This window comes from Salmo salar, unplaced genomic scaffold (assembly GCF_905237065.1).
Source record: "Salmo salar unplaced genomic scaffold, Ssal_v3.1, whole genome shotgun sequence".
Classification (NCBI taxonomy): Eukaryota; Metazoa; Chordata; class Actinopteri; order Salmoniformes; family Salmonidae; genus Salmo; species Salmo salar.
Genome location: NW_025548761.1, coordinates 768,386 through 840,474, shown reverse-complemented (window position 1 = coordinate 840,474; position 72,089 = coordinate 768,386).

Below are 72,089 nucleotides of genomic sequence, written 5' to 3'. Positions count from 1 at the left end.
CATTGTGGGAAGAGATACTTATATAAAAGTTATCTGATCAAACATCAGAAAAGACATGAAGGAGTTGTTTCATGATATCAATGAAATAATGTCACAATGTAGAATGTTTTAACATTGTAGTAGGAATATTTTAATAGGGTCACAATGTAGAAACCTAAACGTTTGTCCCCTATTCTATTGATTTCAACATGATATGGATATTAGCCTCAGGGGGAAAATCCAGGCTCTGAAATGGAAGAGTTACTATTTATGAGATTTAACAAAAAGAGTTGTGTTACACTTACCACGTTGGTGACGCACTTGAATCAAAATGTATCTGGCTGTTTTCTACAAATTGTCCTCTAACCAGGGATGTACACATTATTCCCAGATTCCGTGTGGTTTTTGAGCTGTTAGTTTTAACAGGACGTGCAACCTCATCTCCCTCCTCTCGGCACAATTGATTTCAACATGATATCGATGAGTTATGACAAATAAGTTTTGCGTTCCTTTGTTTAGTGACCCCTACATTTAAATGCATCACTCCAAAATGTAGCTGACTGTCTTCTGCAGGTTGTCCTCTAATCAGTGAGGTAAAAGATATCTCCATTTCCATGTGTGTTTTGTTTTGTTGTGTTAGTTTCAAGAGCAGGTTCAACCTGATTTCCCCCAAATGGATATAAGATTTGTGTTTTAGCGTTTAGCTAGTGCGTTGCTATGGATCTTTATTTATTTTGACTGCACGTTTTTCCGTATTGGAGATGAGTTTTGTTTGGGCTCGTTTCCAAGGAGACGAGAGTTCTAGAAGCTAGTGGGATTTAGAAAGAGGAGAGTTCTAGAAGCTAGTGAGTTTTAGGAAGACGAGTGTTCTAGAAGCTAGTGGGATTTAGAAAGAGGAGAGTTCTAGAAGCTAGTGAGTTTTAGGAAGACGAGAGTTCTAGAAGCTAGTGAGTTTTAGGAAGACGAGAGTTCTAGAAGCTAGTGAGTTTTAGGAAGACGAGAGTTCTAGAAGCTAGTGGGATTTAGGAAGACGAGAGTTCTAGAAGCTAGAGGGATTTAGGATTCTATAGAAAGAAAAAGGAGAAACAAATAATCCTATTGTATATTATTATTTAGAAATACGTGTTTTTTCTTGTTTTTAATTGTTGACAGCCAGTAGACACCATGTTTATATTGGTGAAGGTGAATCATTGTAGTTGATTATAATGTGAAATGGAAGTTGTTTTCTGTTGGTGGTGAGCAAACTTTTCCAACAAAAATATAGGATATATTTGTTGTCTTAAGGGGGGAGGTATTACAGGCTTTGGTTTTTCCATTTATGTTTTGAGGTTGGACTTTAGCACGTCTAGCTCGTTAGCCCGTCTAGCTCGTTAGCCCGTCTAGCTCGTTAGCCCGTCTAGCTCGTTAGCAGGTCTAGCTCGTTAGCACGTAGGACGCACTGATTGGTGTCACCTCGTTAGTCAGTATGTGTTACACCTGTGCTGGCTTGTCCATCTCGTTAGTGGGAAGGTGTTTCACCTGAGCTGGTCCAGGTTCTATTTAAGAGTGTCTGGCCCAGTGCTCCAGTTGTCTTGATACATGTGGAGAGTCAACACCTTTAGTTGCTCCACCTTTTTGGTTTACTTCCTGTCTTTAAGTTTGGTGTGGGATTTTCTTTTGTTTTCCTCTTCTTGGGCAGATTTAGTGGGTCTCATGGTGGGTGTCTTTTAGGTCCCAGTTGTTGTTACTAGTCAACTTCCAGTGGACACCCCCATAGTGTCTTTCAGAGACCCTCCTAAAAAACAAGTTATATTTTGGGTTGGATATTGCATCATATTGTTGATATTTTAATCAATGGCATTTCCTTACAATGCTCATTAGTCTTTCAGTTGTTATTATTGTTTTTTATCCTCATATTTGTGTACTAAATATTTCTGATTATTTTCATTGTTTTTTCCTGTGAAGCCATTGTGTTGCATCCATGTCTGAAATGTGCTGTATAAATAAAGCTTGATTTGGTTTGAACATATTGTAAAACAAATTACCCAATGACTGACCAATCAACAAATATGTGAAAAAGCAACACGTATCTTGGTCTTTCTTAGTATGAAAAACAGTCTAAATTCAGTATATCTCCCACTATTTCAAAATATTGCATGTTTAGTATCACTTTTCAACCAACCCAGTTCATTTGTTGAAAATGAAAAATGTTGAAATCAACAACATGTCAAAGGATTCAACTACTGGAAACTGAAACAACCAGATCAATCCCACTTTTCCAGCCTGCTGAAGGCGTGGTGGAGTGGTAAACACCACCCCCGGCTCTACCAGGGGCTTGAGGTGGTCTCCCACAGCTCTGCTTATGTCATGTTCTGTGGCCTTGCTGTTCCATTTCTGACTGCCCCTGCAACACAGAAACACATTTAGTCATATTATATAAAACACTCAAAGTAATGGATATGGAGCATCTATGGCCTCAGTTACACCTGGCACCTAAATGTGACTTCTGATCACTCCAAGCTGCATTAGGTTCAGATCTACCAGGATGGGCCTTTGACGCAGTCAGGCCACTGAATATGCATCAGCAATGTAAAGAGATGGGGTGAATGAGTGGGGAAAAATACATTTTCCACAAATTATCTTCATAAATCAAATCAAATGTTATAGGTCACATACAGGTGTTCAGCAGATGTTATTGTAGTGAAATGCTAGACAAGACAAGTAGGCACGCAATGGATTATGGTCATTGTAGTTAATTACGTTTTATGCGCTAAACTATGTAGAATATTGGCCTGTTGGAAACTACAACTCCCTACTACATCACACAGTTCAGGCTGGATCTGATGCATCTCTACAGAAACTACAACGTCACACAGTTCAGTCTGGATTGGATTTATCTCTAGAGAAACTACAACTCCCTACTACATCACACAGTTCAGGCTGGGTCTGATTTATCTCTAGAGAAACTACAACTCCCTACAGCATCACACAGTTCAGGCTGGGTCTGATTTATTTCTAGAGAAACTACAACTCCCTACAGCATCACACAGTTCAGGCTGGATCTGATATATCTCTAGAGAAACTACAACTCCCTACTCCATCACACAGTTCAGGCTGGATCTGATTTATCTCTAGAGAAACTACAACTCCCTACTACATCACACAGTTCAGTCTGGATCTGATTTATCTCTAGAGAAACTACAACTCCCTACTATATCACACAGTTCAGGCTGGATCTGATTTATCTCTAGAGAAACTACAACTCCCTACTACATCACACAGTTCAGTCTGGATCTGATTTATCTCTAGAGAAACTACAACTCCCTACTCCATCACACAGTTCAGTCTGGATCTGATGCATCTCTAGAGAAACTACAACTCCCTACTACGTCACACAGTTCAGTCTGGATCTGATTTATCTCTAGAGAAACTACAACTCCCTACTACATCACACAGTTCAGTCTGGATCTGATTTATCTCTAGAGAAACTACAACTCCCTACTCCATCACACAGTTCAGTCTGGATCTGATGCATCTCTAGAGAAACTACAACTCCCTACTACGTCACACAGTTCAGTCTGGATCTGATTTATCTCTAGAGAAACTACAACTCCCTACTACGTCACACAGTTCAGTCTGGATCGGATTTATCTCTAGAGAAACTACAACTCCCTACAGCATCACACAGTTCAGTCTGGATCTGATTTATCTCTAGAGAAACTACAACTCCCTACTACATTACACAGTTCAGGCTGGGTCTGATTTATCTCAAGAGCAATGTTGTGAGGGAAAAATCTATGTTAACCTCTTTAAGTTGATATGACTTCGAATGTGTTGAAGGATCTCTTTAAGGTTGAGAAGTTTATGTGTATGTTTGTGTGGGTGTGCAACCACACACCCTCTGGGCAGACAGGCCAAAGGCGCTTGGCCCAATTCAGGGAACCGTTGATCTACTTCAGAGGAACTGTGTCTAGAGTGATTTCCTGTTGTTTTGACACCTCACTGGAAAACTAGAATAACTAGCTGTTGCTACAGAACGAGACAACCAATTCACAGTTAGTCTGTGTCTCGTTCTCCACACACGTACACATACCAAGATCACGTGTTTTCTATATGCACAAGATAGTTTGACTATATAAGGCTTCTGAACTCCTTGTGTCATCGAGCTCTCGGCCTTCCACCTCAGAGTGTAGGGCTGACCAGCTACTTTATTGCAATTCTTATCAAATAAAGGTTGATTGTTTGAAGAAATGACAAAGTCTCTCCTGATTGGTTAGAATTTTCACCAGAATGTGCAGTAACAATGATAGACCAGACTCATAGTACAGAATGAATGACTGCCCAGTTCAACATCAGTTCACCGTCTCACCTCATACTGTATTGGAGCAGCAGCAGCTGACTGCCCAGTTCAACATCAGTTCACTGTCTCACCTCATACTGTATTTGAGCAGCAGCAGCTGACTGCCCAGTTCAACATCAGTTCACCGTCTCACCTCATACTGTATTGGAGCAGCAGCAGCTGACTGCCCAGTTCAACATCAGTTCACTGTCTCACCTCATACTGTATTGGAGCAGCAGCAGCTGACTGCCCAGTTCATCATCAGTTCACCGTCTCACCTCATACTATATTGGAGCAGCAGCAGCTGACTGCCCAGTTCAACATCAGTTCACCGTCTCACCTCATATTGTATTGGAGCAGCAGCAGCTGACTGCCCAGTTCAACATCAGTTCACTGTCTCACCTCATACTGTATTGGAGCAGCAGCAGCTGACTGCCCAGTTCAACATCAGTTCACCGTCTCACCTCATACTGTATTGGAGCAGCAGCAGCTGACTTGATCGTTGATGCTAATCATCATGTTTGAATCTGAGAGTAAATAGAGCCGACTACACTCTAAAAATGAAGGGTTCAACTGGAGTTGTTCTCAGATCCCCTAAGAACCGTAGGGTTCTTGGTCAATGAAAAACAGCCCCAAAAGGTTCTTCAAAGAACTTGTTAGAAGGTGGGTTCATCGAGGAACCTCCGTTGTTGCTGGACTTCTTCCGGGAACTTCGCAATTACAACTGAAAACGATGGTGACAAGTTTGGATGCGACAACAGTTAAAAAGGTTAAGTTGTGTTGATGTTTGGCTCTGAATATGTCTCGAAATAATGTATTATAATAATATAACATACTAATAATGAATAACGAAGACAATGATGGTTTTCTGTGAATATCTTCCATAACGTTACTATAGTTAATGAACGTAAATATTAGAAAGCCGGGTTTGACCGTCGGCGTTGTATGAGCTACAGTACAGTACCGTTAGCTAGCTAGCTAACGTTATGTCCTAACTAGGCACAACTAGGTTTGGATTATTTCCTCAACTATATTCTTTCCCATATATTGTATATCGTTTCCATAAAGCCAACATGACTTTACACTCATTAACGTAAGTTTCCAATCTAGAGCAGTTTCACTTTTGTGATAACGAAGCTAACGTTAGCTAGTTCATTAACTAACTAACTAACTAACTAACTAAGGACGGAGGGAAATGAATATCTTAGATGGTAGCTGTAGATGGGATTCAAATGCATAATGGTATTAATACAGTGTCTAGACTACCTCTTTTGTATAAATGCCCTTCAGAATCCAAACACAGTATTGCCACGCAGCAAAATGTTGCGTATAATCTTTCAAGTCAGCCTGATAAAATATTGAACAATTTGTGTACAAAGATATCTTGAAATGTGATATTAGGCCTGTATGGCAGTACTGTTACTGTATGGCAGTACTGTATTGGCTAGTGCTTTCTCCAATATGTTCTTCTATTTTACATTACATTGTATGTTGATGCCATTTATCTTTAAATATTGATGTAGTACATTTACAATTACGTAATTTAGCAGACGATCTTATCCAGAGCGACTTACAAATTACAAAGTATATATATATAGATATATATATATATATATATTAATGCTTGTAAGACTATTCTTTGACACATTTTCTCTTCCTTTGAAATTCTTATAGGACAGAACATGGACACAATGCAATTGGGATTAAGAAGAAGGTACAGATATGTTGTAGGACAGCTGCATTTGAAGTGTACATTTAACCTACATAGCAGTCAATACAAACTGAAATCTATTAGCGTACAAATGTGTGCAAATTATCTTTTCAGATCTTCTCAGAAATGAATCAAGTCCATGGAATGGATATAGACAAAAAGATAATTCAAGGACTATTAGAGGTAGAGAGGCGAGGCAGGGGTGAGGACATCATCCTGCTATTTTGACAGTCCCTGAAGGACAATACAGAAGAGGTATCTGCTCTTATTCCTTCCCTTTCTCTAAAGTATTTTGTAATAAAATTAGCAAGTGTAGTAAGATCATTGCTTTACTTTACTAGGACTGGAGACCACAGCAGCGATTCTGCTCTTGCCCTACCTCTTCAATGAGGACCCGGGTGGCCATTATGTCCGTGACAAGGTATGCCTATACACCAAAAACAGTTATGTTGTTCTGGGGATCAGAGAAGTTGGGGTGAAGTTACCAGGGCCGGTCATAAAGAAGGAAAACTTCCTAACATAACTAAGTGGATATGATATACACACTAAAGCTGAAAAATCTGTATTTAGCATCAAGTCTACAATATTGTTAGTTTACCTGTGATTCATTTTTAATGTTGTTTTTATTGTACATATTTTTTTTTATTTTTTTAAAATGTCATGAAAATCACTATACAAAGTAAATGTATTATTTTTTATGGTCTGACATGTCTGCAGAAATGTTGCAATTTTGTAATGTGTTTTGTTTGTTAAATTGTTTTGTAAATATTAATTCACATTTGTGGTGCCACTAAATAAACAATGAATGATTTAAATCAATATTGTCAATATTGTTATTATTATTAAAATATTGTTTTATAATGGGGAGAGGGTGGACAGGGAGTTAAAAAATTAACCCCAAAAGGTTCTTTGAGGAACCATGATAAGGGGTTCTTCGAAGAACTTATAGGAGTTCCCACAAAATGTTCTTCAAATAACTTTTAGGGGTTCCCCCACAGTTCCAATTTGAAGAACCCCTACAGGATACTCCAGGAACCTTTACTTTTTAGAGTGTATATTGATAAAAGTCACCTGGTCCGAGAGACATTTACATAGTTATACACAGCCCAATTTGGGATGATTATTTTAGGGCGAAATAGCGGCCACAACAGACAGACCTGATATCGACCATAATTCGACGTCCTTGGACGTCACGTGCTGAGGGGGTATGACCAAAGTTATTCTATTTAGCTACACTTTGTAGTACATTTTTACACTATAATAAATGTTTCTGATGCCACATCGCCCGTTTTCAAAGGGAGTCGTTGGTTTTTAGGGGCAGTCGCTTTTGAGCGTTTGAAAGTATTTTCTCAACTGCGATACCAACTCCAGATGGCGATGTGCGTCTTTCAGGTGATTCTGCCACTGTGACGTATAATCTAGTGGACGGGAGGCTTCTTCAACATCAACAGCTAGTCAGCCACCTTGGTTCACTCTAACTTTATGGAAAAAGGTTTATTCAATAAATCTAGCAACTCCTCTCATACTGGGAAGAACCCCCCACAGGCCTTAAGGGCAGTTTTTATTTCAAATGTAGTAGCCGGATGGAGAAAATCCAATAAGCGTTTTATAGTTACATCGTTAAGGTAACTTACCCTAAAGTGGACACACTCCCATCAGTTTCTGAGACAACTGGCCAGACTTTGTAGACAGTTTAATAACGCTTAACCCTCATCTTTATCAAATGATCCATTAAAGATACCAACTCAAAACCTACGTTCGTCTACATATGGGTTGTTTAAATTGTATCTAATTATATTCCCAGTATTACTTCATCAAATCTCTAGTAATCGATTATACACACATACAATTCATCATATTTTCATATATTCACAGAATCCATATAAAACGTAAGAAATTCTCAGGTAGTCACGACAACCATTCCATTTGCTTTTTCAGGGATTCTCCATAGCTACGAAGCATCTCTCCAAACATCCTCCCAGCAGAACCAAAAATAAACTTTAGTTTCCCAGACAATGACCATGGGATCCTCAACGGTTCTCTAACCTCCCAGAGATCACGGCAAAATCAAGCCTCCCAGGAACTATAGACCTTCCGCTGCTTTCTAAAATATCATTCCCCTCTCAATACCACCCCGTGATATTCTATGTTGGCAGTGAAGGAACGGAACCCCAAGATAACGTTAGTTGGTAGAGCATGGTGTTTGCAACGCCAGCATGGTGTGTGCAACGCCAGGGTTGTGGGTTCGATTCCCACGGAGGGGTGGTACAAAAAAAAATGTATGAAATGTATGCATTCACTACTGTAAGTCACTCTGGATAATAACATCTGCTAAATGACTAAAATGTATCCACATGTCAGTCATCTGATTAAGCATATTTCTATATGAGGAACTACAGATCTGTTACTATCCAAACATCAGATTAAGACTCAGTCACACAATGCTATTCCCAAACGTACCTAATCAAGTAGTTGTTTTTCCAACAATATTTTAACCTGCAGGAATATTTTCACATTTCTATCTCATGGTTAGCTATACTCGGCTCGCTGTCTCTCAGATCAAAGGTGGGACCATCTGCTCCGTTCCTGAAGTGTGGTCTCCCTGTGATCCCAAGTTAGAGGGGATCCCTGGACCACCATTTACCCAGGAGCGGTCACCAAGAGAAGATTCACATCCCCATCGCCAAATGTGGTTAATTTCTTTAATATCAAATGAGGAGAGACAAACTTATCACACAAGTCAGAGTTAATCTTAAACTAAATCTTTATTCACTTATTAATAAGGGAGCAGGTCAATACAACACGCAAATATAGGGTGAATCAATTGAGTGCTCTACGATAATGATGGCTGGTCGACGAATCACCCCCAGATGATTCGTTGAGAGATGAATCACCCCCAGATGATTCGTTGAGAGCCATGAGACAAAAGTACAAAGGTCTTTTACAGCCAAGATACACCCCTTTCAACCTACATGACCAACAACAGATGTATAGAACGGGTCACAAGGTTAAGATTTGTATGAAAGATACTTATAATTCTCAGCAGACAGTATCTGCTGTAAAAACAGTACTCTTTGTGTAGAGACCAGGGTCTGGCCCTGAGGTCACCTCTCCCTGGTACCATATAGAACAGAAACATTAACTCATGTTCTGGAATGCGGTCTCTTTAGGTTTTATCACCCAAAAGACATTGCAAATCTCCTGTCAGTGTTTTCTCCCAGAGGCCCATCCTCAGTAGAACACACAGACACAATAGTTCTAAGAACCCTCTATTCTGTTGCATAAAACAACCATTTGATGCAATAAAAGTATTATAACATAATCTTGCAGTTTTGCTCTCAGTGTCCACTGAAAGTTGACTAGTAACAACAACTGGGACATAAAAGACACCCACCATGAGACCCACTAAATCTGCCCAAGAAGAGGAAAACAAAAGAAAAACCCACACCAAACTTAAAGACAGGAAGCAAACCAAAAAGGTGGAGCAACTAAAGATGTTGACTCTCCACATGTATCAAGACAACTGGAGCACTGGGCCAGACACTCTTAAATAGAACCTGGACAAGCTCAGGTGAAACACCTTCCCACTAACGAGATGGACAAGCCAGCACAGGTGTAACACATACTGACTAACGAGGTGACACCAATCAGTGCGTCCTACGTGCTAACGAGCTAGACGTGCTAACGAGCTAGACGTGCTAACGAGCTATACATGCTAACGAGCTAGACGTGCTAACGAGCTAGACGGGCTAACGAGCTAGACGTGCTAACGAGCTATACATGCTAACGAGCTAGACGGGCTAACGAGCTAGACGGGCTAACGAGCTAGACGTGCTAACGAGCTAGACGTGCTAACGAGCTAGACGTGCTAACGAGCTAGACGTGCTAAAGTCCAACCTCAAAACATAAATGGAAAAACCAAAGCCTGTAACACCTTAAGACAACAAATATATCCTATATTTTTGTTGGAAAAGTTTGCTCACCACCAACAGAAAACAACTTCTATTTCACATTATAATCAACTACAATGCTTCACCTTCTACAATATAAACATGGTGTCTACTGGCTGTCAACAATTAAAAACAACAAGAAAAAAACCCTAAAACGCTTCTGGAACACATTTTTTATATTTTTTTCCCCCACTAGCTTCTAGAACTCTGGTCCCCTTGGAACGAAAAATACGGAAAAGAATAAGAGATAAAACTCATCGCCAAAAAACCAGTCAAAATAAATTGTAATCAATGGCACTGGCTAACGCAAAACTTATTAACTGCCCACAATCAGCAACCAAGTTGTCCTTACCACGGACATGTCTGATTTCAAGAGGAAACTCCTGCAATATCCGTAGTAACTTTCCACCTCACTGCAGAGCTTCTCTCTCTTCTCAGGGTTCACTAGATAGACATGTTGTTGGATCGGGGCCCAGTCCCCAATGTCATGCTCTAGTACATTTGGGTTGGCACATCTGAGAATGAACCCTGATATTTTAAAAGCAGGGCAACAATGTCAATATAATTGTACCAAAAATTGTCAGTTGGTTGCATAAATAAATATTTGGTTGCATAGTCCTTTTTTCAAAGTATTTTCAATGACATTTTTCTAGGTGGGATATCCCCAATGTCAAAACACAGTTTTAACATGTACAAATCAATAACCAATATGCAGAAACAGTTTGTGATAAATTGAAAACCTAAACATAACATGTGCTACATACACAAACATCTGCCACAATAATCATATTACTTTTTAAAAACAAGCTCCTTATAAACTGCACAAGCACCAGAAACACTGTTGTTTTGACAAGTAGCAATAAATCACTGATATCGATTAAGGGTGAAATCAGGTTGTACGTGATGTTGAAACTAGCACAACTAAAAAAACACATGGAAATGGGGGATGTCTTTTACCTCACTGATTAGAGGACAACCAGCAGAAGACAGTCAGCTACATTTTGGAGTGAAACATTTAAATGTAGGGGTCGCTAAACAAAGGAACACAACATTTATGTCATCACTCATCGATATCATGTTGAAATCAATTGTGTGAGAGGAGGGAGATGAGGTTGCACGTCCTGTTAAACTAACAGCTCAAAATCCACATGGAATATGGGAGTAATGTGTACATCCCTGGTTAGAGGACAATTTGTAGAAAACAGCTAGCTACATTTTGAAGTGTTGCATTTTGATTCCAGTGGGTCACCAACATGGTAAGTATAACACAACTCTTTTTTGTTAGTCACTTTTTGTTAAATCACATAAATAGTAACTCTTCCATTTCAGAGCCTGGATTTTCCCCCTGAGGCTAATATCCATATCATGTTGAAATCAATAGAACAGGGGACAAACGTTTAGGGTTCTACATTGTGACATCATTAAAATACTCCTTCTACAATGTTAAAACATTCTACATTGTGACATTATATCATTGATATCATGAAACAACTCCTTCATGTATTTGCTGATGTTTGATCAGATGTCTTTTATCAGAGTATCTCTTGTTACATTGATCACAGCTATAAGGTTTCTCTCCTGTGTGTGTTCTCTGGTGTAGAGTCAGAGTGCTAGATGTAGTAAAACTCTTCCCACATTGATCACAGCTATAAGGTTTCTCTCCTGTGTGTGTTCTCTGGTGTTGAGTCAGAGTGCTAGATGCAGCAAACCTCTTCCCACATTGACCACAGCTATAAGGTTTTTCTCCCGTGTGTGTTCTTTGGTGTATCTTCAGTTCTCCAGATTGAACAAAACTCTTGCCACATCGAGTACAGCTATAGGGTTTCTCTCCTGTGTGTCTTCTCTGGTGCATCTTCAGTTCTCCAGATTGAACAAAACTCTTCCCACATTGAGTACAGCTATAGGGTTTCTCTCCTGTGTGTCTTCTTTGGTGTATCGTCAGATGGTTAGATTTTAAAAAAAACTTCCCACATCGAGTACAGCTATAGGGTTTCTCTCCTGTGTGTGTTCTCTGGTGAAGAGTCAGATTGCGCAAGCAAGTAAAACTCTTCCCACACTCATCACAGATATACGATTTCTCTCCTGTGTGTATTCTCTGGTGTGATATCAGGCTGCTTCGATGAGTAAAACACTTCCCACATTGATCACAGCTAAAAGGTTTCTCTCCTGTGCGTGTTCTCTGGTGTAATTTCAGGCTGGTTGAATGAGTAAAACTCTTCCCACATTCATCACAGCTGTATGGTTTCTCTCCTGTGTGTGTTCTCTGGTGTGTTATCAGGTTGATTAGCTGAGTAAAACTCTTCCCACATTGATCACAGCTAAAAGGTTTCTCTCCTGTGTGTGTTCTCTGGTGTAATTTCAGGCTGGTTGAACGAGTAAAACTCTTCCCACATTCATCACAGCTAGAAAGTTTCTCTCCTGTGTGTATTCTCTGGTGTGATATCAGGCTGCTTCGATGAGTAAAACTCTTCCCACATTGATCACAGCTAAAAGGTTTCTCTCCTGTGTGTTTTCTCTGGTGGAATTTCAGGCTGGTTGATTGAGTAAAACTCTTCCCACATTCATCACAGCTATATGGTTTCTCTCCTGTGTGTGTTCTCTGGTGTGTTATCAGGTTGCCTAGTTGAGTAAAACTCTTCCCACATTGATCACAGATATATGGTTTCTCTCCTGTGTGTGTTCTCTGGTGTGTTATCAGGTTGCCTAGTTGAGTAAAACTCTTCCCACATTGATCACAGCTAAAAGATTTCTCTCCTGTGTGTGTTCTCTGGTGTAATTTCAGGCTGGTTGAACAAGTAAAACTCTTCCCACATTCATCACAGCTAGAAAGTTTCTCTCCTGTGTGTATTCTCTGGTGTGATATCAGGCTGCTTCGATGAGTAAAACTCTTCCCACATTCATCACAGCTATAAGATTTCTCTCCTGTGCGTGTTCTTTGGTGTACAATAAGATGGCTAGATGTATCAAAACTCTTCCCACATTGAGTACAGCAATAAGCTTTCTCTACTGTGTGGCTTCTCCGATGAATTTTAATGCCTGATGAGGTGAATCTCTTCCCACAGTCAGAGAGGTTAATTATCTTCCCTGTGGGTCTCTGCTGGTGTTTCTTGAGGAGTTCTGATCTGGAGAGACTCTTCTCTGCCTCATCAGCATCATGAGGTTGTTGAGGCTCCCCAGAGGATCCACGATAGTCCCGTCTCTCTCCTGTGTGAATGACAAAGTCATACAGATGGTTAAAGGCCCACAACAGCAGAAATCCACTGTAAAAGGTCATGCCAACAGCGTAGCCATGATGTTGAACAACAATTGACATCTGTAATGAATGTAATGATTACTTGACATTTGTCTTAAAATGAGCAACAATAGTCATATTTTGTCTTGTTTTCACATTAGTAGTAACATCTAAGATTGGAGGCCCTTTTCTATGTTTGCTGGTGAGAAAAGATGTTTGCTCAGGGGAGTAACCTCCATTACCAGGTTGCTAATGAGTTCATTTCACACTACTTTGGATTATAATTGTAAGGCTCGCTTGAATCTCCTGCTTAATATAATGTTTGTGTCGTCATCGCAAATCAACCGCTTTGTACTTAAAAAACACTTCAACCAGTAAAATGCTCTTTGGCTTTTCCATCAGCCTGACAATGAGGGTTTGTACACTGTTTGCCAAATTGGCCCATAACTTCACCTAACAACAACATAGACCTACTGTAGGACCCATAACTTCACCTAACAATAACATAGACCTACTGTAGGACCCATAACTTCACCTAACAATAACATAGACCTACTGTAGGATCCATAACTTCACCTAACAACAACATAGACCTACTGTAGGATCCATAACTTCACCTAACAACAACATAGACCTACTGTAGGACCCATAACTTCACCTAACAATAACATCGACCTACTGTAGGACCCATAACTTCACCTAACAATAACATAGACCTACTGTAGGACCCATAACTACACCTAACAACAAATATAGGAAAATAGCTCTGTGTGTTGAACAATAGCCTATCCATCAAGGAACAGTTCTCTACACATTATGAGCTAAGTATCTCCGTTTCCAAACGGACTAACGAGACCCTACAGTAAATCAAGCAGACAATAACACATTATAAACATCAATTTGTTAGGGATGTTGGATCCAACGTGGAGCACGGCATAACTGTCTTTACCAGAGTAATGAATGAAGAAGCACTTTGGTTGTTGTTGCATGTCGTGATGTTTGTAATTTGACTGTCATTCAGAAAAGTATTTCCTGGATCTTCTGATAGTTGATCATGTGACTGTAACTAAACATCTACAGTATTAAGTATTATGTGTAATTATTGAAGAACTGCGTTAATGACAGTATCCATTTGAGTGTTGTCAATAAAGCTAAGATTAAAAAAAAAAAAAAATGTATTTCACCTTTATTTAACCAGGTAGGCTAGTTGAGAACAAGTTCTCATTTACAACTGCAACCTGGCCAAGATAAAGCAAAGCAGTGTGACAAAAACAACAGAGTTACACGTTGGATAAACAAACGAACAGTCAATAACACAATAGAAAAATCTATATATAGTGTGTGCAAATGGAGTACGGAGGTAAGGCAATAAATAGGCCATAGTAGTGAAGTAATTACAATTTAACACTGGAGTGATAGATGTTCAAGTAGAAATACTGGTGTGCAAAAGAGCAAAAAAATATAAATAAAAACATGGGGATGAGGTAGGTAGATTGGATGGGCTATTTACAGATGGGCTATTTACAGATGGCCTGTGTACAGCTGCAGCGATCGTTAAGCTGCTCAGATAGCTGATGCTTAAAGTTAGTGAGGGAGATATATGTCTCCAACTTCAGCGATTTTTGCAATTCGTTGCAGTCATTGGCAGCAGAGAACTGGAAGGAAAGGCGGCCAAAGGAGGTGTTGGCTTTGGGGATGACCAGTGAGATATACCTCCTGGAGCGCGTGCTATGGGTGGGTGTTGCTATGGTGACCAGTGAGCTGAGTGAAGTCGGCCTAGCAAAGACTTATAGATGACCTGGAGCCAGTGGGTTTGGCGACGAATATGTATACCAGGTCGATTAGAAAGGCCTGCTCGCAGAAGTGTTCTAGGGAGCATGTGACAGTGATGAGGGGTGGCCGTTTGACCGCAAACCCATAACGGATGCAGGCGATGAGGCAGTGATCGCTGAGATCCTGATTGAAAACAGCAGAGGTGTATTTGGAGGGCAAGTTGGTCAGGATAATATCTATGAGGGTGCCCATGTTTACAGATTTAGGGGTTGTACCTGGTGGGTTCCTTGATAATTTGTGTGAGATTGAGGGCATCTAGCTTGAATTGTAGGACGGCCGGGGTGTTAACATCACTAGGGTAGGGGGCACTGTTTTCACCTCCGGATGAAAAGCGTGCCAAAGTAAACTTGGTAGATTTGGATAGAAAACACTCTAAAGTTTCCAAAACTGTTAAAATAATGTCTGTGAGTATAACAGAACTGATATGACAGGCGAAAACCTGAGAAAAATACATCCAGGAAGTGGGATTTGTTGTTGTTGTAGTTTTCCATTGACTGCCTATACAGATTCCATTGACTTAGGTCTCAAATTGCACTTCCTATGGCTTCCACTAGATGTCAACAGTCTTTAGAAATAGTTTCAGGCTTGCATCCTGAAAAATGAGAGTGTAAGACCACTCTGAATGAGTGGACCATTCAGTATCTCAGAGATTTTTCATGCGCGAGACCGAGAGCGCACCTTTCTTGTTTACCTTTTATATTGACGACGTTATTGTCCGGTTGAAATGTTATATATTATTTAGGCTAAAAACAACCTGAGGATTGATTATAAACATCGTTTGACATGTTTCTACGAACTTTACTGATACTTTTCGGATTTTTCGTCTGGCTGTAGTGACTGCCTTTGAGCCTGTGGATTACTGAACAAAACGCATGAACAAAACGGAGGTTTTTGGATATAAAGAGAGACTTTATCGAACAAAACAAACATTTATTGAGTAAATGGGAGTCTTGTGAGTTGCAACGATATGAAGATCATCAAAAGTAAGTGATTCATTTTATCGCTATTTCTGACTTGTGTAACTCCTCTACTTGGCTGGTAACTGTTTGTAATGATTTGTCTGCTGGGCGCTGTTCTCAGATAATCGCATGGTATGCTTTCACGGTAAAGCCTTTATGAAATCTGACACCGTGGTTTGATTAACAAGAAGTTAATCTTTAAACCGATGTATAACACTTGAATGTTTTATGAATTCTTATAATGAGTATTTCTGTTTTTGAATTTGGTACTCTGCAATTTCACTGGATGTTGGCCATGTGGGACGGTAGCATCCCACACCCCCTAGAGAGGTTAAGCATATCCCAGTTTAGGTCACCTAACAGAACAAACTCTGAAGATAGATGGGGGCCAATCAATTCACATATGGTGTCCAGGGCACAGCTGGGAGCTGAGGGGGGGTCTGTAACAGGCGGCAACAGTGAGAGACTTATTTCTGGAGATTCATTTTTTTAATTAAAAGCTTGAACTGTTTGGGCTTAGACCTGGAAAGTATGATAGAACTTTGCAGGCCATCTCTGCAGTAGATTGCAACTCCTCTCATTTTGATGGAAAATGTTGTAGTTGGGGATGGAAATTTCAGAATTTTTGGTGACCTTCCAAAGCCAGGATTCAGACACGGCAAGGACATCAAGGTTGGCGGAGTGTGCTAAAGCAGTGAGTAAAACAAACTTAGGGAGGAGGCTTCTGATGTTAACATGCATGAAACCAAGGCTTTTACGGTTACAGAAGTCAACAAATGAGAGCGCCTGGGGACACACAGGGCCTGGGATAACGTCTACATCACCAGAGGAGTAGGATGAGGGTACGGCAAAAGGCTTTCAGAACTGGTCGGCTCCCTCTAGTCAGGTTATAGTGACGACTGGCTCCCTCCCCTCTAGTCAGGTTATAGTGATGACTGGCTCCCTCTAGTCAGGTTATAGTGATGACTGGCTCCCTCCCTCCAGTCAGGTTATAGTGATGACTGGCTCCCTCCCTCTAGTCAGGTTATAGTGATGACTGGCTCGCTCCCTCTAGTCAGGTTATAGTGATGACTGGCTCCCTCCCTCTAGTCAGGTTATAGTGATGACTGGCTCCCTCCCTCTAGTCAGGTTATAGTGATGACTGGCTCCCTCCCTCTAGTCAGGTTATAGTGATGACTGGCTCCCTCCCTCTAGTCAGGTTATAGTGATGACTGGCTCCCTCCCTCTAGTCAGGTTATAGTGATGACTGGCTCCCTCCCTCTAGTCAGGTTATAGTGATGACTGGCTCCCTCCCTCTAGTCAGGTTATAGTGATGACTGGCTCCCTCCCTCTAGTCAGGTTATAGTGATGACTGGCTCCCTCCCTCTAGTCAGGTTATAGTGATGACTGGCTCCCTCCCTCTAGTCAGGTTATAGTGATGACTGGCTCCCTCTAGTCAGGTTATAGTGATGACTGGCTCCGTCTAGTCAGGTTATAGTGATGACTGGCTCCCTCCCTCTAGTCAGGTTATAGTGATGACTGGCTCCCTCCCTCTAGTCAGGTTATAGTGATGACTGGCTCCCTCTAGTCAGGTTATAGTGACGACTGGCTCCCTCCCTCTAGTCAGGTTATAGTGATGACTGGCTCCCTCCCTCTAGTCAGGTTATAGTGATGACTGGCTCCCTCCCTCTAGTCAGGTTATAGTGATGACTGGCTCCCTCCCTCTAGTCAGGTTATAGTGATGACTGGCTCCCTCCCTCTAGTCAGGTTATAGTGATGACTGGCTCCCTCCCTCTAGTCAGGTTATAGTGATGACTGGCTCCCTCCCCTCTAGTCAGGTTATAGTGATGACTGGCTCCCTCCCTCTAGTCAGGTTATAGTGATGACTGGCTCCCTCCCTCTAGTCAGGTTATAGTGATGACTGGCTCCCTCCCTCTAGTCAGGTTATAGTGATGACTGGCTCCCTCCCTCTAGTCAGGTTATAGTGATGACTGGCTCCCTCCCTCTAGTCAGGTTATAGTGATGACTGGCTCCCTCTAGTCAGGTTATAGTGATGACTGGCTCCCTCCCTCTAGTCAGGTTATAGTGATGACTGGCTCCCTCCCTCTAGTCAGGTTATAGTGATGACTGGCTCCCTCCCTCTAGTCAGGTTATAGTGATGACTGGCTCCCTCCCTCTAGTCAGGTTATAGTGATGACTGGCTCCCTCCCTCTAGTCAGGTTATAGTGATGACTGGCTCCCTCCCTCTAGTCAGGTTATAGTGATGACTGGCTCCCTCCCTCTAGTCAGGTTATAGTGATGACTGGCTCCCTCCCCTCTAGTCAGGTTATAGTGATGACTGGCTCCCTCCCTCTAGTCAGGTTATAGTGATGACTGGCTCCCTCCCTCTAGTCAGGTTATAGTGATGACTGGCTCCCTCCCTCTAGTCAGGTTATAGTGATGACTGGCTCCCTCCAGTCAGGTTATAGTGATGACTGGCTCCCTCTAGTCAGGTTATAGTGATGACTGGCTCCCTCCCTCTAGTCAGGTTATAGTGATGACTGGCTCCCTCCCTCTAGTCAGGTTATAGTGATGACTGGCTCCCTCCCTCTAGTCAGGTTATAGTGACGACTGGCTCCCTCTAGTCAGGTTATAGTGACGACTGGCTCCCTCTAGTCAGGTTATAGTGACGACTGGCTCCCTCTAGTCAGGTTATAGTGATGACTGGCTCCCTCCAGTCAGGTTATAGTGATGACTGGCTCCCTCCAGTCAGGTTATAGTGATGACTGGCTCCCTCTAGTCAGGTTATAGTGATGACTGGCTCCCTCCCTCTAGTCAGGTTATAGTGATGACTGGCTCCCTCCCTCTAGTCAGGTTATAGTGATGACTGGCTCCCTCCCTCTAGTCAGGTTATAGTGATGACTGGCTCCCTCCCTCTAGTCAGGTTATAGTGATGACTGGCTCCCTCCCTCTAGTCAGGTTATAGTGATGACTGGCTCCCTCCAGTCATTTGTGTTTAAATTATTTAATCAAACAGCGTGCTTAAAGCATCAGACAAGTTCAGTACATACAGTTGATTTTATAAAAACACATGGGGCGATTTGTAGAAAGAACAGATGACTCTTGGTTGACCAAGATGTATTTTAGTTGGGGACAGCACTAGAACATGATTTTGGGGCTCCCGAGTGGCGCAGCGGCCACTGCATCTCAGTGCTTGAGGCTTCACTACAGACACCCTGGTTCAAATCCAGGCTGTATCACTACCGGCCGTGATTTGGAGTCCCATAGGGCGGCGCACAATTGGCCCAGCGGTGTCCGGGGTAGGCAGTCATTGTAAATAAGAATTTGTTCTTAACTGACTTGCCTAGTTAAATAAAGGTTACATTTAAATACATTTAAAAATAGAGTTTCATGACAAACCATTTTTTACAAATCCGGCAAGGCACCAATTTTTAGAAGGGTTTAAAACAAAGGTTTCAAACCAATTCATGAATGTAATTGAATCTAGGTATGTCTTGCCTTTAATGTGATGGCATGAAAAACAATTGGCTGAATATTATACAATGACTTAACAGCTCTAATAATTTGCCTCCACAGGAAATCTACACTGGCAGTTATAGAATATACTATATATCCTAGAAACCTGGTTAAACTATCATTATGACATCATGGATGAATTCTAGAATATACTATATAGCCTAGAAACCTGGTTAAACTATCATTATGACATCATGGATGAATTCTAGAATATACTATATAGCCTAGAAACCTGGTTAAACTATCATTATGACATAATGGATGAATTCTAGAATATACTATATATCCTAGAAACCTGGTTAAACTATCATTATGACATCCTGGATGAATAAATTTGAGTGGTTACACTCCTCCTTCCCCCATCCCTCGGCTGTTTACCAAACCAAGCCTCTGGGCAGCCATTTTGTTACTGTTGAAAAAACCCACACAACCCAGCAATCTGCAGTTCATACAATAACAAAGCTGTCATTCCACCAGTTTTGGTAATAAGATGATTAGGGGGTTGGAGAAATGTAACTACTTTCAAATTCATAGACAGACCTATGGATGCAAGGACTGACCATCCATGATATCAACATGATAGTTTTAACCATGTTGAGGCTATACAGTGTTGATTTACATTGTTTCTAGACATTGGAGTAAAAAAAGCTTATTTGGGGATCTGATTGGGTAAACTGGTGAACTAAGCTCATGAGGCATGTGTTATATTCTTCAACAATCAATGGCTATAAATTAATAATTTAAAAGTCACAATATGGATGTAGCTATTGCATATTTCCGCTTTAACACCACACATCAGTTCAACAACTGCAGAGTTTGTGCCTCTGTATTTAAGACAGTACTTACTAGTGTTAATCAGGGAACGGTTTCTCAAAACCATCTTATGGCTAAGTTCACCGTTAGAACCATTGGACGCCTTAAGATGCGTTTGGGAAACCGGGCCCAGATGTCCAGTTTCCTCCTTTATCGATGTAACAGTCATCTCCTCCTCATCTTTCACTCCATAAACTGCATCCTCCTCTTCTTTTACTGTAACATCCTCCTCCTCTTTCACTCTGAACGCGTCTTTTTCTTCTTTCACAGTAACGGCCTCACCCTCTACTTCTTGTTTTACTGTGATATTCTCTTCTTTAGCAGGAGAGTAGATCAGTGACCGCATGGTTGGGAATGTTAGCTAGCTAGGCTAATGCTAACTTAACCAGCCTGCTAGCTGAATAATAACAACAACACCGTAAATATGAAATTAAATCGGATAACTAACTAGACGACAGTAGTGGGTTTAAAACACAGTGGCTAATATACACTAACGCGTCTAAAGAGCTTTATTGTTCGGCTATTTTGTCTAGCAAGCTACCGTGGTGTCTGACTAACTGTTGCTGCTGTTGAAAGAAGAGTTCCGTCCACTACATTATACGTCACACCAACAGCATCGCGTTAAATTCCCAGACCGCCATCTGCTGACTGGAGTGGGTAACGCAGTTGAGTAAAATGTATATTTTGTCAGACAAAAAGTTAAAGGGTAGGAATAAGGGACATCGCTGGTCATAAAATATTCATTACTTTCTTCAGCAATACTAGGAGAGAGGGGTACCCCTACACAGAACTGAACTGGATCTAAGATGGCGGACAGAAATACTAGGAGAGAGGCGTAACCCTACACAGAACTGATCTGGATCAAAGATGGTGGACAGAAATACTAGGAGAGAGGGGTACCCCTACACAGAACTGAACTGGATCAAAGATGGCGGACAGAAATACTAGGAGAGAGGGATACCCCTACACAGAACTGAACTGGATCAAAGATGGAGGACAGAAATACTAGGAGAGAGGCGTAACCCTACACAGAACTGAACTGGATCAAAGATGGCGGACAGAAACACTAGGAGAGAGGGGTACCCCTACACAGAACTGAACTGGATCAAAGATGGCGGACAGAAATACTAGGATGGAAGCAAATGTAAGGGATTATAACGTCATAACGAATCATGCAGAAACATGTACAGTTGACAGAAATGTTAGTTAATGTAGAGACAAACGATTATGCTTTTTCTTATCATAAAGTTTATTTACGAAAATCGCGATTTAGCCAGCTAGCTGAATAGCTAACATTAGCCAGCTAACGGACTAGCTAACATTAAACAGCTAGCTGACTAGCTAACATTAACCAGCTAGCTGACTAGCTAACATTAACCAGCTAGCTGACTAGCTAACATTAGCCAGCTAGCTGACTAGCTAACATTAACCAGCTAGCTGACTAGCTAACAATAACCAGCTAGCTGACTAGCTAACATTAACCAACTAGCTGACTAGCTAACATTAGCCAGCTAGCTGACTAGCATTATGGGTGTTGTGACATGAGTATGTAATTGTCATTCTGGTTGTTTTAGGGACTCCTGAAACAACCAGCAAACCAGGCTGTTGTTTTGTGAAACAGTGAATGTGTAGAATCTAGCCAGCTGAAGAATTTACTGAAAATTGAATGTACAATTGTGTTAGCTTGCCTTGCTGATATTTGCCATGCAGATAGATGAAATAACGTAGCTAGCTATGTTCTAGCTTATTGTGCAGTGGATGATTAAAATACCTGTATGCCTATGGATGTGTAGCTAGCTATCTAGCCGATCTGTGTATGGACCCAAACGTTTGGTATACATATTAGTTCAGAACCTATGAACCTCAGCTATCATAGCCAGTTGTATCAACTTCAAAACAGCCTGAATGACATTAATGAAGCCTATGGATTGAGTAGAATATAATATCATGTTGTGCCAAGGATGCAAGTCGTATATACATGTAGTTATTACCATGCATGAGATCCCCACATTGTAGCCTGTACATTTAACATATTCACTGATCATGTACTCTACCTTGGCAAATAAAGGTGCAGTTTAGGTATGAATGTCTTTGAGATTATTTTTCAGTCATATCCAATAGCAGGAGTATCAAATTCCAGTCTTTGAATGACGCTGTGTCTGCATGCATGTATTACAATTATACACTTCAACAGTGTTTACCAATCTTGGTCCTGGGACATCAATGGTTACACATTGTAACTAATAGACAAGAAACAGGATTTAACTAGTTAATTCATATATACAGAAATATCATGTTAAAAAACAGAACACTACACTTCCTATGCATCATGTAAATACTCTAACACTGGTTCATCTCAACATCTAATGCCCTTCATCTGCATTGATCTGATAAACACAGGATAGGTGGAGTATTTAATCACATTACACTTCATTTTCAACCAGTAGAGAATGTGAAATGCTTTATTGAAAAGCTCATTATCCAAGTGTTATAAATACAAGTTTAATCTGTACTTCAATGCACATCTGTTGTGCATTATAAAAACAGAGGAAGAAAGAGGAGGTGGTGAGAGAGGTGTAAAAGACAGAAAGGGAAAGAGGTAAGCACATAGGAGCAGGGAAGGCAGCACATGATTAATGAATCACAGTGCTACATAAATATTCTCTCAGTTCATCACAATTACATAATAGTGTCTCTCGTCGACCCAAAGGTTCTTAAAAGCAGGTGAGGTGGTGATGATGGGATTGGGGGTTGGCCTCCTCTCACATCAAAACATATCTGCAGACGAGAGACAGATGGAGAGAGAGCATGTTTAAACCTTGTGTTTTTATTTTTTATTCTAACATTGTTAGTCATCAATCAGGAGGTGAAATGTAAAACTGACCTTGGATCATTAACTCTGGGACTACTGCATCTCTGTCTGTATTTCAATGTAAAGCATCTCTTTAATAATACTTCCTGTATAATATAAACTGACCTGGGATCATTAACTCTGGGACTACTGCATCTCTATCTGTATTTCAATGTAAAGCATCTCTTTAATAATACTTCCTGTATAATATAAACTGACCTTGGATCATTAACTCTGGGACTACTGCATCTCTGTCTGTATTTCAATGTAAAGCATCTCTTTATTAATACTTCCTGTATAATATAAACTGACCTGGGATCATTAACTCTGGGACTACTGCATCTCTATCTGTATTTCAATGTAAAGCATCTCTTTAATAATACTTCCTGTTGACCTGACCAAGTGACCTCTCACCTCTGATCATGCTGTGCCCTCTATGTAGCCAGTTCAGATGCAGGAGGGGTTCACCGACACAGCTGATATAACCTAGAGGATTTAGGGAGAAGAGGAGAGAGGGATGAAGTGAAGGAGAGAGACTGTTATTGAGAAAATAAGGTAGTTAAAGCGACAGTGTTCAACAGGAATCTCTGTGTGGCCTCACCTGGTGTCCACACCACACTAAGTGGCTGCAGAGTACTTTATGCTGAAAAACATGAACGGACCAACAAGGACAAACAATACAGCGTAGTTATAGAAATAATGAAGTGTCTTACTATTCTCCATGGTTGGCCCTCTTGCCTATTCTTTGAAGGTGGAAGGAGCCACAGTTATACACCTGAACCTGCTTACTGCACAACACAATCCATCAATCAGATTGATTCATGAGTGTGTAGGTGTGGGTTATAGGGTGTCTAATTGTTCTACATTTTTTCAATATGGGTGATTTAAAATAGCCTGTTTTGTTTTTGCACAGACATCACACCCTTACCTAAACAGCACCCTCACCTGAGAAGTAGAAATCAAAGGGAGAGAAACTGTGAATTGAATAACTGCAGTTGACATAGCTCAGTAAATAGAAGAATACTCTTATTGCAATGTGAATGGCTCTTAAAAGAGCTTTTGGTTGTGCATAGTGACGTCTATGGTGTTGCCAGGGAACAGCACCCTCTTTGAAGAAGTAGGAGGTGAAGATCTCCTGCACACGGATTGCCTCTCTTGCTGCGTTGTTGGACCCCATCCTTGAAACATCCTGCAGAGCAGCAGACTCCTCCTCTGGCACACGGCGGCGAGCTGCAGATCCCCTCCTGGTCCTTGGTCACCCAACCTTGCAGTGCCCTACACGTTAACTGTAGGCAATCATTTTGAAGGAATCTCCAGTTACAAGGTATCTGTAGGAATATGGAAGACAATGTAATTATTAGACTGTTACATCACCAGGTCATTGTGGATTACTAAAGTATAATATCCCTGATAACAAATCATGATAACATTGGATTGATAGATGCATGGGCACACATATGTACATGTGTAGCATGTGACAATAACAGGATCATATCAAGGATAGCATCACAAATGAATACATAAATACCACTTGAAGCTTGATAATGAGTTGATCATTTGAATCAGCTGTGCAGTGTGAAGGCAAAAACAACAATGTGCCCCTCTTTGAGTCCCCAGGACTGAGAACCACTGCTCTTCATTGGGACCTCTTCATATGTAGACTGGCTTTCATAGAGCTCTTTATCTGAGGACAGAAAACCTCACAAGAAACAGACTTCATTATAGTCAGATTACACCACACTGAATATTATGTTACTATTATCTCCGTCCTCACTTCTAGGGACAGGAACTACACAAAAGTACCTGTCCTATCCAGAATAGCCTCCTCTCTCACTGACAGTTGGGGCTGCTATCCTTTCACCCTCCTCCATGGCTGTTAGCTAGCTACCTACAAATGCATGTGGAGTTTGTTTTTTACAGTGATAAATACATCAAGATAGCTAGCTAAAATGAAGTTAGGTAGCTGGTGATATTTAATTCTATCTATACAGAATGTGATATTTAATTCTATCTAGCTATCTATCTATACAGAATGTGTAGTTGGCTAGATAGCTAGCTCATTTAGCAGCTCATTTGAGTTAGCCTGCACTGTAGCTAGTTAGCTAATAATACAGCGTTTTTTTTTTTACATTTTCTAAATCTATTTACTTACTTACTTGAATAGGTTCTTCCAGCCATGTGGACAACTGGAAACAGGGCAGTAAAGTTTGTCACCAGAGCGTTTTAGAGGATATTACTATTGAACTATGTACCCATTTAATAACCAGACCTTCATACAAACTTGCTCTGCTGAATTCTTGACGGAGTCACAATGGGCGGCCTAAGAGGCATCTAGTCCATCTGCTGACTGGACGCAGTTCAGTAAAATGTACATTTTATCTTCAGACAACAAGTTAAAGGGGTCAAATACTTATTTCCCTCATTAAAATGCAAATCAATTTATAACATTTTTGACATGCGTTTTTCAGGATTTTTTGTTGTTGTTATTCTGTCTCTCACTGTTCAAATAAACCATTAAAATGATAGACTGATCATTTCTTTGTCAGTGAAAGTGTAAGTGGGCAAACGTACAAAATCAGCAGGGGATCAAATACTTTTCCCCCCCACTGTATCTCAGTCTATGCTGCTCTGACATTGTTTATCCATATATTTATATATTCCTAATTCCATTCCTTTACTTAGATTTGTGTGTATTAGGTATTTGTTGTGAAATTGTTAGATATTAATTGTTAGATATTACTGCACTGTGGGAACTAGAAGGACAAGCATTTCACTACACCTGCAATAACATCTGCTGAACACCTGTATGTGACCAACAACATTTGATTTATTATGAAGGTAATTTGTGTCAAATGTACTTTTCCCCTCATTCACCCCACCTCTTTACATTGCTGATGCATATTCAGTGGCCTGACTGTGTCAAAGGCCCATCCTGGTAGATCTGAACCTAATGCAGCTTGGAGTGATCAGATGTCACATTTAAGTGCCAGGTGTAACTGAGGCCATAGATGCTCCATATCCATTACTTTGAGTGGTTTATATAATATGACTAAATGCATTTCTTTCTGTGTTGCAGGGACAGTCAAGAAATGGAACAGCAAGGCCACAGAACATGACATAAGTAGAGCTGTGGGAGACCACCTCAAGCCCCTGGTAGAGCCGGGGGTGGTGTTTACCACTCCACCACACCTTCAGCAGGCTGGAAAAGTGGGATTGATCTGGTTGATCCATTTGTTTGTGTCCATTTCCAGTAGTTGAATCCTTTGACATATTGTTGAATTAAACATTTATCTTCAACAAATGCACTGGGTTGGTTGAAAAGTGATACTAAACGTACATACCAGCACTATTTTGACATAGTGGGAAATATACTGAATTTATACTTTTTTCATAATAAGATGGACCAAGATACGTATTGGTTTTGCAAGAGTCTGTTGATTGTCAGTCATTATGTTAATTTCTTTTGCAATATGTTCAAATCAAGCTTTATTTATACAACACATTTCAGACATGGATGCTTCACAGGAAAAAAATAAAACAATGAAAATAAACAGAAATATTTACAACAAACATAAGATTAACAACTGAAAGACGAATTAGCATTCTAAGGAAAATCCATTGATTAAAATATTAATTGGATGCAACATCCAACCCAAAATATAAGCATGTTTTTAGGAGGGGCTCTGAAAGACACTATGGGGGTGTCCACTGAAAGTTGACTAGTAACAACAACTGGGACCTAAAAGTCACCCACCATGAGACCCACTAAATCTGCCCAAGAAGAGGCAAACAAAAGAAAAACCCACACCAAACTTAAAGACAGGAAGTAAACCAAAAAGGTGGAGCAACTAAAGGTGTTGACTCTCCACATGTATCAAGACAACTGGAGCACTGGGCCAGACACTCTTAAATAGAACCTGGACCAGCTCAGGTGAAACACCTTCCCACTAACGAGATGGACAAGCCAGCACAGGTGTAACACATACTGACTAACGAGGTGACACCAATCAGTGCGTCCTACGTGCTAACGAGCTAGACGAGCTAACGAGCTAGACGGGCTAACGAGCTAGACGTGCTGACGAGCTAGACGTGCTGACGAGCTAGACGTGCTGACGAGCTGTACGGGCTAACGAGCTAGACGGGCTAACGGGCTAGACGTGCTAACGAGCTAGACGGGCTAACGAGCTAGACGGGCTAATGAGCTAGACGGGCTAATGAGCTAGACGGGCTAACGAGCTGTACGGGCTAACGAGCTAGACGGGCTAACGGGCTAGACGTGCTAACGAGCTAGACGGGCTAACGGGCTAGACGTGCTAACGAGCTAGACGGGCTAGACGGGCTAACGAGCTAGACGGGCTAATGAGCTAGACGGGCTAACGAGCTAGACGTGCTAACGAGCTAGACGGGCTAACGAGCTGTACGTGCTAACGAGCTAGACGTGCTAACGGGCTAGACGGGCTAGACGTGCTCACGAGCGAGACGGGCTAGACGTGCTCACGAGCTAGACGTGCTAACGGGCTAGACGTGCTCACGAGCGAGACGTGCTCACGAGCTAGACGTGCTAGTCCAACCTCAAAACATAAATGGAAAAACCTCAAAACCAAAGCCTGTAACACCTTCCCCCTTAAGACAACAAATATATCCTATATTTTTGTTGGAAAAGTTTGCTCACCACCAACAGAAAACAACTTCCATTTCACATGATAATCAACTACAATGCTTCACCTTCTACAATATAATCACTGGCTGTCAACAATTAAAAACAAGAAAAAACACGTATTTCTAAATAATAATATACAATAGTATTATTTGTTTCTCCTTTTTCTTTCCATAGAATCCTAAATCCCACTAGCTTCTAGAACTCTCGTCTTCCTAAATCCCACTAGCTTCTAGAACTCTCGTCTTCCTAAAACTCACTAGCTTCTAGAACTCTCGTCTTCCTAAAACTCACTAGCTTCTAGAACTCTCGTCTTCCTAAAACTCACTAGCTTCTAGAACTCTCGTCTTCCTAAAACTCACTAGCTTCTAGAACTCTCGTCTTCCTAAAACTCACTAGCTTCTAGAACTCTCGTCTTCCTAAAACTCACTAGCTTCTAGAACTCTCGTCCCCTTGGAACGAGCCCAAACAAAACTCATCTCCAATACGGAAAAACGTGCAGTCATAATAAATTGTGATCCATGGCAACGCACTGGCTAAACACAAAACACTAAACTTTTTAACTGCCCACCCTTGAGACAATCAGCAACCAAGTTGTCCTCACCACAGACATGTCTGATTTCAAGAGGAAACTCCTGCAATATCCGTAGTAACTTTCCACCTCACTGCGGAGCTTCTCTCTCTATTCAGGGTTCACTAGATAGGCATGTTGTTGGATCGGGGCCCAGTCCCCAGTGTCATGCTCTAGTACATTTGGGTTGGCACATCTGAGAATGAACCCTGATATTTTAAAAGCAGGGCAACAATGTCAATATAATTGTACCAAAAATTGTCAGTTGGTTGCATGAATAAATATCATCAATAAATCGATTACTAAATCTGATCATGAAATGTAAATATGAAATATTTGGTTGCATAGTCATATTTTCAACGTCTTTTCAATTACATGTTGCTAGATGGGATATCCCCAATGTCAAAACACAGTTTTAAAGTGTCCAAATCAATAACCAATAAGCAGAAACAGTTTGTGATAAATTGAAAACGTAAACATAACATGTGCTATATACACAAACATCTGCCACAATAATCATATTACTTGTAATTTTTAAAACAAGCACCTTATAAACTGCACCAGAAACGCTGTAGTTTTGACAAGTAGCAATAAATCACTGATATCGATTAGGGGGGAAATCAGGTTGTACGTGCTGTTGAAACTAACACAACTAAAAAAACACATGGAAATGGGAGATGTATTTTACCTCACTGGTTAGAGGACAACCTGCAGAAGACAGTCAGCTACATTTTGGAGTGATGCATTTAAATGTAGGGGTCGCTAAACAAAGGAACTTATTTGTCATCACTCATCGATATCATGTTGAAATCAATTATGCAAGAGGAGGGACATGAGGTTGCACATCCTGTTAAAACGAACAGCTCAAAAACCACATGGAATCTGGGAATAATGTGTACATCCCTGGTTAGAGGACAATTTGTAGAAAACAGCTCGCTACATTTTGAAGTGTTGCATTGTGATTCCTGTGCGTCACCAACGTGGTAAGTGTAACAGAACTCCTTTTGTGTTAGTCACTTTTTATTAAATCTCATAAATAGTAACTCTTCCAATTCAGAGCCTGGATTTCCCCCCTGAGGCTAATATCCATATCATGTTGAAATCAATAGAACAGGGGACAAACATTTAGGGTTCTACATTGTGACATCATTAAAATACTCCTTCTACAATGTTAAAACATTCTACATTGTGACATTATTTCATTGATATCATGAAACAACTCCTTGTATTTTCTGATGTTTGATCAGAGATCTTTTATCAGAGTATCTCTTGTCACATTGACCACAGTTAAAGTTTCTCTCCTGTGTGTGTTCTCTTGTGTTGAGTCAGATGTCCAGATTGACCAAAACTCTTCCCACATTGATCACACCTATAAGGTTTCTCTCCTGTGTGTATTCTCTGGTGTAGAGTCAGAGAGCCAGATCGACCAAAACTCTTCCCACATTGATCACACCTATAAGGTTTCTCTCCTGTGTGTATTCTCTGGTGTAGAGTCAGAGAGCCAGATTGACTAAAACTCTTCCCACATTGATCACAGCTATAAGATTTCTCTCCTGTGTGTATTCTCTGGTGTAGAGTCAGAGAGCCAGATTGACTAAAACTCTTCCCACATTGATCACAGCTATAAGATTTCTCTCCTGTGTGTGTTCTCTGGTGTAGAGTCAGACTGCGAGATGCAGCAAAACTCTTCCCACATTGACCACAGATATAAGATTTCTCTCCTGTGTGTATTCTCTGGTGTGATACCAGATGGCCAGATTGACCAAAACACTTCCCACATTGATCACACCTATAAGGTTTCTCTCCTGTGTGTGTTCTCTGGTGTTGAGTCAGAGAGTCAGATCGACCAAAACTCTTCCCACATTGACCACAGCTATAAGGTTTCTCTCCTGTGTGTGTTCTCTGGTGTGATATCAGATGGCCAGATTGACTAAAACTCTTCCCACATTGATCACAGCTATAAGGTTTCTCTCCTGTGTGTGTTCTCTGATGAATTTTAATGCCTGATGAGGTGAATCTCTTCCCACAGTCAGAGCAGCAGTGAGTTCTCTTCCCTGTGGATGTCTGCAGGTGTTTATTGAGGTGTTCTAATGTGGAGAGACTCTTCTCTGCCTCTTCAGCATCATGATGTTGTTGAGGCTCCCCAGAGGATCCACGATAGTCCCGTATCTCTCCTGTGTGAACAACAAAGTCAGACAGATGGTTAAAGGCCCACAACAGCGGTAATCCACTGTAAAAGGTGATGCCAACAGCGGAGCCATGATGTTGGACAACAATTGACGTCTGTAATGAATGTTAAAATTGTTGGACAAATGTCTTAAAATGAGCAAGAATAGTCATATTTTGTCTTGTTTTCACATTAGTAGTCACATCAATGATTGTAGGCTAGAAATAAGTTATTCATGTTGTTGAAACTCTAAGCAGTGTGCCAGACGACTTTTGGTCTCCAATATAGGCCCCTTTCTGTGTTTGCTAAAATTGCAGCACGAGGGCAATTTGATTGTAGAAACACCTCCCTGCTAATGAGGAAACCGATAGTTATGGATGTAGTATATCTGGTAATGAGGAACCCACTAGTTATGGATGTAGTATATCTGGTAATGAGGAAACCACTAGTTATGGATGTACTATATCTGGTAATGAGGAAACCACTAGTTATGGATGTAGTATATCTGGTAATGAGGAAACCACTAGTTATGGATGTACTATATCTGGTAATGAGGAAACCACTAGTTATGGATGTAGTATATCTGCTAATGAGGAAACCACTAGTTATGGATGTAGTATATCTGGTAATGAGGAAACCACTAGTTATGGATGTAGTATATCTGGTAATGAGGAAACTACTAGTTATGAATGTAGTATATCTGGTAATGAGGAAATCACTAGTTATGGATGTAGTATATCTGGTAATGAGGAAACCACTAGTTATGGATGTAGTATATCTGGTAATGAGGAAACCACTAGTTATGGATGTAGTATATCTGCTAATGAGGAAACCACTAGTTATGGATGTAGTATATCTGGTAATGAGGAAACCACTAGTTATGGATGTAGTATATCTGCTAATGAGGAAACCACTAGTTATGGATGTAGTATATCTGCTAATGAGGAAACCACTAGTTATGGATGTAGTATATCTGGTCATGAGGAAACCACTAGTTATGGATGTAGTATATCTGGTAATGAGGAAACCATTAGTTATGGATGTAGTATATCTGGTAATGAGGAAACCACTAGTTATGGATGTAGTATATCTGGTAATGAGGAAACCATTAGTTATGGATGTAGTATATCTGGTAATGAGGAAACCACTAGTTATGGATGTAGTATATCTGGTAATGAGGAAACCACTAGTTATGGATGTAGTATATCTGGTAATGAGGAAACCACTAGTTATGGATGTAGTATATCTGCTAATGAGGAAACCACTAGTTATGGATGTAGTATATCTGCCTGGAGCAAAAAATGGTGAGCAAAGATTTTCGTTTTCACAATGTATTCTGAATATTACAGCACTAGATCAGGAGTGCTACTCAAGGAAACTCACATTAAGCTCTGTGTCTATTCACTAATTCACCACCGTGGGGGAAACTCAGGGGAGTTCTCATAGGCTGACAGCAAAAATAGCCTCCATTTACAGGTTGATTATGAGTGCATTTCACACTACTTTGGATTATAACTGTAAGGCTCGTTTGAATGTCCTGTTTAATATAATATAATAGTCTTCCCTGTGGCTCAGTTGGTAGAGCATGGTGTTTGCAACGCCAGGGTTGTGGGTTCGATTCCCACTGAAGGCCAGTACAAAAATAAAAAAATGTATGAAATGTATGCATTCACTACTTTAAGTCGCTCTAGATAAGAGCGTCTGCTAAATGACTAAAATGTAAAAAAATAATGTTTGTGTTATTGTTGCAAATCAACTGCTTTATACTTAACACTTCAAATGCTATTTGGCTAGCTTTGCCATCAGCCTGACAATGAGGGTTTGTCCACTAAGTGTTTAACATAACTTCACCTAACAATAACATAGACCTACTGTAGGACCCATAACTTCACCTAACAATAACATAGACCTACTGTAGGACCCATAACTTCACCTAACAATAACATAGACCTACTGTAGGACCCATAACTTCACCTAATAACAACATAGACCTACTGTAGGACCCATAACTTCTAACAACAACATAGACCTACTGTAGGACCCATAACTTCACACAACAATAACATAGTCCTACTGTAGGACCCATAACTTCACCTAACAATAACATAGACCTACTGTAGGACCCATAACTTCACCTAACAATAACATAGACCTACTGTAGAGCCCATAACTTCGCCTAACAATAACATAGACCTACTGTAGGATCCATAACTTCACCTAACAATAACATAGACCTACTGTAGGACCCATAACTTCACCTAACAACAACATAGACCTACTGTAGGACCCATAACTTCTAACAACAACATAGACCTACTGTAGGACCCATAACTTCACACAACAATAACATAGTCCTACTGTAGGACCCATAACTTCACCTAACAATAACATAGACCTACTGTAGGATCCATAACTTCGCCTAACAATAACATAGACCTACTGTAGGATCCATAACTTCACCTAACAATAACATAGACCTACTGTAGGACCCATAACTTCACCTAACAATATAGACCTACTGTAGGACCCATAACTTCACCTAACAACAACATAGACCTAATGTAGGACCCATAACTTCTAACAACAACATAGACCTACTGTAGGACCCATAACTTCACCTAACAACATAGACCTACTGTAGGACCCATAACTTCACCTAACAATAACATAGACCTACTGTAGGACCCATAACTTCGCCTAACAATAACATAGACCTACTGTAGGATCCATAACTTCACCTAACAATAACATAGACCTACTGTAGGACCCATAACTTCACCTAACAACAACATAGACCTACTGTAGGACCCATAACTTCACCTAACAACAACATAGACCTACTGTAGGAACCATAACTTCACCTAACAACAACATAGACCTACTGTAGGACCCATAACTTCACCTAACAACAACATAGACCTACTGTAGGACCCATAACTTCACCTAACAATAACATAGACCTACTGTAGGACCCATAACTTCACCTAACAACAACATAGACCTACTGTAGGACCCATAACTTCACCTAACAACAACATAGACCTACTGTAGGACCCATAACTTCTAACAACAACATAGACCTACTGTAGGACCCATAACTTCACCTAACAATAACATAGACCTACTGTAGGACCCATAACTTCACCTAACAATAACATAGACCTACTGTAGGACCCATAACTTCACCTAACAACAACATAGACCTACTGTAGGACCCATAACTTCACCTAACAATAACATAGACCTACTGTAGGACCCATAACTTCACCTAACAACAACATAGACCTACTGTAGGAAACATAACTTCACCTAACAACAACATAGACCTACTGTAGGACCCATAACTTCACCTAACAACAACATAGACCTACTGTAGGATTCAGATTCAGATCAATAACCTAAACCACAAGGCCAAATCTACACTGGAGGAGCTTACCAAGATGACATTGAATGTTCCTGAGTGGCCTAGTTACAGTTTGGACTTAAATCATCTTGAAAGTCTATGGCAAGACTTGAAAATGGCTTTCTAGCAATGATCAACAACCAACTTGACAGAACAGGAAGGATTTTAAAAAGAATAATGAATATTCACATGAAGATCAGCCTCCTATTGGATGACATCATGACTTCCCATCAAGCCAACTCCTTGAAGGCCTTACTATGACATCACTCACTCCTTCTAGTTTGCAGTTGTTAAAAAAAACACTATTTTGCTCAAAACATTTATTTGTTTCCCATTAGTGTGTTTATACTTTACTGTATTTATATATCACTTTTCAACAGGAAAAGTTTAAAAATCCCTGGAGGACTTCATGGACAATTCATACCGTACAAAAATATATTCAAGTGTAGAATGCCCTTTTAAAAATCACACATTAGTTCAACAACTGCAGAGTTTGTGTCCCTGTTTTATAAGATAGTACTCACTGTATTTACTGGTGTTAATCAGATCAATGTCCCTGTTTTATTAGATAGTAATCACTGTATTTACTGGTGTTAATCAGATCAATGTCCCTGTTTTATTAGATAGTACTCACTGTATTTACTGGTGTTAATCAGTTCTCCAGTCTTCTCTTCTTCGTCCTCCTCTAATGTGACAGTAATCTCCCCCTCTTCATCTTTCACTCCAAAAACTGCATCTTCCTCCTTTTCTTTCACAGTAACATCCTCCTCCTCTTTCACTCTGAAGGCGACTTCCTCTTCTTTCACTGAAACGTCTTTCTCTTCTTCTTTCACGGTAACAGCCTCACCCTCTACTTGTTTTTGTATTGTAACAGCCTCCTCTTCCTCCTCCTCTTTCACGAGAGCTTCTTTCTCCGTCCAGCAGACCTCCTCTTTAGCAGGAGGAGAGTAACTTAGTGAGCGCATGGTCGGGGATGTTAGCTAGCTAGGCTAGTGCTAACTTAACCAGCCAGATAGTTGACTTACAACGTAAATATTACATTAAATGGGGTAGCTAGTTGTTTCCACATAAGTATGTTTAAATCACAGTTACAGTTAAACCAGGAAAGTGTCTAAAGAACTTGAATGTTCAGACTTTGTCGGCTAGCGAGCTACCGAGGTGGCTGCAGTTGCTGAAGAAGCGTTCCGTCCACTAGATTATACGTCACACTAGAAACATCGCCTGAAAGACACATATCGCCATCTGCTGTCTGGAGGGAGGAAACGCAGTTGAGGAGGGAAAACTATTTTTATTCTTCATTGAATTATAATATTATAAAGCAGTTTAGGGAAACGTTTTTTCCTCTCCATTAAATATTAATATTATATCAACACGTACAAAGAGCAACAAGTGTTGTTTGATTAGTTAAGATTTTTTTTATGAGAATTTTAAACAAACTCTACATCTACTCCACATCTGTATTTCTGATTCAGTCAAATAACTACATATCAAAATAAGCACCTAGTTATTGATACCCTTGATAAAGATGAGAAAAAATTACTGTATAAAATAAATAAATAAACTTTACACACTACCAGGATATTTTAGCCCAAAACCTGGTTACCTCTCTGCTAGGAGGCTGAAACTTGGCCATAAGTGGATCTTCCAGCAAGACACATCAACATCCAAGAAGAAATGGTTAATTGAGCACAAAATCAACATTTTCAATGGCCATCTCAGTCTTCGGACTTGAACTCCATTGAAAACCTGTGGTTTGAATTGAACAGGGCAGTCCACAAGCGCAGACAAAAGAAATCAAGGACCTGGAGAGATTCTGTATGGAGGAATGGTCTAAGATCCCACCCAATGTGTACTCTAATCTCATAAAACATTTCAGTGTCGTTTTCCTCCCAAGGGGAGGGTGCTGGAGTATTGAAAACATGGGTGGCAGTAATTCAGACCCTTACCTTTTGAGAATAACATGTTCAACTAAATCTCTTTCTCTGAGCAATTGTTTCAGCATACAATAATATAATTCACCCTTTTTTTACATAGAAGTATTTGAATTCTTTATTTTATAGAGTTGTTTTTGCTCATCTTTATCAAGGGTGTCAACAATTTTGTCCCCCACTGTACCTCCATACTGCTGCTACATGGTGTAACAATACATCATGTAGATGTATATAATGAACAGACTAGGTCTATACTGCTGCTACATGGTGTAACAATACATCATGTAGATGTATATAATGAACAGACTAGGTCTATACTGCTCCTACATGGTGTAACAATACAGTGCATTCGGAAAGTATTCAGACCCCTTCACTTTTTCCACATTTTGTTACATTACAGCCTTATTCTAAAATGATTAACACTACCGTTCAAAAGGTTGGAGTCACTTAGAAATGTTCTTGTTTTTGAAAGAAAAACACTTTTTTTTGTCCATTAAAATAACATCAAATTGATCTGAAATACAGTGTAGACATTGTTAATGTTGTAAATGACTATTGTAGCTGGAAACAGCTGATTGTTTATTGAATATCTACATAGGCGTATAGAGGCCCATTATCAGCAAACATCACTCCTGTGTTCCAATGGCACGTTGTGTTAGCTAATCCAAGTTTATCATTTTAAAAGGCTAATTGATCATTAGAAAACCCTTTTGCAATTATGTTAGCACAGCTGAAAACTGTTGTGCTGATTTAACAAAGCTTTTGTAAACAGTGTTGTTGCATAACAATCAGGCAGTAGAACAACAATAATCATCACCCTCTTGACCAATCTACCCTCCCCTTAACATTGGGTTGATTCAGACCCTGTCAGTGTACCAGGTGGACATTGGGTTGATTCAGACCCTGCCAGTGTACCAGGTGGACATTGGGTTTGATTCAGACCCTGCCAGTGTACCAGGTGGACATTGGGTTGATTCAGACCCTGTCAGTGTACCAGGTGGACATTGGGTTGATTCAGACCCTGCCAGTGTACCAGGTGGACATTGGGTTTGATTCAGACCCTGTCAGTGTACCAGGTGGACATTGGGTTTGATTCAGACCCTGCCAGTGTACCAGGTGGACATTGGGTTGATTCAGACCCTGTCAGTGTACCAGGTGGACATTGGGTTTGATTCAGACCCTGTCAGCGTACCAGGTGGTCATTGGGTTGATTCAGACCCTGCCAGTGTGCCAGGTGGACATTGGGTTTGATTCAGACCCTGTCAGAGTACCTGGTGGACATTGGGTTGATTCAGACCCTGCCAGTGTACCAGGTGGACATTGGGTTGATTCAGACCCTGGCAGTGTGCCAGGTGAACATTGGGTTGATTCAGATCCTGTCAGTGTACCAGGTGGACATTGGGTTTGATTCAGACCCTGCCAGTGTACCAGGTGGACATTGGGTTTAATTCAGACCCTGCCAGTGTACCAGATGGACATTGTGTTGATTCAGACCCTGTCAGTGTACCAGGTGGACATTGGGTTTGATTCAGACCCTGTCAGTGTTCCAGGTGGACATTGGGTTTGATTCAGACCCTGTCAGTGTACCAGGTGGACATTGGGTTGGATTCAGACCCTGTCAGTGTGCCAGGTGGACATTGGGTTTGATTCAGACCCTGCCAGTGTACCAGGTGGACATTGGGTTGGATTCAGACCCTGTCAGTGTACCAGGTGGACATTGGGTTTGATTCAGACCCTGCCAGTGTACCAGGTGGACATTGGGTTTGATTCAGACCCTGCCAGTGTACCAGGTGGACATTGGGTTTGATTCAGACCCTGCCAGTGTACCAGGTGGACATTGGGTTGATTCAGACCCTGTCAGTGTTCCAGGTGGACATTGGGTTTGATTCAGACCCTGTCAGTGTACCAGGTGGACATTGGGTTGGATTCAGACCCTGTCAGTGTACCAGGTGGACATTGGGTTTGATTCAGACCCTGCCAGTGTACCAGGTGGACATTGGGTTTAATTCAGACCCTGCCAGTGTACCAGATGGACATTGGGTTGATTCAGACCCTGTCAGTGTACCAGGTGGACATTGGGTTTGATTCGGACCCTGTCAGTGTTCCAGGTGGACATTGGGTTTGATTCAGACCCTGCCAGTGTACCAGGTGGACATTGGGTTTAATTCAGACCCTGCCAGTGTACCAGGTGGACATTGGGTTTGATTCAGACCCTGTCAGTGTGCCAGGTGGACATTGGGTTGGATTCAGACCCTGCCAGTGTACCAGGTGAACATTGGGTTGGATTTCCTCCATACAGATTTTCTCCATGTCCTTGTTTAATTTAGTCTGTCTTGTGGACTGCCCTGTTCAATTCAAACCACAGGTTTTCAATGGAGTTCAAGTCCGAAGACTGAGATGGCCATTGAAAATGTTGATTTTGTACCCAATTAACCATTTCTTTGTGGATGTTGATGTGTCTTACTGGAAGATCCACTTATGGCCAAGTTTCAGCCTCCTAGCAGAGAGGTAACCAGGTTTTGGGCTAAAATATCCTGGTAGTGGGTAAAGTTAATTTATTTATTTCATACAGTAATTTTTGCTCATCATTATCAAGGGTACCAATAACTAGGTGCTTATTTTGATATCTAGTTATTTGACTGAATCAGAAATACAGATGTGGAGTAGATGTAGAGTTTGTTTTAAATTCTCAGAAAAAATCTGAATTAATCAAACAACACTTGTTGCTCTTTTTACGTGTTGATATAATATTCATATTTAATGGAGAGGAAAAACGTTTCCCTAAACTGCTTTATAATATTATAATTCAATGAAGAATAAAAATAGTTTTCCCTCCTCAACTGCGTTTCCTCCCTCCAGACAGCAGATGGCGATATGTGTCTTTCAGGCGATGTTTCTAGTGTGACGTATAATCTAGTGGACGGAACGCTTCTTCAGCAACTGCAGCAACCTCGGTAGCTCGCTAGCCAACAAAGTCGGAACATTCAAGTTCTTTAGACAATTTCTTGGTTTAATTGCCATTTTGCTTTAAACATACTTATGTGGAAACGACTAGCTACCCCATTAAATTTAATATTTACGTTGTAAGTCAACTAGCTGGCTGGTTAAATTAGCACTAGTCTAGTCGCTAATGCTAACTAGCTATTATCTCCGACCATGAGTTCACTAAGCTACTCTCCTCCTGCTAAAGAAGAGGTCTGCTGGACGGAGAAAGAAGCTCTGGTGAAAGAGGAGGAGGAAGAGGAGGCTGTTACAATACAAAAACAAGTAGAGGGTGAGGCTGTTACCGTGAAAGAAGAAGAGAAAGACGTTACAGTGAAAGAAGAGGAAGACGCCTTCAGAGTGAAAGAGGAGGAGGATGTTACAGTAAAAGAAGAGGAGGAAGATGCAGTTTTTGGAGTGGAGGATGAAGTGAAAGAAGATGAAGACGTTTTTGGAATTAAGGCTGAAGAGGGGTCAATTACTGTCAATGATGAAGAGAAGACTGGAGAACTGATTAACACCAGTAAATACAGTGAGTACTATCTAATAAAACAGGGACATTGATCTGATTAACACCAGTAAATACAGTGAGTACTATCTAATAAAACAGGGACATTGATCTGATTAACACCAGTAAATACAGTGAGTACTCTCTTATAAAACAGAGACATTGATCTGATTAACACCAGTAAATACAGTGAGTACTATCTAATAAAACAGGGACATTGATCTGATTAACACCAGTAAATACAGTGAGTAATATCTAATAAAACAGGGACATTGATCTGATTAACACCAGTAAATACAGTGAGTACTATCTAATAAAACAGGGACATTGATCTGATTAACACCAGTAAATACAGTGAGTACTATCTAATAAAACAGGGACATTGATCTGATTAACACCAGTAAATACAGTGAGTACTATCTAATAAATCAGGGGCACAAACCATTTTGAGAACTTGTTCTCAACTGGCCTACCTGGTTAAATAAAGGTAATATATATATATATATATATATATATATATATATATATATATATATATATATATAGTAACTTTATTGACAACACCCAAATGGATACTGTCATTAATGTGGTTCTTCAATAATTACACATAATTCATAATACTGTAGCTGTTTAGTTACAGTCACATGTTCAACTATCATCAGCTGATCCAGGAAATCATTTTCTGAATGACAGTCACATGACAAACATCAGGACATGCAACAACAACCAAAGTGCTTCTTCATTCATTACTCTGGTAAAGACAGTTATGCCGTGCTCCACGTTGGATCCAACATCCCTAACAAATTGATGTTTATAATGTGTTATTGTCTGCTTGATTTACTGTAGGGTCTCGTTAGTCTGTTTGGATACAGAGATACTTAGCTCATAATGTGTAGAGAACTGTTCCTTGATGGATAGGCTATTGTACAACACACAGAGCTATTTTCCTTTATTCAGGACATTTAGAATGACAACACATTAAAGAGTAGCCTAGTGGGATTATTCACAAAATTATCTGGTGATCAGGTTATGAAATGTCACGACAGACATTTTAGTTTCCATGTTTCACTTGAAATATTTAATATATAGTCTTAGGTCTATGTTGTTGTTAGGTGAAGTTATGGGTCCTACAGTAGGTCTATGTTGTTGTTAGGTGATGTTATGGGTCCTACAGTAGGCCTATGTTGTTGTTAGGTGAAGTTATGGGTCCTACAGTAGGTCTATGTTGTTAGGTGATGTTATGGGTCCTACAGTAGGTCTATGTTGTTAGGTGAAGTTATGGGTCCAACAGTAGGTCTATGTTGTTGTTAGGTGTAGTTATGGGTCCTACAGTAGGTCTATGTTGTTGTTAGGTGAAGTTATGGGTCCTACAGTAGGTCTATGTTGTTGTTAGGTGATGTTATGGGTCCTACAGTAGGTCTATGTTGTTGTTAGGTGAAGTTATGGGTCCAACAGTAGGTCTATGTTGTTGTTAGGGGAAGTTATGGGTCCTACAGTAGGTCTATGTTGTTATTAGGTGATGTTATGGGTCCTACAGCAGGTCTATGTTGTTGTTAGGTGAAGCTATGGGCCAATTTGTTAAACACTTGGTGTACAAACCCTTATTGTCAGCTTGATGGCAAAGCTAGCCAAAGAGCATTTTACTAGTTGAAGTGTTTTTTTTAAGTATAAAGCAGTTGATTTGCGACAATAACACAAACATATTAAGCAGGTGATTCAAGCGAGTCTTACAGTTATAATCCAAAAGTAGTGTGAAATGCACTCATAATCAACCTGTAAATGGAGGCTATATTTGCTGTCAGCCTATGAGAACTCCCCTGAGTTTCCCCCACGGTGGTGAATTAGTGAATAGACACAGAGCTTAATGTGAGTTTCCTTGAGTAGCACTCCTGATCTTGCGCTCTAATATTCAGAATACATTGTGAAAACGAAAATCTTTGTTCACTATTTTTGCTCCATGCAGATATTCTACATCCATAACTAGTGGTTTCCTCATTACCAGATATACTACATCCATAACTAGTGGTTTCCTCATTACCAGATATACTACATCCATAACTAGTGGTTTCCTCAATTTCCAGATATACTACATCCATAACTAGTGGTTTCCTCGTTACCAGATATACTACATCCATAACTAGTGGTTTCCTCATTACCAGATATACTACATCCATAACTAGTGGTTTCCTCATTAGCAGGGAGGAGTTTCTGTAATCAAATTGTGTGTGCTTTGCCCTCGTGCTGAAAGGACCTATATTGGAGACCAAAAGTCATCTGGCACACTGCTTAGAGTTACAACAACTTTAATAACTTATTTGTAGTTACTACTAATGTGAAAACAAGACTAAATATGACTTGTTGCTAACTTGACTGTCTTAATTGTCAAATCATTTAACAGATATGAATTGTTGTACAACTTCACGGGTATGCTCTGGGCATCACCTCAAATAAACAGTCTCAGACCTGCAGACCTGCTGTTTTCAACTCTCTAGAGACAGCAGGAGCGGTAGATATACTCTCAATGATCAGCTATGAAAAGCCAACTGACATTTACTCCTGGGGTCCTGACCTGTTGCACCCTCGACAACTACTGTGATTATTGTTATTTGACCATGCTGGTCATTTATGAACAATTTAACATCTTGGCCATATTCTGTTATAATCTCCACCCGGCACAGCCAGAAGAGGACTGGCCACCCCTCATAGCCTGGTTCCTCTCTAGGTTTCTTCCTAGGTTTTGGCCTTTCTAGGGAGTTTTTCCTAGCCACCGTGCTTCTACACCTGCATTGCTCGCTGTTTGGGGTTTTAGGCTGGGTTTCTATACAGCACTTTGTGACATCAGCTGATGTAAGAAGGGCTATATAAATACATTTGATTTGATTTCTGCTGTTGTGGGCCTTTAACCGTCTGTCTGACTTTGTCATTCACACAGGAGAGAGACGTGACTATCGGGGATCCTCCTGGGAGCCTCAACAACATCATGATGCTGAAGAGGCAGAGAAAAGTCTCTCCAGATCAGAACTCCTAAAGAAACACCAGCAGAGACCCACAGGGAAGAAATCTAACTGCTGCTCTGGCTGTGGGAAAAGATTCAACACTTCATCAGACCTTAAAATACATCAAAGAATTCACACTGGAGAGAAACCTTACAGCTGTGATCAATGTGGGAAGAGATTTACCAGATCTAGCTATCTCACTATACATCAGAGAATACATACAGGAGAGAAACCATATAGCTGTGATCAATGTGGAAAGAGTTTCGGTGCATCTGGCTGTCTGACAAAACACCAGAGAACACACACAGGAGAGAAATCTTATAGCTGTAGTCAATGTGGAAAGAGTTTCTGTATATCTGGCTCTCTGACTGAACACCAGCGGACACACACAGGAGAGAAACCTTATAGCTGTGATCAATGTGGGAAGAGTTTTACTACATCTAGCTATCTAACTATACACCAGAGAACACACACAGGAGAGAAACCTTATATCTGTGACCAATGTGGGAAGAGTTTTTCTACATCTAGCAATCTAACTATACACCAGAGAACACACCCAGGAGAGAAACTTTATAGCTGTAGTCAGTGTGGGAAGCGTTTTACTTGGCTAAACAACCTAATATCACACCAGAGAATACACACAGGAGAGAAAGCTTATAGCTGTGACCAATGTGGAAAGAGTTTCGGTACATCTGGCTGTCTGACAAAACACAAGAGAACACACACAGGAGAGAAATCTTATAGCTGTACTCAATGTGGGAAGAGTTTTACTCATTCAACCAGCCTGATATCACACCAGAGAACACACACAGGAGAGAAACCTCATAGCTGTGGTCAATGTGGGATGAGTTTTACTCAGTCAACCAGCCTGACATCACACCAGCGGACACACACAGGAGAGAAACCTTATAGCTGTGATCAATGTAGGAAGAGTTTTACTACAGCTAGCTATCTAACTATACACCAGAGAACACACACAGGAGAGAAACCTTATAGCTGTAATCAATGTGGGAAGAGATACTCTAATAAAAAATCTCTGACTAAACATCAGAAAATACATGGAGTTGTTTCATGATATCAATGAAATAATGTAAAATGTTTTTAATATTGTGGAAGTATTTTAGTAACGTCACAATATAGAATGTTTTAACAGCAGTATTTTAAGGAATGTCAGAATGTAGAACCCTAAACGTTCAGTTGATATTAGCCTCAGTGGAAAGTAAAATCCAGGCTCTGAATTGAAAGAGTTACTATTTATGAGATGTAACAAAAAGTGACTAACAAAAATAGAGTTGTGTTACACTTACCACGTTGGTCACCCACTTGAATCAAAATGCAACACTTCAAAATGTTTAGGTTTTCAATATATCCCAAACTGTTTCTGCATATTGGTTATTGATTTGGACACGTTAAAACTGTGTTTTGACATTGCGCTATTCTCATTTAGCAAAATGTCATTCAAAAGACGTTGAAAATAAGACTATATATATGTTCGCTTGTAGTTCAAAGTGAAAGTTGAAAAGATGTATTTTCGGGTCGTTCTTTCAATGACTTGAAAACAACTTAATTTCAAGGTACTTGCAGCCTATACATAAGGACGCAGTATAATAAATTGGTCTATAATAAAAAAAAATGTAACAATCTTACATCACTCCAGTATTTATTTACAACATCCAAGTGCTATATGTCTTTATTCCACTTCTGAAGAAGCAGGACTCAAATCACCTCATATTTCAAACATTCAGCCTGACAAAAGATACGTGTTTTATTATTCCATGCCTCACCCTTAAGTTAATTATTGCCAATACATATTAACAAAGGGGTGTACATTTGCTTTTCATATTTACAATTCATGTAACTTAGAAATCATAATTATTTATGCAACCAACTGACAATTTTTGGGTACAATTATATTGACATCATTATCCTGCTTTTAGAATATCAGGGTTCATTCTCAGATGTGCCAACCCAAATGTACTAGAGCATGACATTGGGGACCTGGCCCTGATCCAACAACATGCCTATCGAGATATTGCAGGAGTTTGCTCTTGAAATCAGACATGACTAATACAATTTGATTTTTGTTTGGGCTCGTTCCAAGGGGACGAGAGTTCTAGAAGCTAGTGAGTTTTAGGATTATATAGAAAGAAAAAGGAGAAAAATTATATTGTAACGACCCGGTATTGTGTTCTGTGTTTGTGGGTGTGTTATGGTTCTCATGGCTACTAGCAGGGGTTAAATATGTCAGGACAGAGGGAAAGGTTGGGGGGGTATGATGGGTAATCCCGCGGGATTTGGAAATGATAAATAGGGATTACTGTCTCATCTTCTCTCTTTTTCTGTTCGGGGCCTTGATCTGTTCCTATGGGAGTAAACATTAATTAGACTTGGTATAGTTGTGTACATTCGGCATTTAGCGGCGTGGGCTGTGGCCTGAACAATAGCCCAGTTTAGGAATAAACCTGTGTTCTGACCTGCACACCTAGAGTCCGTCTCTTTTTCCTTTATGACCCAGTTGGGTCATTACATTGGCGTCAGAAGTGCTTTCGAACTACGGGATCAAGACTAGGCGAGTTAGCTGTTTAGTATAGGCTGGGTTAGCTTTAGCGTGACTCGCATCTACGGTCATGATGCTTGGGGCGAGGCGGAAAATTAAGGAAGAGTCGGACAATGTGTCCGTTGTGGGCTCGGGGGTACCCGGTCGGGAGGGTCGGGCGGCGACTGCCGTGGAAGAACTGGAGGGCCACATGGCGGGAGTTAAATTGTCAGTCAGCAAGATGGCAGAACTGGCGGGTTTTCCTTCACGCGGCTCGAGAGCAGACGTCACGGCGACGGGGATATCGACGTCACCAGGTGCGGAAATGGCGGGGCCTGCTTATGTAAACAGAGATGGCAGCGGCCTATTGCCATTAGCCACGGTAGCGGCTAAACTGCCAAAGTTCAATGGACAAGGTAAATGGGAAGTTTTTTTCACTCAATTCGAGTTGTTGGCTAAAGCCGGGAGGTGGTCTGACGAGACGAAAGCGTTACAGCTTGCCCTGAGCCTGACAGAGGAGGCGTCGGAATGCCTGTTAACGCTAGCCCCGGACGAGAGGGGCGACTACGGTGCGCTAGTGGAGGCATTGGGGGTCGTTTCGGCAGCGAGGCGCAGCCCAACATGCTGCGGATTGAACTGAGTAACAAAAAGAGACTTCAGGGGGAATCATTAAAGGCGTTGGCAAGTGGTATTCTGAGCCTGACCAGGCGGGCTTATGCAACTATGCCGATTGGGGTGCAAGACGAGCTGGCACGGGACAGTTTTATGAGAGCGCTCTCTTCCACCGAACTGGGTAAGCATGTTCAGATGGCGGACCCACCATCTCTGCGGGCTGCAGTGGAGATAGCCAGGAAGAGGGAACTGATCTGGGGTGAGGGAGTGAGAGTGGAAGTCGCCAGTCAACCAGAGGTGAGAGCAGCGGTGGCTGGGGTGCCAGGGGTCACGAAACCAGAGTGGGTCGACGAGTTGGGCGGGCTAGTCAAGACTGCTTCGCTTGTCATGGAGAGGGGCTCCAGGCAGCGTCGCAGTGTCAGCTCAACTCCTATTGTCTGCTGGGGTTGTGGCCAGCCTGGCCACATTCAGCGGGAGTGTGGCAGATTCCCCCGTCACCAGGGAAACGACGGCGGGTTCTCGCGCAGGGGCAGCGCGCACCCACCCCCGCCCCCAAACCCACTGTAAGCAAAAGAGGTACCCAGCAGCGCAGACAAGAGGGCGGGGACCTGCTCCCCCAGGGTGTAGCTGCCGCCGTGTTTCCTAGTCCGGTAGTTGTGGTGGGACGTACCACCGTTGGGGACTTCTGCAATGTCATCGTCAAGGTAGAGGGGGTGGAATGTTTGGCCCTGGTCGACACGGGCTCTACAGTAACCCTGGTGAGACCAGACATACTACCTGTTGGGGTGCGGGTGGAGCCGACCCTTGTCCAGCTACGGACTGTCACGGGGGAGCTAGCCCCCATGTTAGGGAAGTGTCAGCTATCTGTGACTGTGGGGGGGAGAACTGTGGGGTGTCTGGCGTGGGTAGCAGCGGTGCAGGACCCCTGTATACTGGGAATGGACTTTTTTGAAAAACTGTGGGGCTCAGTTGGACTTAAGCGTCGGGCACTTTGAGGCTGTCGGGGGGGCCCACAGTGGGAATGTCGCCTTCGGGAGAGCCAGCAGGGGGCAGGGCTGTCCCTCCGTCTTCCTCCAAGCTTGCAGAAACTCCACCGGTCATCCCGGCTGCTCCCTTGGTCGTTGTGCCATTCCAGCAGCTGTCTCCGGCGGCGACGGCCTTCACTCCCCATCATGGTGCAAGCACAGGCAGCTCAGTAGCCCAAAACACACTGGCTCCTTCACCCCATCAGCCCGACGGGGGGGAAGGAGGAAGCTATCGACGGCGTCGAGGCTGTGTGGCTGAAGAACTGTCAGGGTCTGGATGACAGACAACAGAGACAGTTAAAGCAGCTGCTGTTGGACTTTAAAGATAGCTTCGCTTGGGGGGAAGATGAGGTAGGACAAACGCATCTAGTTCAGCACGAAATAGACACTGGGGACGCCCGACCCATTAAAATTCGGCCCCGTCGTATTCCCCTTGCCAGGAGGGAAGCAGCAGACACAGCTATTGTTGACATGTTGCGGGCTGATTTCATTGAGCCATCAGATAGCCCATGGTCCGCGCCGGTCGTCATGGTGCCTAAGAAAGGGGGTAAACTTAGGTTTTGTGTTGACTACAGGGGCCTAAATTCTGTCACCACTAAAGACTCTTATCCCCTACCGAGGATTGATGAGTCGCTAGACCACGTGAGAGGGTCCTCGTGGTTCTCCTCCCTTGATCTGCGCAGTGGCTACTGGCAGGTGCCCCTCTCGCCAGGGGCACGTGAAAAACGGCCTTCTCCACAGATAGGGGCCATTGGCAGTTCAAGGTGCTGTGCTTCGGGCTCTGTAATGCTCCTGCCACCTTTGAGAGGCTCATGGACAGAGTGCTGGCGGGGGTTCCGAGAGACGAGTGTGTTGTGTACCTAGACGACATATTGGTGCACGGCACATCGTTTGAGGGGGCACTGGGGGCACTTAGGCGAGTGTTAGAGAGGATCTCGGGGCGGGGCTAAAATTACATCCGGGAAAGTGCCATTTCATGCAAAGGGAGGTGGCGTTCCTGGGGCATCAGCTGGTGGTGAGGGCATCAGCACGATGCCAGACAAAGTAGAGGCTGTGAGGGGGTGGCCAGTTCCAGGGGGGGAAAAAAGAGGTTAAGAGCTTCCTGGGGCTGGCATCCTACTATCGTAGGTTTGTGAAGGGGTTTGCGGGGGTAGCGGCTCCGTTGAACCACCTTCTCAAGGAGGACACTGTTTTTCAGTGGACCGAAGAGCACCAGCGGGCGTTTGAGGCTCTCAAACGTGCCCTGATGGAGGCCCCTGTCCTGGCCTCACCAGACCCGAACCGTCCGTTCATCCTGGACACCGACGCAAGCAATGAGGGTTTGGGGGCTGTGCTGGCTCAGCGTGGTCCTGATGGGGCTCACGTAGTAGCTTATTACAGCAGGACTTTTGATAAGGCTGAAAACGCTACTGCGTGACAAGGAGAGAGCTTTTGGCTGTCGTGGCAGCAGTACACCATTTCAAGTACTACCTGGGGGCCTGCCGTTTGTGGTCCGGACGGATCACTCCGCCCTGCAGTGGCTTCTCTCCTTCAAGGAGCCAGAGGGTCAGATTGCCCGCTGGCTGGAGGAGCTGCAACCCTACGACTTCCAGGTGGAGCACAGAGCCGGCCTTCGCCACAGCAATGCAGACGCCTTGTCCCGCCGCCCGTGTGCTGAGGATGGCTGTGGGTACTGCGCCAAACGGGTGGAGCGAGAGAGAGAACTGTGCAGGGAGGAGGGAGTCACCGCCACGGTGAGTCAGCTGAGTGTGACAGAGTGCCGGGAGCTTGAGGCTGTGGACGTTGGGGAGTGGAGGCGTCGCCAGGAGGAGGACGCAGAGCTGCGTCCTGTGCTGCGGTGGGTGGAAGAGAGAAGACGACCGCCGTGGGGGAAGTAGCCCCTCTATCACCAGTCACCAAGGGACTGTGGGCTAAATTCACAGTCCTTAGAGTGGCTGAGGGAGTGCTCCAGAGGGGGTGGAAAAAGCCAGCGACTGGAGAAATTACGTGGCAGGTAGTGGTGCCCAAAAGGCTGCAGGGGAGCGTGTTACAGCAGCTTCATGGGGGAGTTGGCGCAGGGCATTTTGGGGTCTCCAAAACGTTAAAGCGCATGCGTAAAGGCTTCTATTGGGCCAGGCACAGGAGGGATGTTGAGGACTTTTGTAGGCAGTGCGACGAGTGTGCTGCTAAAAAGGACCTCCAGGTCAGTCACACGCCCTCCTACAACAATTCCCAGTAGGGGAGCCCATGGAGAGACTGGGGGTAGACATAGTGGGGCCGTTTCCAACCACAGACAGAGGTAACAGGTGGATTCTAACCGCTATGGACTACTTCACCAAGTGGCCGGAGGCTTACGCTCTCCCAGACCAGGAGGCAGAGACAGTAGCTGATGCGTTGGTGGGGGAATAATCAGTCGGTTTGGGGTGCCACAGTCTATTCACAGCGACCAGGGGAGAAACTTCGAGTCACGGGTGTTCTCAGAGTTGTGTAGACGGTTAGGCGCGGAGAAGACGCGCACTACTCCGCTTCACCCCAGAGTGATGGGCTGGTGGAAAGATTTAACAGAACGTTAGCACAGCAGCTGGCCATCGTTACCTCAAAACACCAGAGAGATTGGGACACCCACTTACCGTTTATTCTTATGGCATGTAGGTCGGCTGTTCAAGAATCGACTGCGTGCTCCCCAGCGCTACTAATGTTAGGTCGTGAGTTGCGCACCCCAGCCGAACTGACGTTTGGCCACCCTCCTGATAATGACGACGGGGTTTTGCCTGGCCCGAACTATGTGTGTCGTCTGCAGAACCGGTTAGAAGCGGCTCACACCTTCGCAAGAGAGCAACTCGAGAACGCAGGGGTGCGCCAAAAGCGCCACTACGACTCGCGCGCTAGGGGGAGGCACTTTGGAGCGGGAGAATGTGTGTGGCTTCACAACCCCACGCGCAAGAAGGGGCGGTGCCCAAAGCTGGACAGTGCATGGGTGGGGCCGTGTCTGGTGATAGAGAGAGTGGGGAGGTGACGTACCGGGTGGAGGTCCCCCCACGGAGCAGGAAGGTGGTGGTCCACCGGGACCGATTGGCACCCTACAGAGGGAGGAAAACGGTAGGAAATGGGAGTGAGGTCTCTGATGTGAGCCCACGGGAACAGTCTAACGAGGAGACTCTAGCGCAACCTGAGCCTGGGATGGGGGCTGCTTCTTCGGAGGGCGCTGGAAATGACATTGGGGCAGATGAGTGTTCTGGGGTTCACCGGTGAAAGCCACGGGGAGGCCCAAGAGACTGATGCGACCTCCGGGTCGTTTTAAGGATTTTGTTGTGTAACCCTAGGGGCTAGGGTTTAGAAAGGGGGGGCTATGTAACGACCCGGTATTGTGTTGTGTGTTTGTGGGTGTGTTATGGTTCTCATGGCTACTAGCAGGGGTTAAATATGTCAGGACAGAGGGAAAGGTTGGGGGGGTATGATGGGTAATCCCGCGGGATTTGGAAATGATAAATAGGGATTACTGTCTCATCTTCTCTCTTTTTCTGTTCGGGGCCTTGATCTGTTCCTATGGGAGTAAACATTAATTAGACTTGGTATAGTTGTGTACATTCGGCATTTAGCGGCGTGGGCTGTGGCCTGAACAATAGCCCAGTTTAGGAATAAACCTGTGTTCTGACCTGCACACCTAGAGTCCGTCTCTTTTTCCTTTATGACCCAGCCGGGTCATTACAATATGTTCGGTTTTTGTTGAAAGTGAAAGTTGAGAAGATGTCGTTTTTTTCAATGTACTTGCAGCCTATACACATGGACACAGTATAATAAATTGGTCTATAATCAATTTTATGAACAATCCTACATCACTCCAGTATTTATTGACAACATTCAAATGCTAATTGTCTTTATTCCACTACTGAAGAAGCATGACTCAAATCACCTCATATTTCAAACATTCAGCCTGACAAAAGATTCATGTTTTATTATTCCATGCCTCACCATTAAGTTAATTATTGCCAATACATATTAACAAAGGGGTGTACATTTGGTCACAATTTATTTTGACTGCATGTTTTTCCGTATTGGAGATGAGTTTTGTTTGGACTCGTTCCAAGGAGACGAGAGTTCTAGAAGCTAGTGGGATTTAGGAAGACGAGAGTTCTAGAAGCTAGTGAGTTTTAGGAAGACGAGAGTTCTAGAAGCTAGTGAGTTTTAGGAAGACGAGTGTTCTAGAAGCTAGTGAGTTTTAGGAAGGATTCTATGGAAAGAAACAAAAGACAAAAGATACTATTGTATATTATTATTTAGAAATACGTGTTTTTTTCTTGTTTTTAATTGTTGACAGCCAGTAGACACCATGTTTATATTGGTGAAGGTGAAGCATTGTAGTTGATTATAATGTGAAATGGAAGTTGTTTTCTGTTGGTGGTGAGCAAATTTGTCCAAAAGAAATGTAGGATATATTTGTTGTCTTAAGGGGGAAGGTGTTACAGGCTTTGATTTTTCCATTTATGGTTTGAGGTTGGACGTTAGCACGTCTAGCTCGTTAGCACGTCTAGCTCGTTAGCAGGTCTAGCTCGTTAGCACGTCTAGCTCGTTAGCAGGTATAGCTCGTTAGCACGTCTAGCTCCGTCAGCACGTCTAGCTCGTTAGCACGTCTAGCTCGTTAGCAGGTCTAGCTCGTTAGCACGTCTAGCTCGTTAGCAGGTATAGCTCGTTAGCACGTATAGCTCGTTAGCACGTCTAGCTCGTTAGCCCGTCTAGCTCGTTAGCAGGTATAGCTCGTTAGCACGTATAGCTCGTTAGCACGTCTAGCTCTTTAGCACGTAGGACGCACTGATTGGTGTCACCTCGTTAGTCAGTATGTGTTACACCTGTGCTGGCTTGTCCATCTCGTTAGTGGGAAGGTGTTTCACCTGAGCTGGTCCAGGGCCCAGCCAGCCATCTGTGAACTGAATGAAAACTAGAATCTGTGTTTACTAGGTAAGACCATTTATGATATAGTATAAGCTAGTAAGGTGCACCTGTAATTATTTTAAACATATACTTGATTTAAACCTGTAATAGTTAGTTAGCGAAGCTAACGTTAGCTAGTTCATTATCACAAAAGTGAGAACTGCTCTAGATTGGAAACTTACGTTAATGAGAGTAAAGCCATGTTGGCTTTATGGAAACTTTTTTTAAACCTGTACTTATTCTAAACCTGTCATTATTTTAAACCTGTACCCCATTTTAGAAGTAATGAAAAATGTATGAGTTGCATTATCCTTGGAACTAACCATGACATAGAAATGTGAAAATATTCCTGCAGGTTAAAATATTGTTGAGTGGCAATACTGTGTTATCTCAAGAAGAACTAACCAATCTCAACATGACAGAAAGTAAGACAGGAGAACCTATTTCAACATGACAGAAAGTAAGACAGGAGTCCCTGACCTTATCTTCTCTCAAGAAGATGTCTGGTAGGCCCATTTAAATACATTTTTTGGACATTTCAAGATAGCAGATGTTTGAGTTGGGTCTATTAACACAGCTGTGAGTTATTTTTTTCATTTTTGACAAAATGAGCACTCCTGGAAGTGACAGATTTTGACTCATATTGAGTGATGAGACTGAGCTATTTAAAAACACTTTTTCAACATTTCAAGATGGCAGTTAGTTCAGTTTGATCTTATTAAAGACAAATGAATCCACTGTGTCTGCCTTTCTACTGTGAAGACAGGTTCTACTGCCCCCTGCTGTCTGTTGATGGTACTACTACTAGACACAGCGGCAGAATAAATTAAACTAGACATTTGTTTTCATCTCAAAACCAGAGAGCAACCGCTGTCCGGTGAAGTCCACACAAAGCGTATTGCATGTAACCAAACAGTTAGGTGACCTGCAGCACAGTCAAAGCAAGTTAAATGTTTCAGACGTTTTAGGGACCAGAAAACGACTATTGCTTTAAAACGACACAGAGAGTTCAGCACCTACAGTTACGATCTGTCTTTAATTTTGACCTTTTTTAAAACCATAAACTTGGATTAGCACAGCTAACACAGCTAACACAGCTAACACAGCTAACACAGCTAGCACAGCTAGCACAGCCAACACAATCAAAGGAAGCCAAATGCTCACTGGCTTCCCTTGCCTTCAACGCTACGGGCAGCAACAATGTTATACTCTTTATGACCAGACAGCATCAGACAGGACTGAGACAGACTGTTTCACTGTCCAGACAGCATCAGACAGGACTGAGACAGACTGTTTCACTTATCAGACAGGACTGAGACAGACTGTTTCACTGACCAGACAGCATCAGACAGGACTGAGACTACCCCAAAGACAACGTGTGTGAAGCAAGAGCTTCCTGTGACAACCGGAAGTTGTTAAAAACAGCCTAGAGCTATTGTCATATGGCCACCTGCAGATAGTGAAAATTAAGCAACTCAACCTTGTGTCATTCAGTCAATTATTAAAGTAGAGAGTTCTTATTCAGGATTCTGTTTATGTCTACCCCCAAGACAACGTGTGTTGAGTAAGAACTTCCTGTGACAACCAAAGACACTGTATACTGGATAAGCAATCACTTGAAAAACTACAAACCTCAGATTTCCTCACTTCCTGGTTGGATTTTTCTCCGGTTTTTGCCTGCCATATGAGTTCTGTTATACTCACAGACATCATTCAAACAGTTCTGGAAACTTCAGAGTGTTTTCTATCCAGATCTACCTACATTCTGGGCCTGAGTAGCAGGCAGTTTACTATGGGCACGCTTTTCATCCGGACGTCAAAATACTGCCCCCTATCCCAAAGAAGTTAACTCTCCTCCAAACGAGCTTCAATGCCATACAACACTCCACCCGTGGCCTCCAACTGCTCTTTAAACGCTAGTAGAACTAAATGTATGCTCTTCAACCGATCGCTGCCCGCATCCGCCCGTCCAGCATCACTACTCTGGACGTTTCTGACTTAGAATATGTGGACAACTATAAATACCTAGGTGTCTGGCTAGACTGTAAACTCTCCTTCCAGGCTAATATTAAGCATTTCCAATCGAAAATGTAATCTAGAATCGGCTTCCTATTTTGCAAAAAAAAAGCCTCTTTCACTCACGCTGCCAAACATACCCTCGTAAAACTGACTATCCTACCGATCCTTGACTTCGGCGATGTCATTTTCAAAATAGCCTCCAACACTCTACTCAGCAAACTGGATGCAGTCTATCACAGTGCCATCCGTTTTGTCACCAAAGCCCCATATACCACCCACCACTGCAACCTGTATGCTCTCGTCGGCTGGCCCTCGCTACATATTCGTCGCCAAACCCACTGGCTCCAGGTCATCTATAAGTCTTTGCTTGGTAAAGCTCTGCCTTAACTCAGCTCACTAGTCACCATAGCAACACCCACCCATAGCATGCGCTCCAGGAGGTATATCTCACTGGTCATCCCCAAAGCCAACACCTACTTTGGCCGCATTTCCTTCCAGTTCTCTGCTGCCAATCACTGGAACAAATTGCAAAACTTTCTGAAGTTGGAGACTTATATCTATCTACCTCATTACCTTTAAGCATCAGCTATCTGATCAGCTTACCGATCGCTGCAGCTGTACACAGCCCATCTGTAAATAGTCCATCCAACTGCCTACCTCATCCCCATGTTTTTATTTACTTTTTCTGCTCTTTTGCACCCCAGTATTTCTACTTGCACATCATCATCTGCACATCTATCTCTCCAGTGTTAATTTGCTAAATTGTAATTACTTAGCTACTATGGTCTATTTATTGCCTTTCCTCCGTACTCCATTTGCACACACTGTATATAGACTTTTCTGTTGTGTTATTGACTGTACGTTTGTTTATCCCACTTGTAACTCTGTGTTGTTTGTGTCGCACTGCTTTGCTTTATCTTGGCCAGGTCGCAGTTGTAAATGAGAACTTGTTCTCAACTGGCCTACCTGGGTAAATAAAGGTGAAATAAAAAAATAGAATCTTAACTTTATTGACAACACCCAAATGGATACTGTAGCTCAGTTGGTAGAGCATGGTGTTTGCAACGCCAGGGTTGTGGGTTCGATTCCCACGGGGGACCAGCACAGAAAAAAATGTATGAAATTGTATGAAATGTATGCATTCACTACTGTAAGTCGCTCTGGATAAGAGCGTCTGCTAAATGACTAAAATGTAAATGTAAATGTAATAATTACACATAATTCTTAATGCTTTAGCAAACATTTTATTAAACAGGACATTCAAAAATATCCTTACAATTATAATCCAAGGTAGTGTGAAATGAACTCCTAAGCAACCTGGAAATGGATGTTACTCCCCTGAATTTCCCCCATTCACATTCAGAATACATTGTGAAAAACTAAAATCTTTGCTCACCATTTTTGTTCCAGGCATATATAGTACATCCGTAACTATCGGTTTCCTCATTAGCAGGGAGGAGTTTCTACAATCAAATTGCCCTCGTGCCGCAATTTTAGCAAACACAGAAAGGGGCCTATATTGGAGACCAAAAGTCGTCTGGCACACTGCTTAGAGTTTCAACAACATGAATAACTTATTTCTAGCCTACAATCATCGATGTTACTACTAATGTGAAAACAAGACAAAATATGAGTTTTCTTGCTCATTTTAAGACAATTGTCAAATTATTTTAACATTCATTACAGACGTCAATTGTTGTCCAACATCATGGCTCCGCTGTTGGCATCACCTTTTACAGTGGATTACCGCTGTTGTGGGCCTTTAACCATCTGTCTGACTTTGTTGTTCACACAGGAGAGATACTTCACTATCTTGGATCCTCTGGGGAGCCTCAACAACCTCATGATGCTGAAGAGGCAGAGAAGAGTCTCTCCACATTAGGACACCTCAATAAACACCTGCAGACATCCACAGGGAAGAGAACTCACTGCTGCTCTGACTGTGGGAAGAGATTCACCTCCCCATCAGGCATTAAAATTCATCAGAGAATACACACAGGAGAGAAACCTTATAGCTGTGACCAATGTGGGAAGAGTTTTGGTGGATCTGGAGTGCTGACAGTGCACCAGAGAACACACACAGGAGAGAAACCTTATATCTGTGGTCAATGTGGGAAGAGGTTTGCTCTATCTCGCACTCTGACTCAACACCAGATAACACACACAGGAGAGAAACCATATAGCTGTGGTGAATGTGGGAAGAGTTTTACTATGTCTAGCTGTCGGACTTTACACCAGCGGAGACACACAGGAGAGAAATCTTCTAGCTGTGTTCAATGTGGGAAGAGATACTCTGATAAAAGATATCTGATCAAACATCAGAAAATACATACATGAAGGAATTGTTTCATGATATCAATGAAATTAAATCTCACAATGTAGAATGTTTTTAACATTGTAGTAGGAATATTTTAATGATGTCACAATGTAGAACCCTAAACGTTTGTCCCCTGTTCAATTGATTTCAACATGATATGGATATTAGCCTCAGGGGGAAAATCCAGGCTCTGAAATGAAAGAGTTACTATTTATGTGATTTAACAAAAAGTGACTAACAAAAAAATAGTTGTGTTACACTTACCATGTTGGTTACGCACTTGAATCAAAATGTATCTGGCTGTTTTCTACAAATTGTCCTCTAACACATTATTCCCAGATTCCGTGTGGTTTTTGAGCTGTTAGTTTTAACAGGACTTGCAACCTCATCTCCCTCCTCTCGGCACAATTGATTTCAACATGATATCGATGAGTTATGACAAATAAGTGTTGTGTTCCTTTGTTTAGGGACCCCTAAATTTAACTGCATCACTCCAAAATGTAGCTGACTGTCTTCTGCAGGTTGTCCTCTAACCAGTGAGGTGAAATATATCTCCATTTCCATGTGTTTTTTGTTTTGTTGTGTTAGTTTCAAGAGCAGGTTCAACCTGATTTCCCCCCAAATGGATATAAGATTTGTGTTTTGCGTTTAGCTAGTGCGTTGCTATGGATCTTTATTTATTTTGACTGCACGTTTTTCCGTATTGGAGATGAGTTTTGTTTGGGCTCGTTCCAAGGGGACGAGAGTTCTAGAATCTAGTGAGTTTTAGGAAGACGAGAGTTCTAGAAGCTAGTGGGATTTAGGAAGACGAGAGTTCTAGAAGCTAGTGAGTTTTAGGAAGACGAGAGTTCTAGAAGCTAGTGAGTTTTAGGATTCTATAGAAAGAAAAAGGAGAAAAAAATATACTATTGTATATTATTATTTAGAAATACGTGTTTTTTCTTGTTTTTAATTGTTGACATCCTGTAGACACCATGTTTATATTGGTGAAGGTGGAGCATTGTAGTTGATTATAATGTGAAATGGAAGTTGTTTTCTGTTGGTGGTAAGCAAACTTTTCCAACAAAAATATAGGATATATTTGTTGTCTTAAGGTGTTACAGGCTTTGGTTTTTCCATTTATGTTTTGAGGTTGGACTTTAGCAGGTATAGCTCGTTAGCACGTCTAGCTCGTTAGCTCGTTAGCACGTCTAGCTCGTTACCGCGTCTAGCTCGTTAGCACGTCTAGCTCGTTAGCCCGTATAGCCCGTTAGCCCGTCTAGCTCGTTAGCACGTCTAGCTCGTTACCGCGTCTAGCTCGTTAGCACGTCTAGCTCCGTCAGCACGTCTAGCCCGTTAGCACGTCTAGCTCGTTAGCACGTCTAGCTCCGTCAGCACGTCTAGCTCGTTAGCACGTAGGACGCACTGATTGGTGTCACCTCGTTAGTCAGTATGTGTTACACCTGTGCTGGCTTGTCCATCTCGTTAGTGGGAAGGTGTTTCACCTGAGCTGGTCCAGGTTCTATTTAAGAGTGTCTGGCCCAGTGCTCCAGTTGTCTTGATACATGTGGAGAGTCAACACCTTTAGTTGCTCCACCTTTTTGGTTTGCTTCCTGTCTTTAAGTTTGGTGTGGGATTTTCTTTTGTTTTCCTCTTCTTGGGCAGATTTAGTGGGACTCATTGTGGGTGTCTTTTAGGTCCAAGTTGTTGTTACTAGTCAACTTCCAGTGGACACCCCCATAGTGTCTTTCAGAGCCCCTCCTAAAAAACAAGTTATATTTTGGGTTGGATATTGCATCATATTGTTGATATTTTAATCAATGGCATTTCCTTACAATGCTCATTAGTCTTTCAGTTGTTATTATTGTTTTTTATCCTCATATTTGTGTACTAAATATTTCTGATTATTTTCATAGTTTTTTCCTGTGAAGCCATTGTGTTGCATCCATGTCTGACATGTGCTGTATAAATAAAGCTTGATTTGATTTGAACACATTGTAAAACAAATTAACCCAATGACTGACCAATCAACAGACTCCTGGTCCACCTTAGTATGAAAAACTGTATCAATCCCACTTTTCCAGCCTGCTGAAGGCGTGGTGGAGTGGTAAACACCACCCCCGGCTCTACGAGGGGCTTGAGGTGGTCTCCCACAGCTCTGCTTATGTCATGTTCTGTGGCCTTGCGGTTCCATTTATTGACTGTCCCTGCAACACAGAAACACATTTAGTCATATTATATAAAACACTCAATGTAATGGATATGGAGTATCTATGGCCTCAGTTACACCTGGCACCTAAATGTGACTTCTGTCATCTGATCACTCCAAGCTGCATTAGGTTCAGATCTACCAGGATGGGCCTTTGACACAGTCAGGCCACTGATTATGCATCAGCAATGTAAAGAGATGGGGTGAATGAGGGGAAAAGTACATTTGACACAAATTACCTTCATAATAAATCAAATGTTGTTGGTCACATACAGGTGTTCAGCAGATGTTATTGCAGGTGTAGTGAAAGGCTTGTCCTTCTAGTTCCCACAGTGCAGTAATATCTAACAAGTAATATCTAACAATTTCACAACAAATACCTAATACACACAAATCTAAGTTAAAGGAATGGAATTAGGAATATAATTATGGGTAAATAAATAAATAAAAAATAAATAAATAAATAAATATATGGATAAACAATGTCAGAGCAGCATAGACTGAGATACAGTTTATACATATGAGATGAGAAATGATATGCAAACATTATTAAAGGGCCAATGATTTCATGATGCCTGTTTAACAGTCTGATGGCCTGGAGATAGAAGCTGTTTATCAGTCTGATGGCCTGGAGATAGAAGCTGTTTATCAGTCTGATGGCCTGGAGATAGAAGCTGTTTAACAGTCTGATGGCCTGGAGATAGAAGCTGTTTAACAGTCTGATGGCCTGGAGATAGAAGCTGTTTAACAGTCTGATGGCCTGGAGATAGAAGCTGTTTTTCAGTCTGATGGTCTGGAGAGAGAAGCTGTCTGATGGCCTGGAGATAGAAGCTGTTTAACAGTCTGATGGTCTGGAGATAGAAGCTGTTTACCAGTCTGATGGTCTGGAGATAGAAGCTGTTTACCAGTCTGATGGCCTGGAGATAGAAGCTGTTTACCAGTCTGATGGCCTGGAGATAGAAGCTGTTTATCAGTCTGATGGCCTGGAGATAGAAGCTGTTTAACAGTCTGATGGTCTGGAGATAGAAGCTGTTTAACAGTCTGATGGTCTGGAGATAGAAGCTGTTTAACAGTCTGATGGTCTGGAGATAGAAGCTGTTTAACAGTCTGATGGCCTGGAGATAGAAGCTGTTTAACAGTCTGATGGCCTGGAGATAGAAGCTGTTTAACAGTCTGATGGTCTGGAGATAGAAGCTGTTTAACAGTCTGATGGTCTGGAGATAGAAGCTGTTTAACAGTCTGATGGCCTGGAGATAGAAGCTGTTTAACAGTCTGATGTCCTGGAGATAGAAGCTGTTTAACAGTCTGATGGTCTGGAGATAGAAGCTGTTTAACAGTCTGATGGTCTGGAGATAGAAGCTGTTTAACAGTCTGATGGTCTGGAGATAGAAGCTGTTTAACAGTCTGATGGTCTGGAGATAGAAGCTGTTCAACAGTCTGATGGCCTGGAGATAGAAGCTGTTTAACAGTCTGATGGCCTGGAGATAGAAGCTGTTCAACAGTCTGATGGCCTGGAGATAGAAGCTGTTTAACAGTCTGATGGCCTGGAGATAGAAGCTGTTTAACAGTCTGATGGCCTGGAGATAGAAGCTGTTTAACAGTCTGATGGCCTGGAGATAGAAGCTGTTTAACAGTCTGATGGCCTGGAGATAGAAGCTGTTTAACAGTCTGATGGTCTGGAGATAGAAGCTGTTTATCAGTCTGATGGCCAGGAGATAGAAGCTGTTTAACAGTCTGATGGCCTGGAGATAGAAGCTGTTTAACAGTCTGATGGCCTGGAGATAGAAGCTGTTTAACAGTCTGATGGCCTGGAGATAGAAGCTGTTTAACAGTCTGATGGCCTGGAGATAGAAGCTGTTTAACAGTCTGATGGCCTGGAGATAGAAGCTGTTTATCAGTCTGATGGTCTGGAGATAGAAGCTGTTTAACAGTCTGATGGCCTGGAGATAGAAGCTGTTTTTCAGTCTGATGGTCTGGAGAGAGAAGCTGTCTGATGGTCTGGAGATAGAAGCTGTTTAACAGTCTGATGGCCTGGAGATGGAAGCTGTTTAACAGTCTGATGGCCTGGAGATAGAAGCTGTTTAACAGTCTGATGGTCTGGAGATAGAAGCTGTTTAACAGTCTGATGGTCTGGAGATAGAAGCTGTTTAACAGTCTGATGGCCTGGAGATAGAAGCTGTTTATCAGTCTGATGGCCTGGAGATAGAAGCTGTTTAACAGTCTGATGGCCTGGAGATAGAAGCTGTTTTTCAGTCTGATGGTCTGGAGAGAGAAGCTGTCTGATGGTCTGGAGATAGAAGCTGTTTAACAGTCTGATGGCCTGGAGATAGAAGCTGTTTAACAGTCTGATGGTCTGGAGATAGAAGCTGTTTAACAGTCTGATGGTCTGGAGATAGAAGCTGTTTAACAGTCTGATGGTCTGGAGATAGAAGCTGTTTACCAGTCTGATGGCCTGGAGATAGAAGCTGTTTATCAGTCTGATGGCCTGGAGATAGAAGCTGTTTAACAGTCTGATGGCCTGGAGATAGAAGCTGTTTAACAGTCTGATGGCCTGGAGATAGAAGCTGTTTAACAGTCTGATGGCCTGGAGATAGAAGCTGTTTTTCAGTCTGATGGTCTGGAGAGAGAAGCTGTCTGATGGCCTGGAGATAGAAGCTGTTTAACAGTCTGATGGTCTGGAGATAGAAGCTGTTTACCAGTCTGATGGTCTGGAGATAGAAGCTGTTTACCAGTCTGATGGCCTGGAGATAGAAGCTGTTTACCAGTCTGATGGCCTGGAGATAGAAGCTGTTTATCAGTCTGATGGCCTGGAGATAGAAGCTGTTTAACAGTCTGATGGCCTGGAGATAGAAGCTGTTTAACAGTCTGATGGTCTGGAGATAGAAGCTGTTTAACAGTCTGATGGTCTGGAGATAGAAGCTGTTTAACAGTCTGATGGTCTGGAGATAGAAGCTGTTTAACAGTCTGATGGTCTGGAGATAGAAGCTGTTTAACAGTCTGATGGCCTGGAGATAGAAGCTGTTTAACAGTCTGATGGCCTGGAGATAGAAGCTGTTTAACAGTCTGATGGTCTGGAGATAGAAGCTGTTTAACAGTCTGATGGTCTGGAGATAGAAGCTGTTTAACAGTCTGATGGCCTGGAGATAGAAGCTGTTTAACAGTCTGATGTCCTGGAGATAGAAGCTGTTTAACAGTCTGATGGTCTGGAGATAGAAGCTGTTTAACAGTCTGATGGTCTGGAGATAGAAGCTGTTTAACAGTCTGATGGTCTGGAGATAGAAGCTGTTTAACAGTCTGATGGTCTGGAGATAGAAGCTGTTCAACAGTCTGATGGCCTGGAGATAGAAGCTGTTTAACAGTCTGATGGCCTGGAGATAGAAGCTGTTCAACAGTCTGATGGCCTGGAGATAGAAGCTGTTTAACAGTCTGATGGCCTGGAGATAGAAGCTGTTTAACAGTCTGATGGCCTGGAGATAGAAGCTGTTTAACAGTCTGATGGCCTGGAGATAGAAGCTGTTTAACAGTCTGATGGCCTGGAGATAGAAGCTGTTTAACAGTCTGATGGTCTGGAGATAGAAGCTGTTTATCAGTCTGATGGCCAGGAGATAGAAGCTGTTTAACAGTCTGATGGCCTGGAGATAGAAGCTGTTTAACAGTCTGATGGCCTGGAGATAGAAGCTGTTTAACAGTCTGATGGCCTGGAGATAGAAGCTGTTTAACAGTCTGATGGCCTGGAGATAGAAGCTGTTTAACAGTCTGATGGCCTGGAGATAGAAGCTGTTTATCAGTCTGATGGTCTGGAGATAGAAGCTGTTTAACAGTCTGATGGCCTGGAGATAGAAGCTGTTTTTCAGTCTGATGGTCTGGAGAGAGAAGCTGTCTGATGGTCTGGAGATAGAAGCTGTTTAACAGTCTGATGGCCTGGAGATAGAAGCTGTTTAACAGTCTGATGGCCTGGAGATAGAAGCTGTTTAACAGTCTGATGGTCTGGAGATAGAAGCTGTTTAACAGTCTGATGGTCTGGAGATAGAAGCTGTTTAACAGTCTGATGGCCTGGAGATAGAAGCTGTTTATCAGTCTGATGGCCTGGAGATAGAAGCTGTTTAACAGTCTGATGGCCTGGAGATAGAAGCTGTTTTTCAGTCTGATGGTCTGGAGAGAGAAGCTGTCTGATGGTCTGGAGATAGAAGCTGTTTAACAGTCTGATGGCCTGGAGATAGAAGCTGTTTAACAGTCTGATGGTCTGGAGATAGAAGCTGTTTAACAGTCTGATGGTCTGGAGATAGAAGCTGTTTAACAGTCTGATGGTCTGGAGATAGAAGCTGTTTACCAGTCTGATGGCCTGGAGATAGAAGCTGTTTATCAGTCTGATGGCCTGGAGATAGAAGCTGTTTAACAGTCTGATGGCCTGGAGATAGAAGCTGTTTAACAGTCTGATGGCCTGGAGATAGAAGCTGTTTAACAGTCTGATGGCCTGGAGATAGAAGCTGTTTTTCAGTCTGATGGTCTGGAGAGAGAAGCTGTCTGATGGCCTGGAGATAGAAGCTGTTTAACAGTCTGATGGTCTGGAGATAGAAGCTGTTTACCAGTCTGATGGTCTGGAGATAGAAGCTGTTTACCAGTCTGATGGCCTGGAGATAGAAGCTGTTTACCAGTCTGATGGCCTGGAGATAGAAGCTGTTTATCAGTCTGATGGCCTGGAGATAGAAGCTGTTTAACAGTCTGATGGCCTGGAGATAGAAGCTGTTTAACAGTCTGATGGTCTGGAGATAGAAGCTGTTTAACAGTCTGATGGTCTGGAGATAGAAGCTGTTTAACAGTCTGATGGTCTGGAGATAGAAGCTGTTTAACAGTCTGATGGCCTGGAGATAGAAGCTGTTTAACAGTCTGATGGCCTGGAGATAGAAGCTGTTTAACAGTCTGATGGTCTGGAGATAGAAGCTGTTTAACAGTCTGATGGTCTGGAGATAGAAGCTGTTTAACAGTCTGATGGCCTGGAGATAGAAGCTGTTTAACAGTCTGATGTCCTGGAGATAGAAGCTGTTTAACAGTCTGATGGTCTGGAGATAGAAGCTGTTTAACAGTCTGATGGTCTGGAGATAGAAGCTGTTTAACAGTCTGATGGTCTGGAGATAGAAGCTGTTTAACAGTCTGATGGTCTGGAGATAGAAGCTGTTTAACAGTCTGATGGCCTGGAGATAGAAGCTGTTTAACAGTCTGATGGCCTGGAGATAGAAGCTGTTTATCAGTCTGATGGCCTGGAGATAGAAGCTGTTTATCAGTCTGATGGCCTGGAGATAGAAGCTGTTTATCAGTGTGATGGTCTGGAGATAGAAGCTGTTTAACAGTCTGATGGCCTGGAGATAGAAGCTGTTTAACAGTCTGATGGCCTGGAGATAGAAGCTGTTTAACAGTCTGATGGCCTGGAGATAGAAGCTGTTTATCAGTCTGATGGTCTGGAGATAGAAGCTGTTTAACAGTCTGATGGCCTGGAGATAGAAGCTGTTTTTCAGTCTGATGGTCTGGAGAGAGAAGCTGTCTGATGGTCTGGAGATAGAAGCTGTTTAACAGTCTGATGGCCTGGAGATAGAAGCTGTTTAACAGTCTGATGGCCTGGAGATAGAAGCTGTTTAACAGTCTGATGGTCTGGAGATAGAAGCTGTTTAACAGTCTGATGGTCTGGAGATAGAAGCTGTTTAACAGTCTGATGGCCTGGAGATAGAAGCTGTTTATCAGTCTGATGGCCTGGAGATAGAAGCTGTTTAACAGTCTGATGGCCTGGAGATAGAAGCTGTTTTTCAGTCTGATGGTCTGGAGAGAGAAGCTGTCTGATGGTCTGGAGATAGAAGCTGTTTAACAGTCTGATGGCCTGGAGATAGAAGCTGTTTAACAGTCTGATGGTCTGGAGATAGAAGCTGTTTAACAGTCTGATGGTCTGGAGATAGAAGCTGTTTAACAGTCTGATGGTCTGGAGATAGAAGCTGTTTACCAGTCTGATGGCCTGGAGATAGAAGCTGTTTATCAGTCTGATGGCCTGGAGATAGAAGCTGTTTAACAGTCTGATGGCCTGGAGATAGAAGCTGTTTAACAGTCTGATGGCCTGGAGATAGAAGCTGTTTAACAGTCTGATGGCCTGGAGATAGAAGCTGTTTTTCAGTCTGATGGTCTGGAGAGAGAAGCTGTCTGATGGCCTGGAGATAGAAGCTGTTTAACAGTCTGATGGTCTGGAGATAGAAGCTGTTTACCAGTCTGATGGTCTGGAGATAGAAGCTGTTTACCAGTCTGATGGCCTGGAGATAGAAGCTGTTTACCAGTCTGATGGCCTGGAGATAGAAGCTGTTTATCAGTCTGATGGCCTGGAGATAGAAGCTGTTTAACAGTCTGATGGCCTGGAGATAGAAGCTGTTTAACAGTCTGATGGTCTGGAGATAGAAGCTGTTTAACAGTCTGATGGTCTGGAGATAGAAGCTGTTTAACAGTCTGATGGCCTGGAGATAGAAGCTGTTTTTCAGTCTGATGGCCTGGAGATAGAAGCTGTTTAACAGTCTGATGGCCTGGAGATAGAAGCTGTTTAACAGTCTGATGGCCTGGAGATAGAAGCTGTTTAACAGTCTGATGGCCTGGAGATAGAAGCTGTTTAACAGTCTGATGGTCTGGAGATAGAAGCTGTTTAACAGTCTGATGGTCTGGAGATAGAAGCTGTTTACCAGTCTGATGGCCTGGAGATAGAAGCTGTTTATCAGTCTGATGGCCTGGAGATAGAAGCTGTTTTTCAGTCTGATGGTCTGGAGATAGAAGCTGCTTAACAGTCTGATGGCCTGGAGATAGAAGCTGTTTAACAGTCTGATGGTCTGGAGATAGAAGCTGTTTAACAGTCTGATGGTCTGGAGATAGAAGCTGTTTACCAGTCTGATGGCCTGGAGATAGAAGCTGTTTATCAGTCTGATGGCCTGGAGATAGAAGCTGTTTTTCAGTCTGATGGCCTGGAGATAGAAGCTGTTTAACAGTCTGATGGCCTGGAGATAGAAGCTGTTTTTCAGTCTAATGGCCTGGAGATAGAAGCTGTTTATCAGTCTGATGGCCTGGAGATAGAAGCTGTTTATCAGTCTGATGGTCTGGAGATAGAAGCTGTTTATCAGTCTGATGGTCTGGAGATAGAAGCTGTTTATCAGTCTGATGGTCTGGAGATAGAAGCTGTTTTTCAGTCTGATGGTCTGGAGAGAGAAGCTGTCTGATGGTCTGGAGATAGAAGCTGTTTAACAGTCTGATGGCCTGGAGATAGAAGCTGTTTATCAGTCTGATGGCCTGGAGATAGAAGCTGTTTATCAGTGTGATGGTCTGGAGATAGAAGCTGTTTAACAGTCTGATGGTCTGGAGATAGAAGCTGTTTAACAGTCTGATGGCCTGGAGATAGAAGCTGTTTAGCAGTCTGATAGCCTGGAGATAGAAGCTGTTTTTCAGTCTTTCAGTTCCAGCTTTGATGCACCTGTACTGACCTCACCTTCTGGATGATAGCAGGCTGAACAGGCAGTGGCTCGGGTAATAACAAAGAAGAAATGTGTGTGCCTGAGGGGAAATTAACTTTCATACAGCCAAAAGGGGTGAGAAATTACACCCATATCAGTGGACAATTTGCACTAATGTAAATAAACATAGATGATGGAACATATTCCCTTTAGCTGACGTGATGAACCACTAAGGGGACATAAATATTTACCATCTAAACCATGTGTGACCTCTCACCTCTCTGGATGTAGAAGTGTTCTTCCTAACCAGTCCCTCAACAGCTCTCTGACTGAGCTCCACCCTCACTGGGTCTTCAGAGGAGAGGAAGGCTGAGTAGGGATGGAAGGATGAATGGATCAGTCAGTCAATAAAGTGTAGAGCTGCTGTCTATGCTGTCTGACAAAATCACAATTTTAGTAGTTTATTAAAGTAAATAAGGCTTTATGACTGCTGAATACCAACTATCAATCATTTAGATCATGTATTTTCAGGTAGAGATACATCCTTGGGACGTCCCTAGCCCGTTGAAGTTGACATTTAAAATGGTTACGGTAGGGGTTAAGGTTAGGGTTTAGGGTAGAGATGTCCCAAGGATCCCAGATAGCATTGACCATTGTGCATTCTTCTGTCTCTTTTACATAGCAGGTGATGGGTTCTGAACTTGAAAATATTAAATATCCTTATTATGTGAAATTGTATGAAACAATAATGTATGTTGATGCTAATATGATGTACAATATTCCATCATGTTTCTATCTGATAACAATAGAGTAATATATTTAATATGACAAATACAATTTTTTAATAGTATCACTAATTCATTTTAATTAACTTAATCATTATGATTCAACATCAGTTCACCGTCTCACCTCATACTGTATTGGAGCAGCAGCAGCTGACTGCCCAGTTCAACATCAGTTCACCGTCTCACCTCATACTGTATTGGAGCAGCAGCAGCTGACTGCCCAGTTCGACATCAGTTCACCGTCTCACCTCATACTGTATTGGAGCAGCAGCGGCTGACTGCCCAGTTCAACATCAGTTCACCGTCTCACCTCATACTGTATTGGAGCAGCAGCAGCTGACTGCCCAGTTCAACATCAGTTCACCGTCTCACCTCATACTGTATTGGAGCAGCAGCAGCTGACTGCCCAGTTGAACGTCAGTTCACCATCTCACCTCAAACTGTATTGGAGCAGCAGCAGCTGACTTGACAGTTGATACTAATCATCATGTTTGAATCTGAGAGTAAATAGAGCCGACTACACTCTAAAAATGAAGGGTTCAACTGGAGTTGTTCTCAGATCCCCTAAGAACCGTAGGGTTCTTGGTCAATGAAAAACAGCCCCAAAAGGTTCTTCAAAGAACTTGTTAGAAGGTGGGTTCATCGAGGAACCTCCGTTGTTGCTGGACTTCTTCCGGGAACTTCGCAATTACAACTGAAAACGATGGTGACAAGTTTGGATGCGACAACAGTTAAAAAGGTTAAGTTGGGTTGATGTTTGGCTCTGAATATGTCTCGAAATAATGTATTATAATAATATAACATACTAATAATGAATAACGAAGACAATGATAGTTTTCTGTGAATATATTCCATAACGTTACTATAGTTAATGAACGTAAATAATAGAAAGCCGGGTTTGACCGTCGGCGTTGTATGAGCTACAGTACAGTACCGTTAGCTAGCTAGCTAACGTTATGTCCTAACTAGGCACAACTAGGTTTGGATTATTTCCTCAACTATATTCTTTCCCATATATTGTATATCGTTTCCATAAAGCCAACATGGCTTTACACTCATTAACGTAAGTTTCCAATCTAGAGCAGTTCTCACTTTTGTGATAATGAACTAGCTAACGTTAGCTTTGTTAACTAACTAACTAACTAACTTAGGACGGTGACCTGTCCAGACGAGATGTTACAACGAACTGAATCGTCAATGGAGGTCTTCCTCTTTATATAGCCTGCTACAGCATGCAATACTATTAACTCACAAAGGGGCATAACGTTATATGGACAATACTATCCCATTTTGGAAACGTTACATGTACAATACTATCCCATTTTGAAACGTTACATGAACAATACTATCCCATTTTGGAAACGTTACATGTAAAATACTATCCCATTTTGGAAACGTTACATGTACAATACTATCCCATTTTGGAAACGTTACATGTAAAATACTATCCCATTTTGGAAACGTTACATGTACAATACTATCCCATTTTGGAAATGTTACATGTGCAATACTATCCCATTTTGGAAATGTTACATGTGCAATACTATCCCATTTTGAAACGTTACATGAACAATACTATCCCATTTTGGAAACGTTACATGTACAATACTATCCCATTTTGGAAACGTTACATGTACAATACTATCCCATTTTGGAAACGTTACATGGACAATACTATCCCATTTTGGAAACGTTACATGGACAATACTATCCCATTTTGGAAACGTTACATGGACAATACTATCCCATTTTGGAAACGTTACATGGACAATACTATCCCATTTTGGAAACGTTACATGGACAATACTATCCCATTTTGGAAACGTTACATGTACAATACTGTCCCATTTTGGAAACGTTACATGGACAATACTATCCCATTTTGGAAACGTTACATGTACAATAATATCCCATTTTGGAAACGTTACATGTCCGCCCCCTTATGGAGGGAAATTAATATCTTAGATGGTAGCTGTAGATGGGATTCAAATGCATAATGGTATTAATACAGTGTCTAGACTACCTCTTTTGTATAAATGCCCTTCAGAATCCAAACACAGTATTGCCACGCAGTAAAATGTTGAGTAAAATCTTTCAAGTCAGCCTGTCACACAATGCTATTCTCAAACATAACTAATATTAATAATCAATTAATATTTTAACCTACAGGAATATTTTCATTTTTCACATTTCTATGTCAAGGTTAGTTCCTAGGATTTTGCAACTCATACATTTATATCTTTCAATACTTCTAAAATGGGGTACAGGTGTAAAATAATTACAGGTTTAAAACAATTACAGGTTTAAAATAATTCCAGGTGCACCTTACTAGCTTATACTATATCATAAACTGTCTTAAATAGTAAACAAAGATTCTAGTTTTCATCCAGTTCACACAGATAGCTGACTCAGCCCTGTTTACACCTCCAAGGTGCCCCCCACTTAGGAATACACACTCAGAGGCTTTTCTAAAAACTCCACTTTACATGCTCACCACCAACAGAAAACAACTTCCATCCACTACAATGCTTCACCTTCACCAATATAAACATGGTGTCCACTGGCTGTCAACAATTAAAAACAATTAAAAAATAATAATTACCACGAGCTTCTAGAACTCTCGTCCCCTTGGAATGAACCCAAACAAAACTCATATCCAATACGGAAAACTAACTTCTTAATAATTTGTAGAAAACAGCTAGATACATTTTGAAGTGTTGCATTTTGATTCAAGTGGGTCACCAACGTGGTAAGTGTAACACAACTCTTTTTTGTTAGTCATTTTTGTTAAATCACATAAATAGTACTCTTTCAATTCAGAGCCTGGATTTCCCCCTGAGGCTAATATCCATATCATGTTGAAATCAATAGAACAGGGGACAAACGTTTAGGGTTCAACATTATGAAATCATTAAAATACTCCTACTACAATGTTAAAACATTCTACATTGTGACATTATTTCATTGATTGAGGTATTTTATCAGATTATCTCTGGTCACACTGATCACAGCTGAGGTTTCTCCTGTATGTGTTATATGGTGTGAAGTCCGCTTGTTAGACATAGTAAAACTCTTCCCACATTGAGCACAGCTATAAGATTTCTCTCCTGTGTGTGTTTTCTCTGGTGTGACATCAGGCTGGTTGACTGAGTAAAACTCTTCCCACATTGATTACAGCTATAAGGTTTCTCTCCTGTGTGTGTTCTCCGGTGTTTAGTTAGACAGCTTTTCTCATTAAAGCTCTTCCCACATTGAGCACAGCTATAAGGTTTCTCTCCTGTGTGTGTTCTACAGTGTGATTTCAGGTTGGTTGAACGAGTAAAACTCTTCCCACATTGAGCACAGGTATAAGGTTTCTCTCCTGTGTGTGTTCTATGGTGTGATATCAGGCTGGCTGACTGAGTAAAACTCTTCCCACATTGATTACAGCTAAAAGGCTTCTCTCCTGTGTGTGTTCTCTGGTGTTTAGTCAGACAGCTTTTCTCATTAAAGCTCTTCCCACATTGAGCACAGCTATAAGGTTTCTCTCCTGTGTGTGTTCTCCGGTGTTTAGTCAGACAGCTAGATGTAACATAACTCTTCCCACATTCATCACATCTATAAGATTTCTCTCCTGTGTGTGTTCTCTGGTGTTTAGTCAGACTGTTAGATGTAACAAAACTCTTCCCACATTCATCACAGCTATAAGATGTCTCTCCTGTGTGTGTTCTCTGGTGTTTAGTCAGACTGCTAGATTTAATATAACTCTTCCCACATTCATCACATCTATAAGGTTTCTCTCCTGTGTGTGTTCTCTGGTGTTTAGTCAGACTGTTAGATGTAACAAAACTCTTCCCACATTCATCACAGCTATAAGGTTTCTCTCCTGTGTGTGTTCTCTGGTGTGATATCAGGCCAGTTGACCTAGTAAAACTCTTCCCACATTGAGCACAGTTATAAGGTTTCTCTCCTGTGTGAGTTCTCTGGTGTGATATCAGGCTGGTTGATTGAGTAAAACTCTTCCCACATTGAGTACAGCTAAAAGGTTTCTCTCCTGTGTGGATTCTCTGATGAATTTTAATGCCTGATGGGGAGGTGAATCTCTTCCCACAGTCAGAGCAGCAGTGAGTTCTCTTCCCTGTGGATGTCTGCAGGTGTTTATTGAGGTGTTCTAATGTGGAGAGACTCTTCTCTGCCTCTTCAGCATCAAGAGGTTGTTGAGGCTCCCCAGAGGATCCACGATAGTCACGTCTCTCTCCTGCATGAACAACAAAGTCAGACAGATGATTAAAGGCCCACAAAATGAGCAAGAATAGTCATATTTTGTATTGTTTTCACATTAGTAGTAACATCGATGATTGAGGGCGATGCACACACAATCTGATTGTAGAAACTCCTCCCTGCTAATGAGGAAACCGCTAGTTATGGATGTAGTATATCTGGTAATGAGGAAACCACTAGTTATGGATGTAGTATATCTGGTAATGAGGAAACCACTAGTTATGGATGTAGTATATCTGGTAATGAGGAAACCACTAGTTATGGATGTAGTATATCTAGTAATGAGGAAACCACTAGTTATGGATGTAGTATATCTGGTAATGAGGAAACCACTAGTTATGGATGTAGTATATCTGGTAATGAGGAAACCACTAGTTATGGATGTAGTATATCTGGTAATGAGGAAACCAGTAGTTATGGATGTAGTATATCTGGTAAATAACCACTAGTTATGGATGTAGTATATCTGGTCATGAGGAAACCACTAGTTATGGATGTAGTATATCTGGTAATGAGGAAACCACTAGTTATGGATGTAGTATATCTGGTAATGAGGAAACCAGTAGTTATGGATGTAGTATATCTGGTAAATAACCACTAGTTATGGATGTAGTATATCTGGTAATGAGGAAACCACTAGTTATGGATGTAGTATATCTGGTAATGAGGAAACCAGTAGTTATGGATGTAGTATATCTGGTAAATAACCACTAGTTATGGATGTAGTATATCTGGTCATGAGGAAACCACTAGTTATGGATGTAGTATATCTGGTAATGAGGAAACCACTAGTTATGGATGTAGTATATCTGGTAATGAGGAAACCACTAGTTATGGATGTAGTATATCTGCTAATGAGGAAACCACTAGTTATGGATGTACTATATCTGCTAATGAGGAAACCACTAGTTATGGATGTAGTATATCTGCCTGGAGCAAAAATGGTGAGCTAAGATTTTAGTTTTTCACGATGTATTCTGAATATTACAGCGCAAGATCAGGAGTGCTACTCAAGGAAACTCACATTAAGCTCTGTGTCTATTCAGTAATTCACCACCGTGGGGGAAAACTCAGGGGAGTTCTCATAGGCTGACAGCAAAAATAGCCTCCATTTACAGGTTGATTATGAGTGCATTTCACATTACTTTTGGATTATAATTGTAAGGCTCGTTTGAATCTCCTGCTTAATATGTTTGTGTTATTGTCGCAAATCAACTGATTTATAGTTAAACACTTCAACCAGTTAAATGCTCTTTGGCTAGCTTTTCCATCAGCCTGACAATGAGGGTTTGTACACTAAGTGTTTAACAAATTAGCCCATAACATCACCACCAATAACATAGTAGAGGCCCACCCATAACATCACCACCAATAACATAGTAGAGGTCCATAACATCACCACCAATAACATAGTAGAGGTCCACCCATAACATCACCACCAATAACATAGTAGAGGTCCACCCATAACATCACCACCAATAACATAGTAGAGGTCCACCCATAACATCACCACCAATAACATAGTAGAGGTCCATAACATCACCACCAATAACATAGTAGAGGTCCATAACATCACCACCAATAACATAGTAGAGGTCCACCCATAACATCACCACC